Source organism: Apium graveolens, chromosome 8, assembly GCF_009905375.1.
Source record: "Apium graveolens cultivar Ventura chromosome 8, ASM990537v1, whole genome shotgun sequence".
NCBI lineage: Eukaryota > Viridiplantae > Streptophyta > Magnoliopsida > Apiales > Apiaceae > Apium > Apium graveolens.
In genome coordinates this window covers 56,379,407-56,451,495 of record NC_133654.1, presented here as the reverse complement: position 1 = coordinate 56,451,495, position 72,089 = coordinate 56,379,407, and the positions used below count along the sequence as shown (strand labels likewise).

General features: G+C 35.9%; 1 pseudogene; it reads left to right on the top strand.

The window, feature by feature from the left end:
• Nucleotides 1–28,240: 28,240 nt before the first annotated feature.
• Nucleotides 28,241–30,804, top strand: LOC141679600 (superoxide dismutase [Cu-Zn], chloroplastic-like; annotated as a pseudogene).
• Nucleotides 30,805–72,089: the final 41,285 nt, after the last annotated feature.

The window sequence follows — 72,089 nt, the reverse complement described above, 5'->3', positions numbered from 1 at the left end:
TTATATCATCTAGCACATTAGTCTAAGCATTATACATCTCTATGTATCACATGAAGCATTTAAAAGCAATTAAAACAGTCAAAAACAGCTTTAAAACACTTCTGTTAGCTATAAACAGTTCGAAACAATTTCATAAAATATCATATAATATACCATTAGAAGCGTCTCGAAAAGACGAATCCAACGACACCAAAATCACCCTAATCTGAGCTCGCACGCGCCCTCACGCGCCGAAAGAAGTTTCCCCACGCGCCGACACGCGCACACGCGCTGTCAGGCGCGTGTCTGAACTCCGCCATGCGCACCCACGCACTTCACGCGCCCTAACCCCTATGCTGACATCAGCATGACGTTATTTGATGAGGTCAGCATGACGTCAGCACGTCATCACCAGCGCGTGTCTTCCACGCGCCGCGCGTGGCACGCCAGCGCGTGAGCCCCACGCGCGCGTGGTCGACGCGCGGTCCTTCGCCTGTTTACGTCAGTCGCCGTTTTCTCTCTCCCTCGGTTTGCGTGCATGACAGACCTGCCATGTCTGTCTCCTCCGTGCCATCAACAGAAAAACAGCAGATGCATATGACAGATATATACATACATACAATTCAAATATATATATATATATAATTATTTAATTACGAATTTAATTGTAAGAACTTCAAAAATTCATAATAAAAAATCAATACATCATAAAATTATGAAAAAAATACCCAGACGATCTACAACACTTGTAGAACCCAGATCAACATTCAAAAATATTCTGAGAAACGATTTCTCACCAGACAAAATTAATCCATGATATAACTTGTAAAAATCATAATTAATTCATACAAGCACATAAAATTCTGAAATTTTTACCACAGATCTATATGCATACAACCTATGCTCTGATACCATTGTTGGATTTTAACGCAGCGGGGTCATGGCAAAACACTTTTACACATACAAAATCCAAATAAAAGCAAATAAATCTTGAATAAAAATTCGAGGGATCGAATCTAACCTTTTAAAATAATTCGGAGACAACGATCAGAGATCCTTAGCAGTTGCTCCTCAAGTGTGAAGCACTCCACCGGTATGCACCAAGAAAACGACTTTTAGGAGGAGGAGGAGGTGGAGAAAATTTGGTTTTCTAAAACTTTTTGGGTTTTGGGGTTTGATATGGGTTAGAATAAAATTAGGGTCTATAATAGTGTATTTATAGGCAAAATTTTCAGCTGAAATTTTCCCATAAATATTATTATTATTATTCCATTTATTATTCTCATTAATAATTAAAACACCTTTTAATCATTAATCCTTTTTCTAAACACTTTAGAAATAATTCTCTCTCTTGATATAATTTCCAAAAATTAAATCCTTTAATTAATAATATTAAGAACTTTTCTTAATTATTATATAATCAATTAAATCTCATTTAATCAATTATTAAATTTGCCAATTAATTATTTATTTCACAAATAAATAATTATTTAGCCATTATTAATTAATTCCTCCACCATTAAATTATTCTTTTTTTATGGTGTGACCCTGTAGGTTCAATATTAAGCCGGTAGTAGAAATAAATAATAATAAAACTATTTTATCATTATTTATATAAATTCTCTAATTTATTAAATATGATTAATTAATTAATCACATTTATTTTACATCGTGAGTGATGTTTCTTAACATATCGCGACTATCCGGATAATATGAATTCACTGCTTAGAATACCAAGAACCTGTCAGTGAATAGTTACCGTACAATAAACTCCTTCTACCCTACAATGTCCCGATTAAATACAAGGCATCGATCTCGTGTCAAGCCTATCTAATTCAATCACTTGCTTACCATTTACTATGCTTAGTTCTATGCAAATTAGAAACTCCTTTCTAATTTCATTCACTCTGGCCAGAGATTTCTGAACTAGCATAAGTGGATCAGCCTTGAACATTCGCTTCCTTCACTGGAAGGGGTAGATCCTTTATTGATCATACACTATCTTCGTGTACAAATTCCTATACCCAGAAGAGCCCTAATAATTGTCCCTGGAGACTAAGAACTAAACCAAAGCATAGTTCAGTGTACACAAGATGACTATGATGACCTCAAGTCTAAGGATACTTGTACAACTATCACTAAGCGAACAACTGCTGACACGTGAGTGAACTCCATCAGTTGTTCAGCTGTGCGAGTCATGTTCAGTGAACTTATTCTATAATAAGCACCTACATACTAGCTATAGTGTCACCACACAAATGTCTATGAGAACAGACATCCTTCATAATGAAGCAAGCATAGTATGCACCAATCTTTGCGGATTATTAATTACCAGTTAGTAATCCTATGACCAGGAACTATTTAAGTTTAGAGTTATCATCTTTTTAGGTCTCACTATTATGATCTCATCATAATTCATAAAAAGCTTTACTCTAAACTATGGTATATCTTATTTAAACACTTATATAGATAAAGCCCGTAATAAAAACAAAACAAGTCTTTATTAATATCAATGAAATCAAAATAGATTACATAAAAGTTATTCCTAAATCCTTATACATGATTGGACTTAGGACATATTCCTTTCACATGCCACCCAAAAAGAAGAACCCAACAACCACATCCACCACAGACCCAAATATTCTTCGATTACTGGAAACCTTGCAACAACAAACCAATGCTATAGCTCAACAACAACTAACTCTTCAATAACAATTTGAAAACCAAGATAACCGTGAACCACACCAACCACCTGATCCACCAGTACCACCTCGACAAGTTGTCACTTTCAAGGCTTTTCATAATGTGAATCCACCTGTATTTCATGATACCACTGATCCAGTAATAGCTAACACATAGATTAAGGAAATAGAAAGGGCTTTTGAGTTGGTACAGTTAGGAGATGATCAGAAGACGCCATATGCTACTTACTTCTTGAAGGGCGAAGTCATCTATTGGTGGGAATCAGTAAAAGCTATGGAAGCAACTCAACAAGTTTCATGGGAAAGATTTAAGAAGTTATTTCTGGAAAAGTATTACCCTAAGTACATGCAGAATCAGATGGAGCTTAAATTTCTTAAGTTGAAGCAAGGGAACATGACTGTACTGGAGTATAAGAAGAATTTCACAGAGTTGTCAAGGTTTGTGATAAAGTATACCAGCAGTGAGGAGGAAAAATCGAAGAGATTTCAACAAGGATTAGAGCCTTGGATCAAAGATAGAGTGGCTATGTTTGAGCTTGATACTTATGCGGGAGTAGTACAAAAAGCTGCTCTGATTGAGAACAATGGGATGCAGTCCAGAAAGGAAAGGGATAACAAGAAGAGAAATGTTCCATTTTATGGAGAAAAGTCGGAAGCCGGAAATTCACAAGATCGGAATGTAAAGAAGATTGGATTCCATAAGGGCGGAAATTTTCAAAAGAAAGGGAATTTGGGCAAAAGACAAGAATTGAGAGGGAACAACCTGACAAGTCAAGGGCAAGTTGGAGAAAATAGATTCCAGAGAACGGAATGCAAGCATTGTGGAATAAGGCACCCCGGAGTGTGTAATAAGCTGAGCATGACATGCTATAGGTGCAACCAGAAAGGACATTTGGAAAACGAGTGTAAGATGTCGAAGCCAGTAGTTACATGTTACAAGTGTGGAAAGACTGGACACATAGCTAGGGAGTGCAAGACAACCGGACCAGTCAAAGCTCTAATGAATGTGGCAAGTACCAGTGCAAGCGTGCCAGCCGAGGTATTGGCATTACCTCCACCGCCTACAACAACTCCGCAAGCAACAGCAAGGACATTCGATTTGAAAATGAAGGACGTTGTTTAGAACTCTGAGGTGATAGCAGGTACACTTTTACTAAATAATGTCAAAGCTAAAGTATTGATTGATTCGGGAGCAACGAGATCTTTCATATCAGAAACTTTTGTTGATAAACTTCAATGTGATAAAATGATTATGAGCGAGGTAGTAAATGTGGTAATTGCGAACCAAGAGAAGATTCATGTGAATCAATTATGTCCGAAGTGTGAGATTGATATTTCGGGGCATAAGTTTTCAGCCGACTTGATACTCTTCAAGTTAGGAGAGTTCGATATAATTTTAGGTATGGATTGGTTAGGGAAGAATAACGCACAGATTAATTGTAAGACCAAGAAAGTGTATATAAAGATGAAGAGTGGAGAGAAGGTAGTATTTAAGGGACAGAGGCAAAAGCAACTATTTCTTACAATCGTTCACGGTAAGAAGCTACTTAGAAAAGGTTGTGAGTCGTTCCTAGCATATGTAATGGATTCAGAAAAGGGCAACCCCAGCATAGAAGATATCCCCGTAGTTAACGAGTTCCCAGATGTATTTCCAGACGAAATACCGGGCTTACCGCCAGATCGACAAATCGAGTTCGAGATCAACCTTGCTCCGGGCACATAACTAGTTTCAAAGGCCCCATATAGGATGGCACCAGCAAAAATGAAAGAATTGGTGAGCTAACTACAATAATTATTGGACAAAGGAGTGATACGGCCAAGTATGTTGCCATGGGGATCACCTGTTCTATTTGTAAAGAAGAAAGATGAAAGTATGCGGCTATGTATAGATTATCGGGAGTTGAACAAGGTAACGATTAGGAACCGCTACCCGCTACCAAGAATAGATGACCTATTTGATCAGCTGAAGGGAGCAAAGTGCTTTTCAAAGATTGACTTGAGATCAGGATACCACCAATTAAAGATCAAGGAAGAAGATATTTCTAAGACAACATTCAGGACCAGATACGGACATTATGAATTCTTAGTAATGCCTTTTGGATTGACTAATGCCCCGTCTGCATTTATGGATCTGATGAATCGGGTATTTAAAAAGTATTTGGAAAAGTTCGTAGTGGTATTTATTGATGACATCCTTATTTATTCTAAGTCGGAAGAAGAACATAAGCAGCACCTATGGATAGCTTTGGAGATACTCCGGCAAGAGAAGTTGTATGCCAAGTTTTCCAAATATGAGTTTTGGTTAAAGGAAGTTCAATTTTTGGGACATGTCATTGGAAATGAAGGAGTTAAAGTAGATCCGGCAAAGATTGAGGCGATTATAAGTTGGGAGAGGCCAAAGACACCTACAGAAGTGCGAAGTTTTCTAGGATTGGCAGGGTATTATAAAAGGTTTGTCAAGGATTTTTCGAAAATCGCCACGCCATTGACTAAGTTAACCAGGAAGAATCAGAAGTTCGAATGGAGTGCAGAATGTGAGGATAACATTCAAGAGTTAAAACAGAGATTGGTTACAGCTTCGGTGTTAGTACTACCAGATGACCAAGGAAACTTCGTGATTTTCAGCTGTATGCTAAAGCAACACAATAAGGTGATCACGTATGCGTCAAGACAGTTAAAACCGCATGAATTAAAGTACCCGGCGCATGATTTGGAACTAGCCGCCATAGTGTTCGCACTTAAGATTTGGAGACATTACCTCTACGAAGAAAAGTGTGAAATCTACATGGATCACAAGAGTTTAAAGTACATTTTCACTCAAAAGGAGCTCAATATGAGGCAAAGGAGATGGTTGGAATTGATCAAGGACTACGATTGTTCAATAAATTATCATCCTGGAAAATCGAATGTTATAGCCGATGCTTTAAGTAGGAAGGAGATTGAATATGATAGCAACACCAAAAGAATTGTCTGAAGAGATTAAGAGATTTGGATTGGACCTTTGTGATTTTGGAATAGTTGAAGAAGTTTGTCATGCAATGACTTTTCAGCCAACACAAGTGGAAAAGATAAGGAAATGTCAGGAAGAGGTAATGGAGAAAGAGAAGAATCAGCTAACTGGAGAAGAGATTGGTAATCAAAAGGATGAGCAAGGTATACTAAGGTTTTCCTCAAGAATTTGGATTTCTCATGTACCTGAATTGAAGAATGAGATCCTACAAGAACCCATAATTCAAGATTTTTAATCCATCCAGGAAGCACCAAGATGTACCGGGACTTAAATCAGAACTTTTGGTGGCCAAATATGAAGCGAGACGCGGCATAATGGGTTGTAAAGTGTTATACTTGTCAGAAAGTGAAGGCAGGACATCAATGACCAAGCGGATTAATTCAGCCCCTAAAGATTCCAGAATAGAAATGGGAAAATATTTCTATGGACTTTATAGTGGGAGTACCGCGAACAAAATCCGGACATGACGCTATATGGGTTATAGTTGATCGCCTTACGAAGTCGGCGCATTTCCTTCCAATTAATGAGAAGTCGTCATTAGACAAATTGGTTCATCTGTACGTGCGTGAAATCGTACTAAGGCATGGAGTACCCGTATCGATAGTTTCAGACAGAGATCCCCGATTTAACTCGAGATTCTGGAAGCAATTTCAAGAAAGTCTTGGCACGAAGTTGAACATGAGTACGGCGTACCACCCGCAGATTGATGGTCAGAGCGAAAGGACAATTCAAACAACATGTTAAGCAGTTGTACAATCGATTTTGCAGGAAGTTGGGACGACCACTTGCCATTGATAGAATTCTCTTACAACAACAGCTATCACTCTAGTATTGGCATGCCACCATACGAAGCTTTGTACGAACGAAAATGTAGATCACCGACAAGTTGGGATGAAGTAGGAGAAGGAAGGATTCTAGGCTCGGAATTGGTACAACAGTTGCATGAGACAGTCAAGTTAATTCAGAGAAGGTTGCTTACTGCTCAAGATAGACAGAGGAAGTATGCGAATCCAACGCGTAAGGATGTTCGATTCCAAGTAGGCGAAGCCGTTTTGTTGAAGGTGTCACCAAGAAAAGGGTTGTCTAGATTTGGCAAGAAAAAGAAGTTAGCACCTAGATATATAGGTCCTTTTGAAATTTTGAGTCAAGTGGGGAGGTGGCCTACGAGTTAGCCTTACCACCTCAGTATCAGCATGTGCATAATGTGTTTTATGTGTCGTTTCTTAAGAAGTACAATCCTGACGCCAGCCATGTGATAGAATATGAACCTGTAGAAATTCAGGCAGACCTGTCATTTGTGGAGCAACCTGTCAAATTACTCGACTGGCAAGTAAAGAGTCTTAGGAATAAGTCGGTAAGTTAGTGAAAGTACTTTGGAGGAACCCCAAAGTCGAAGAATCACCTTGGGAGTTAGAGTCTGATATGCGTTCCCGGTATCCTCATCTCTTCTCTTAGATTCTGGGGAGAGAATCCCTTAAGGGGGAGAGGATGTTACGACCGGCATTTTTGTGTAATATTATTTGTGCATTTGGTATAATTTTAAAGCCGAATGCAAATATATTCAATTATTGTACGTTTGTGTGAATGAAAATTTCAGCATTTTAAATTTGCTTTATGTAGTATATGATTTTTCAAAGCAAAAGTTTATTTATTTCCTTTATTTTTGATTTATAAGGAATATTCCAAACCTTGGAGAAATTTTCTTTTAAAAGTTATTTTGTTCACAAATTTCGAAAGTGATTTTATAAAATTTCTGAAAATCCAAGTTATTTTATGGTATAAATTTTATAATTTTTGAACTTGTATTTTATTTTATAAAAATAAATCTTTACAAATTTTATTTGTAATAATTAGCAAATTAAAAGGAAGCCCTTGCATGCAAACCACCCTTCTATTCTCTTCAAGGACAAAGAAGACATTTCTAAACCTACTAACTCATGATTTATTAGCCAAATTACCTCCTTGACCTTGCATGCAAGATAGCCTAACTCTAGCTAGAAGGTTACTCTTGTCATTTCCCAAACCCACTCACATTATAGTCAAATCAAGACATAAAAACAAATCAAAGAGTGATCACCACTCCACTTTCACCCCACCACTTCACTCTCCTCTTCTTCTCCTCCCTCTCTCTCGGCTTTCTCTCCCTCCCTCTCGGCCCTTCTAAAATCGAGGCCCCCATTCCCTTCTTTCTTCATTTCTTCACTCAAATAATCATCCTATAAACAAGTAATCTTACTCCCTACATGTTGTTCATGTATATCTCAAGAGTTTAGAGTAGAAAACTTATGTGTTGACTTTGCATGGTGGTGTTTTTGTTAAACTCAAAGTGAATATCCTTGATTCTTGTGAATTCAAGGCTTTCACCATGAGTTATAGTATCATAGGGCTGAGATTGGCTAGACATGAGTGTGTTGTACTTATGCAAATGTTGTTTACCCCCTAATCCATTCGACCATGACTTGATAGGAGCCGAATGGATGGTGCTTTGGTTGCTTTGTTTCATTTTGTGTATTTTTATGATAATAGCATGAAAATCTTAGTGAAATCTTGGTAAAAACCTTTGCATGCTAGGTGGTCATTTAGATATAATCCATGATAGGCTTGCATATTGAATTAAAATGAAAATTTATTTGGAAAGCATGTTGTTTTGGTTTGTAAGACTCGAAGTCATGCATGATTTCTCTTGAATTTTGGAAGTTCTTGATCATTCGGATTTATATTTTGTTAGTAAACCTTAATTTTAGTTAAGTTAAGATATTAATTAAGAATTGTGCTTCTTAAAATGTGATGTTATTTCGTTTATATTTATCATGAAAGTTAAAGTTGTTGTCCTTGAAAACTTGATGACTGGTAATTTGTGTAATGTGATTTCCTTTGTTTTGCTATGTTGTACCTTAGGTAAGGATGATATCCACTAAGCCTATTTTGAGTGCAAGAGAGTTAGTTCAGTAGATCACCATAGTTAAGTTATGGTTTGGGTATTTTGGTTGTTGGTGGTTGGGTTTGTTAAGTGAGAACCTTGGAGAAAGGAGAGTCTTAGTTTCTGCAGAAAATCAGTTTGGTACCCTGAGGTTTAGAGTGAGTTTTGACCATGTCATTATTGTGCACTTTGAGGCCCAAGCCACAAGAAGCTAGTACTTGGAGTATATAAAAGGTTTTAGGTGTTTTTTGGAGGTTTATAAGTCGTTTGGTTAGGTGCACGAGTGGAATCAAAATCTGTCCAGCATGGGATAGTTTTGTTAGAACCTAGAAATAGGAAGTTTTGACCATGTCACGGGTAGGCCCTCATTAGGCCCTGTTGGGCCTTAGTTAGAGGGAGTGTCAAAGGAGTTTTTCCAACCATAGTTCATAGGATTTGAGTTAGAACCATGTGTCGCAATTTAGTTCAAGTCAGGGAGTTTTCTGCCCAGAAAAACAGGGGAACCATGGACTTTAAGCTTAGGCCCAAGTAGGCCCAAGCTAGGCCCTTGAGACACATCAAGTTTGGGAGATGGCTTGTGGTCAGAAGAGTCTAGTGTAGAAGTTTTGGAGGTAAACTTGTAGTTTAAGAGTGTCTAATGCACTCAAGAAACCATAGATGTCATTCTGAAATTTACTCCAGTGACCACTTTCACTTACCACATAGTTTAAGAGCACTTACGAGTGAGACCCAGGTTGACCACTATGGTTGTAAGATAGTATAAATCCATTAGAGTTAAAGGCCCAAGTGAGGGTCAATAGGTTTTGGATATTTTAGTAAAGGCACATCGAGTTAGGAAGCCAAAATTTGGAGACTTTGTCTAGTTTAGTGATCAAGTGACTTAAGTTGGGGATCGAGATCATCCAAGCCTAGTGTTGCATTATGATGTGTGTGATATTATTTGATATTAAAATATGATATGTGAGTATATGTGTCTATGTGGACTATGGTATTTATAAGGTGATTATAAATTGAGTGCGTATAGGCCTAAGTGCCATTTGTGTTTAATTTCGGGTTGTAAATAGGTTGAGTTGGTGAGAATATATTATAATGAGGTTATTATTATTTATGTAGGATCTCGAGACGAGGGTAAACTTGCCATAAAGGTCGAGTAAAGCTTCCAGTTGCTCCTACCAGCCAGACCAGACCAGCATTTCTCAAGGCAAGTGATTCAACCTATTTTTCGTTTACACTACAAATGTGTGTTAATTAGTTCATATATTGATGCGAGTATCCTGAGTAATCTTGATATACTTGAACCGAGCGATACTTAAATCTATCTTTGTATTATATAAAAATGCCATGAACCCTCAAGTACTTATTGATATTGCAACAGTCGTATCACGCTAGTATATCAAAGTAATTGGAATGTCATGATAAGATAAAGATTTGATATAATACTAGATTGATCCTCTTGATTAACATGCTATTTATTCCTATTATATTGACATCTCACCCTGATGCTTGAACCCCAATAGAAACTTTACCTTGATACCTAAAAGCCAGATATTCTTCAAAGTTGTTCTTAATTGATTGATAACCCTTTTTCTTACCCTGAAGATTGACAATCCTGATATACCTTGAGCTAAAAATCATTTCTTCATAACTTAACACCCCTAGTATTCATGAAGCTTATCTTCTTGATGTTCTAGTACTTGTACCTTGTCGAAAACCATTGCTTTAAGCCTAGTTTGGCATTACTCTTTCATATTATCCAAGAGCCTTGCTAAATCTCCTTGTCAAAGTTCCTGAATATGGAAACCTTTCAATTACCCTAATATAGTGAAGTCTAGTGGATCATGGCCCTGAAATTTGGTGACATATTCCCAGTGTTTCAAAGTTGATCTATAATCCCTTGATAAAAATGCTTACTATTTAAGAGATTTTATTATAAATCGGCATCAGTTTTTGAAATGATTAAAATGTGGATTTTCAGTCCCAAAGGGGGATAAATGTTTTCTTTGAATGGTGGATCTGGACTGAGATGCGAGTCCCTTCCACACTTATGATGATGCTTAAAAACTACTATTTATTTTGAAAATGTTTTGATTCAAGCAAATGATACCATCACCAAAAATTTCATCTCTTGATATTATTAGTTATATCTTCGCATTGTCATTCTTTAATTTATATCTCGATTTATGTTTCGTATCGTATTATTTAGCACTTGTTGAACATTTGGCTCACTCCTTGCTTTACCCTGATATTACAGCTAGCAGCTATGGTTAGATTCAAGCAGACAGCACGTAAGACCTGTGATGCCGATGCGTATATCTGAGCTCAAGTAGAATAAGAGATAGTTTTGTGTGAGGACTCGATAAAAAAAAATCAGTTGTAATAGATGGTAGTGTTGGGCTGTTCCAAACCCTAAACTATAAGATCTTGGATTCAGTTATGTCTACATCCTTTTAAATATTGTAATAGTTATTTATTTTGTTTGTTAAGTTGGGGTTGTGACATTTTAGTTAAGTGATTTTGTATCTTTCAACGGATGATCATTTTCAACATCCGTTGAAAAAGTAGCTTATGTAACAATAAGACTAGTAGCACATTTCTGCATACTTGAATAGCTTAGTGAACTAGATATTGTAGATTGTCCAAGTTATATTAACTACTAGATTGATATGCAAGATAGGAATTGTAAATATTAGATGCCTTGTAATCTTGTGTAAATGAAGTAGATTCAAATATCAAGAAGACAGTCTCAACGGATGATTTACAAAGCTTCAACGGATGATCAACATAAGTCTCGACGGATGATCAACCTGAGTTTCAACGGATGATCAGACAAAGTTCCAACGAATGATCAATCTAAGTTCCAACGGATGTTCAAATTCAAAAGATTAGTTGATAGTGACTTGACAGTCACATGCGTTGGTTATATGCAAATGGAATGTGGCAGCCTGTCTGAAGGATTAAGAGAACAAAAAAGCATTTATATTTCCATGCTAAACAGATAATATTCAAAGATGTTGGAAAGAGAAGTGTAGCAGCATGATGTTAGACTAGATATAGTTTATCTTATTATCTTGTCTTTTTATCATGTAACTTGGTGATATATATAAACCAAGAGTAGCAAGTTGAAAAGAATCCAAGTTAGCAAGCAAAAACTAGAGAAATAGATAAAGCAAAATCTGTAAAGAATTTCTCTGTAGGTCTTGTTGTTCAACTTGTAAGCAGCTGTGTACTATTTGTATCACAGAGTTCTCTACTGAATATATATCTCTGGTGGAAAAATTCAATCCGCCAGAAAGTTTTTAAATACTTGTATTTAATTGCTTTGTGATTTGATTTCTATTATATTCTTATTCCGCACCATTGCAAATCAAACACAGTTATTTATTTGTAGAAGAATTATTCTTAAATTTCAAAAAGAATCTAGAATTACATTCAACCCCCCTTCTGTAATTCTTGGTTATATTGTTTGGGAATAATAATTGGTATCAGAGCAAGCTCTTGAAGAACAAAGAGTTTAAAGATCACAACAACTAATAAGATGAACAGAAAAGATGTTGGAGTAAAGATTCCATTTCTGGATAAAGACAACTATCACCATTGGAAGGTGAAGATGCACCTGCATCTCCTATCTCAAGATGATGCATATGTGGACTGTAATGAGAAATGTCCACATGTTCCTATGAGAGCTGCTACAGGAAATGAAGCATCAGTTCCAAATCCACAAGCAGAATGGTCTGATCCAGGTAAAGAACAAGTTAAAAAGGATAAAAAGGCCATGAACATTCTGTTTAATTATGTTGGCAATGACATGTTTGACAACATCATAAACTGCAAAACTGCTAAGGATGTCTAGGATACAATTCAAGTTATATGTGATGGAACTGAGCAAGTAAGGGAGAACAAAATACAACTCTTGATTCAGCAATATGAGCATTTCCATAGTGAAGAAGGTGAGTCAATCACTGACATTTTCAGTACATTCCGAAAATTACTGAATCCTCTAAAACTGCATGGAAGGGTCTATCAAACAAAAGATCCAAACCTCAAATTCCTTATATTTCTACGAAAGGAATGGAAGCCTATGATAGTCTCATTGAGAAATTCTCAAGATTATAAGGAGTTCACCTTGGATAGACTGTATGGTATCCTAAAAACCTATGAGCTTGAAATAGAGCAAGATGAGATGATGGAGAAAGGAAGAAAGAAGGGAGGGTCCATTACATTAGTTGCTGAGCAAGAAAAGGAGAAGAAGATAAAGGTTAAAGTTGTTGATTCTGCACCAAACCCTAGAGTTTATGAAGGCAAAGGTAAAGGGCTAGTAACTGAACATGAAGATCATCTTAGTCAAGATGACATGGATGACATTAATGAGCATCTTGCTTTTCTATCCAGGAGATTTTCCAAGCTCAAATTCAAGAAGAATTTTGGAGTAGCTAATTCAAACATAAACATGGTTGATAAGTCTAAATTCAAGTGTTTCCAGTGTGGCTTGGCAACTCATTTTGCTAGTGAGTGTAGAAAGCTTGATTCTGGTAAAAAGAAGTTTGAGCCTGTTGATTATAAGCCGAAATATTTTCAGTTGCTCAAGAAAAGAAAAGGACTTTAATTACACAAGAAAATGACCGGGATGCAGATGGATTGGAAGAGGATGAAGATACAAGCTATACCAATCTAGCACTTATGGTCAAATCAGATAAAACAGAAACACGTTCATCAAGCAATCAGGTAATCACTACCAACCTAGCTCATTTATCTAAAGGTGAGTGTAATGATGCCATAAATGACATGTCTACTGAATTATATCACCTATGTGTTACACTCAAGTCTCACACTAAAGAAAACAATAAAATTAAAGAGAACAATGTGTTAGAAACTCAATTTGTTCAGTTTGAAAATTTGAAAATAGAATGCAAGATTACTAAGGATGAACCAACTGAATCCTTAAAGAAAGAAAATATTTTAAGAAAGCAACTTGAATGAGAACGGGAAGTAATTAAGGCATGGAAATCATCTAGAGATGTCCATGCTCAAATTACTAAAGTTCAAGGTATAGAATCTTTTCGTGATGTAGCCTGGAAAAAGAATAAGGAGAAGCTTGATTCCAATCTGGTTGAAGGACTTTCAACGGATGTGGATTCGACGGATGATGAAAATTATTCGTCGAATAATCAAAATGATTATCCCTCGAAAGACAATGAGCCACACCCGTTCAGTGCAAGTAAACCAGTTAGCAAAGCTAAGCTAGCCAAATTAAATGAAAAATATGGATCAGTTTCTAAGAACTTTGTTCCAGAAGAAACAAGTCAAGTGAAATAGAACAAAAGAGTTAATGTAGGTCATCTGTCTATCAAGAAATTGAATGACATGTTGGAGAAAATTGAAGTGAAAGCAGAGTCAAAAAGAAAAAAAATAATAGAAATGGGAAAGTAGGAATTAACAAACATAGCAACTACACGCCTGATAAATATGCACCAAGAAAAATATGTGTTAATTATGGTAGTGTTAATCATATGTCTGTTAATTGCAAACTTGTTATTCCTGCACCCATGTCTGCACCATCTTCATTTTCCAGCATGCCTACAATGCCTGTAAATGTTATGCCTGCACATAATTTGAATGCACAGTATGCTAACATGCCATTTGCACAAAATTCATATTATGCTGCATTTAGTAAGCCACAAACACTACTAGAAAAAGTAGAATAAACATTGCCTCTTAGACATCAGTTTCTTTTGGAGCCGATGTAAAAGGTGTTTTCTACATCGGTTTTAACCAACCGATGTCTTTCGTTATAGTAAACATCGGTGTTTTAGCCCAACAGATGTTATAAGTCTGTTTTAAAAAAAATTATTCAGCGCGCCTTCCCCCTTAGCCAAATAATTCATTCCCTTCTTGTTTTCCCCCTTGTTTTTTGTCTTAGAAAAATTCCCCCTCTTTTCACACAGATCTTTCTCTCTTTGTAATTAAAAATAATTATAAATTAAAATCAAAAACATAAAACATAAAACATAAAATATAGATCTTAAAATTATATCCAAAAACTCTCCTCTCTCATCTCTCACTCCAATCGACCTCTCATCTAAGAACACCCATCACTCTCTCTCTTCGTGGAATGTTGTCTCTCTCTCTCTATGCTCTCAAATATCTCTCCATGCTCTCATACCTCTCTCTATGCTCTCAAATATCTCTCCATGCTCTCATACCTCTCTCTTCTCTCTCTCTCTCTGAAGCTTAAAGCTCAATCGAAGTTTAAGGTTGGAGTTTAAGTTGGAGTACAAGTTCAAGTCGGAGTTCAAGTCGGAGATTAGAGCTAAGTCTAAGTTTAAAGATAAGTTGAAGTTAAAGCTTCATTTTCGTAAGTTTTTAACCCTAATTTTAGAATTGGGGGTTTCAATTTGAAACCCTAATTTTTTAATTTTTAATTGGTCCTAATTCAGCTAAGTTGTACGCTTTTTAATTGTAGAATTGTAAATTATTGATTTTTCAGTTGGATTAATGTTCGATTTATTCGATGATTTGACTTTTGTATTGGGTTTTGATTGACATGATTATTGGTTATAGTGAAGGTTTGTGATAAAATGGCAGATGAAAAGAAACAACCTGTGTTTTGTAAGATTGCGGAATTTCGACCGGGAACGTATGGGCTTAATCTCACTATAAAGGTTGTATCGACATACTTCTTATTCCGAGATTATAAAAAATTTGTGACAATTTTGTTAATGATTAGTACTTTGATCTTTCTAACATTTTTTTAATAAGATAAAAATGTGTAATGATTATATAGTGCAGATTAAGTGTTTAACTTATTGTTCATATACCCCTCTTTCTATGGTTAGGAATAATGAAGCTCCTGAGGGATACTTTGTCCGTTACCATCGAGCAGAACTTGTTAAGCGCAACACACACATACATGAATGTGCAGTTGTAGTCTTATATACGTGTTTGTGTATGGTGAACACGTCTGTTCAGGATGAAGGTAACTACCTTTATGCTGACCAATTTCTTGCTTCTGATTGCCTAAGGTCATTATACTTGCAGATGTATAATATATTAATATGTATGGAAAGTGGAAACTATGCACATTGCATGATTTGTATAAGAATTCTGATCTGAAGTGGTATAAGCATTTTGTCACGTAAGTGGCTTAATATTCCAGTGACTAAAATTGAAGTATTGAACCATGTAGTTATTTGCAATTATTGTTGTTCTTGTTGCTGCTACCCATTGTTGTCATCCTTATTATATTAACGTTTTTATTGTTTTCAAAATGTAGCAGTAAAGATGTTTAGATATGTAAAAGTAAAACTAATTTTATAATCCTGACAAGTTATAGGTTTATAATCTAATGATTGCATATCCCTGCTTCTATAAATTGAAGGCTTCTGGAACACTATAGAGTAGGTGTGAAATTTTTGTATAACTTGTACAAAAATAACCATGGAGGTGTTCTTGGAGATGACATGTGAGTAATACTTACTAAATGCATTGTATGATCGATATATTTCTTTTGCTTTTATAGAGAGAGTTTTTCCTTCCCTCTTGCTCCAGATGCCACAGGATAGTTTGTTGTGGAATGGGATCCTCTAATGCTACTATCTTCTTTCATTTTTTAAGAATAATAGATGTGTATGTTTGGCATCAAATTATTTTGGATTCTGCATATTCTTAGTCTTGATTGCTTTTTAGTTGTACGTCTCACCTCGTGTTGAAGTATAACTATATGTGGTATTGGCTACTTCATTATCGGGGCAACACATGTATAGAATAAATCATACCGTGTTTTCATATTTTCAGATGAGCGACAGCTTGTTTAAATGGTAATCACATAGTTTTTTCATTGTGTGTATATAGTGCAAAGTATACTGAGATGTATTAGCTACTAAAGTAGTCAAATTTAGGACTTTGGTTTACAACCTGCTCCTAGATACTTGGTATTTAGAAATTGTAGGATTAGGTGCAGGACATATTAAAGCAACTCGTAATCCTAACTACTATGTCCGTGCAGGCCAGGTCAAGGAAGATGAGATCAATCAGAACTTGCAGCTGAACGCCATGGCCCCTTATACTAAAAGGGGTTTTTTGGCTAGCTATGGAAGCCAACGCCAACCCCAACCATACTGTAGGTTGCCTTTGTTTGTATTAGATTTTATTTTTAACGATCATATAGAAACTACTATTTAAATTTACAAATCCCTAACCATCATAAACAGAAAGATAGCAGTTTAACATAAAGTTCCCAAACATAGATACTCTAGATATTAGAAGAAGAATGAAAATAATCTAATCGTACATGGACTTAGAATTTGATCTTTTTTACCTATTTGAATTTCAATTACCTCTGGAGTCTTTTTATACTTTGATATCTGATTGCTGCATTTAGTTTTGCTTTGTTGTATGTCCTTATTAAGTATTTTATTTAGCTCTCAAGATGCTTGTTTGTTATAATTTATTCATCTTATGGGAATCAGGAGAACTTATGGATGACAAGAGCGTCTAGAGTTCGATCTTCAGTTTGGAAAGTTAGTAATAAATGACCTGGTAATCCCAATATTAATTTGCCTCTGTATTTTATTGCATGCTCCTGCGTATGATTATAGGTTTCTGATATATGTAACCAACTCTAATTGCACTTGTCAGGTTACAATGCAAGTGATTCTGATATATTAGATGGCTTTTGATCACTATTGAACAGAAAACCTGTTCAATTTTTTTACAGAAGTAAGTTAAATTTACATTTTATCAAAGTGTGCTGAATTCGAGTATCCATGTAATGTCAGTTGCTCGTACTTCTTGGATTTTTTTCCACCCTGCTCTTGAACTCCTATTCCTTGTGGCCTTGGATATATTTATTTAATATTACCAATAAAATTGTTAATAGTATTTGATCCTCCTTGTGCACTCTTTACCAAAAAGTTCAATGCAGTGGTATGGTTATAATTTAGGAGAAATGCTTGTAAGAAGATTATTTATGGTATGGTTATAATTTAGGAGAAATGCAGTGGTATGGTTATATCTGTAAATTGGTTATGTAACTTGTGTTTAAACTCATGGTTTCATGTTGTACAATGTGATGAAAGAATGAACTTTAAATTTCATATTTATCCAAAGGAGCTTAGTAGTAAGAATAGAGAGAGAACACAAGGATAGAACTTGCTCTGGCTACCACCAGGGATATCTCACCTCAGCTAATTCTTTTTGACTTGTACCCTCAGATAAGGTTAGACTAGGCTAATATTTAAAAAATGGAGATTAAAAATAAATCCATTGTAATTTCTCTTTTGTGTACAATGGCTGGATAGGTATTTTCTTTACAGAAGATTGTTTGATTTTTATTAATTTGCTCTAGTGGCTTCTTCAATGTCTTGCAGATCTTTGCCTATTCCATCACTGATGAGATTAAATTTTAAATGTGCCAGTGAAGATCTTTATAGTATTCTGTAGCTAAAGTTTATTGTTTTGTCCAGATGGATCTTATGTATTTTTGTTTTTTTGAATATTTTAAATATATTCATGTAAATGGTAAACATTGAGGGGGAAGGAAAAGATGAAAATGCATCAGTTCAGCATTCTTAGCCAAAGAATACTTACATACTTGCAAGTTCATGTAAACTATAATTATAGCTGCATACATCTTTAAAAAAATCAGCTTTTACATGTAGTTCTGTTTGTACTTCAAATTAAACTTTTTATATGTGGATGAATATTTGATCCTAACCACATGTTATTTGTAATTTATCATCAGGTCTGTCAAAAACATATTGTCATCATACGGGACCAGAGGCTACAGGAGCTTTACTAAGAAGTGGGAAGATGCAGAAGAACAAGGGCGTTCCTCAAATGATATTTTACATGCTATTACCGGTACCAAGTCAAATTCTTTGTATAGACAGTAGTAGAATAGATGGATGGATATGTGTAGTACTTGATGTTTGGATTAGATGAATCTGTTGTACCGGATGTTTGAATATTGGTTGTTATATTTATAGATAACTCATATTATGCATCAATTGATTTTGGTAGTTCATTGGTTTGACAAATTTTTCGCATCTATATTTTTAAAATATGTATTAATAAAACAGGTACAAACATCATTACAGAGGAAAGTGATGTCTGTCAAAACTTAATACATCAGTTTTAGTTGAACATTGACATCAGTAGTAATACTGATTAAAACCGATGTTAAATAATAAAACAAAAAAAATCTTAAAATAGAAAATCGATGTTATTAAGCTTTATAGACATCGGTTTGTCGCCAATAGATATCGGTTTGAAATAAAGAACCGGTGTCAAAAGTTATGTTTCATCGGTTTATCTTGAAAACCGTTGTTACTGGTATTAGTAGCATCAGTTTAATGGGTAAATGGAAATATTTTGCTTATCTCACATATGTTTAAATTGATAAAAATATCATATTATGATAATATATGAAGATGAGATATGCATTAGAAATTTAACATCTTTAAAAACTGATGTTATACGTCATCTTTAACATCAGTTTAAAATCGATTTTAAATGAGAGGTCTTTAACATCACCCACAAAGACATCAGATTTTTTTTGTTCATAGACATCGGTTTTTAGCCGATGTCTATTCTACTATTTCTAGTAGTGAAATGCCATTTAGCATGCCTTACTGGGATAACATGTTTGCACAGAATATGCCTTTCCATGTTAATCAAGTTGTGCATGATAAATCTGCAACGATGAATGATTTTAAGGGTTCTACTCAATTGACTAAGGATGAACTTCAAGTACCTAAGTCATATGAAGAAAAACCCAAGAAACCTAAGAAAAAGGCTAACAAAACAGGACCCAAGGAAACTTGGGTACCAAAATCAACTTGATTTGATTTTGTTGCGTGCAGGGAAACAGAAAGAATCTTTGCTATTTGTATAGTGGGTGCTCAAGGCACATGATAGGAGATTCTACCCTGCTTACTGAGTTCAAGGAAAGAGCTGGCCCAAGTATCACTTTTGGAGATGACAGCAAGGGTTATACTGTGGGATATGGTTTGATTTCAATATACAATGTCATCATTGAAGAGGTTGCCCTAGTGGATGGACTTAAGCACAATTTGTTGAGTATCAGCCAGCTTTGTGACAGGGGCAACTCAGTAACATTCAATTTTGAAGGTTGTGTTGTGACCAACAAGAGAAGCAACAAAGTGGTTCTCACTGGAGTGAGAAAAGGAAATGTGTACTTAGCTAATTTCAACTTATCAAATGCAGAATCTGTCACTTGTCTATTTAGCAAGGCAAGTCAAGATAAAAGTTGGCTATGGCACAAGAAGTTGTCCCACCTTAACTTCAAGACCATGAATGAGCTGTTAGGAAATATTTGGTAAGAAGTATCCCTCAAGTGGAATTCTCAAAGGATGGAGTGTGTAATGTCTGTCAGAAAGGGAAACAAATCAAGGCATCATTTAGAAAGAAGCTTGACTCAACAATTGAAGAACCTTTATAACTATTGCACATGGATTTGTTTGGACCGGTCAATATATTGTCCATCTCAAAGAAAAGATACTGCCTAGTAATTGCGGATGATTTCTCAAAGTTCTCTTGGACATATTTTCTAAAATCCAAAGATGAAGCTAGTGAAATAATCATCAAACACACAAGGCAAGTTAACAATCATCCTGATTTCAAAGTAAGAAGGATTAGAAGTGAAAATGGAACTGAGTTCAAGAATTCTGTGATGAGATCATTTTATGAAGAGAATGGGATCATGCATGAATTCTCAACATCAAGAACCCCATAACAAAATGGTGTGGTGGAAAGGAAAAATAGATCTCTTATTTAAGCTGCAAGGACAATGCTAGAAGAATCAAAGTTACCAACATACTTTTGGGCTGAAGCTATAAATACTGCATGTTACACTCAGAATATTTCTTTGGTTAATCAAGCAAAATGCATGACACCATACCAATTGTTCAATAGTAGGAAACCAACACTGAGCTTTTTCATGTCTTTGGCTATAAATGTTATATCTTAAGGAATCAAACTGATCAGCATGGGAAGTTTGATTCCAAAGTAGATGAAGGCATTTTTGTTGGATATGCTATTGGAAAAGCATATATAGTCTACAATCTAAGAACCAACATTGTTATGGAATCTATACATGTTATGTTTGATAAAAAAAGATTGAAGGACTGCAAGATAGATATTTCCATGAAAGCCTCAAATTTGACAATATTGAGATGGTTTGTGAAGACAGTGATGATGAAAGTGATCAAGAGCCAATGTCTAAGGAATATGCAGAAAAATCTACAACTAATAAAGCACATAATTCAACATTCGTTGAAAGACCAAGTGCATCATCCGTTGGAAGATAATCTGCATCATCCGTTGAAAGGCAAAATTCAACATTTATTGAATCATCAATAGAAATTGAGGGCCAATACAGATCACAATCAGAAAGGACCCCAACTACAGGTTAAAGATCCACAAACTCAGGGGGGAGTTTCTTCTAATCAGAACTCGGTCACACATCAAGACAATAATGAGGCCTCTTCATCTAGAGCTAATCTACCTCAACAGAGAAAATAGACTAGAGATCACCCATTTGAACTGATCATTGGTGATGCATCTTCAAGAGTGCAACCAAGGAAAGCAACTCAAGATGAATGTCTATATAGCAACTTTATATCTCAGCAAGAGCCTAAAAAGGTTGAAGAAGCTCTGCTGGATCCTGATTGGGTTCTAGCTATGCAGGAGGAGCTAAACCAATTTGAAAGGAACAAGGTATGGCAGCTCGTACCCAAGCCTAAAAGAAAGAATCCAATTAACACTAAGTGGGTATTCAGAAATAAGATGGATGCAAATGGCATAGTTTTTAGGAACAAAGCTAGATTGGTTGCTAGGGGCTACTGTCAATAAGAAGGAATAGATTTTGATGGAACTTTTGCTCCTGTTGCAAGACTTGAAGCCATCAGAATTTTCTTAGCCTATGCAGCCCATGCCAATTTCAAAGTCTATCAAATGGATGTCAAAAGTGCCTTTCTGAATGGAGAATTGGAGGAGGAAGTCTATGTCAGTCAGCCTCCTGGTTTTGAAGATCCAAATTTTCTAGAATATGTCTACTATCTTTTGAAAGCGCTTTATGGATTGAAGCAAGCACCTAGAGCCTGGTATGATACTTTGTCAAAGTTTCTCTTAGAAAATCACTTCACAAGAGGTATTGTTGATAAAACTTTATTATGTAGAAATGTTAATGGCTCTAGCATACTTATTCGAATTTATGTAGATGATATTATATTTGGCTCTACAGATGAAAAACATTGCAAAAAGTTTGCCAAATTGATACAAAGTAAATATGAAATGAGCATGATGGGAGAACTAACTTACTTTCTTGGTTTACAAGTTAAGCAAGTTAGTGATGGAATATTCATTAGTCAAACCAAATATATTTATGATCTTTTGAAGAAGTTTGATCTAATGGATTGCACATCTGCAAAAACTCCCATGGCAACTAAAACTAAACTTGAATTAAACAATACTGAAAATTCTATGTACATTTCAAGATATAGAGGCATGGTTGGTTCACTTTTATAATTAACAACTATTAAAAAAAAATCAGATATCTCAAGGGAACACCAAAACTTGGCATTTGGTGCCCTAGAGATTCTGGCTTTGATCTAACCGGTTATTCAGATGCAGATTATGTAGGTTGTAAAATTGATAGAAAAAGTACAACAGGAACCTGTCAAATTCTAGGAGACAAGCTAGTATCCTGGTTCAATAAAAAGCAAAATTCAGTTTCTACTTCTACAGCTGAAGCTGAATATATTGCTGCTGGTAGTTGATGTGCACATATTTTATGGATGAAAAATCAACTGTTGTACTATGGTCTACAAGTGAATAAGATTCCTATTTTATGTGATAACACAAGTGGTATTGCCATCACTGAGAATCCAGTACAACATTCAAGAACAAAGCACATTGACATCAAGTACCACTTCATTAGAGAGCATGTTATGAATGGTACTGTGGAACTTCATTTTGTTCCAAGTAAAAAAAAACTTGCAGATATCTTTGTGGGGCCCTCCAAACCCGGGTCAGAAGTTTGGGGTCCACACACACACACCTTATTTATAACCTGCTTATAACAATAATAAAGATAATAATAATATACAGTGACCCTACTTACCAACTACCACGAACCGCAACAGGTTAAAGTATGCACACAAGCCAAACATACCTACTTATATTACAAACCTTTCAAATCCCAACTATTCCAACTCATAACTGAGTAATTAACATTATTACAAACTTTTACAAACTCAAATTATCCCAAAAGAAGCCTACTAGCTTAACTCGATCAACTTGAACCCCTAGCTCTCGCACTGGACTGGGGATCCTCGGTACCAACCGGTTCCTTATTAACTGGAAAAGAACATAAACAACATCGCACACATGAGCTAACTAGCTCAGCAAGTTATAATGACAAAACTGAGAATAATGATCATCAAGTGAAAAGGGTTTTGATAGCAAGTGAATAATGAATTATGATTTAGAAATGGATATTATATTTTTATTTTAAAAACCAAGGTTAGGCTGCTGATCAGTCACGCACTAACCCCGAGCAAAGCACACATCACTGCTCTAACTACTGGATCCAAGGCACACATTGGCCTAACTTGACCATTATATGGCCTGACCACGAATCTGGTCCATAATTTTATAAAAACAATCCAATTCTAACATAATAACAGAATAAACAGTAATAAGCAATAAACAGAATCATTAACAACATTGGACGTTCAATAATGAAATGGTTTCAATCTACATAAGGATCAATATGGCATTTTCAAAGCTTGGATGTTAGGTAATGAAAAAATTGGATAACAAAGGAATCAATGTTTCAGGGTTACCAGGAATTGGTCTTTCAAATCATAAGGTACAATGGTTTGAGTATATAAGTAATTTGGTTCAGTGTTTGGTATTTAGTTTGTATGTATATGTGGAGTAGTATCGTATATCTGTGGTTCGTATTTGGGTGTACAACAATCAATGGTTTAGAAAGAATAAGGTTTACGGCTCAAGAGCAATAACTGGAACCAGGGTTTTGGGTTCAGTGCTTCAAAGAACTTGCAATATAAAACAAGACTATCAATTGACTATAATATATCTCGAGAAAGTTCAGAACACTTGCCTGGTATTAGCTTGCTATACTTCTCTAACTTTCAATCACAACCGTCTACTCCTCGACTATCTGTTTCCCTTTCCTATGCCTTGCCTCTTCTGCTCATATATTGTAAGCATCTATCAATATTCAACTCATACGATTTTATTCGACATATACTTCTATCTACCATTGTTTCACCCAAATCCGATTAACGGATTAAAAGTTATACTATAAACAAGTAAACATCAAATATATATATACCGACAGTCAACTAACAAGTCACATATAACACATAACATGTTAAACAATCAATGATATATCATTTATAATGGAGTCTCGGGTAAAATGATTTTTAAAACGTTTTTCGGAATTAAAATGGGTCGTTGGATCAATTTCCGAGTAATAAACAGTGTTCGGCTGGCCAAATCTGGCTTCAAAACAATTTTATAATAATTATCAAGCCTTGAAAACAATTTAAAATAATATTTTAAAGCTCGAAACTATATTTCGGAATTTTAAATCATTTTAAAATAATTAAATCTAATTAAATAATTAATTAAAATTAATTAATAATTAATTAAATCAATTAATCAATTAATTTTCGAATTAATTGCCCAATTAATCAATTAAATATTAACTGAAATTATTAACTAATTAATTCATAATTATTTTTAAATTAAAAATAATTTTTGGAATTAAAATAATGATTTTTAGAATTTTCAGAAATTCAAAACGAATTTTTATAATTTAAAATAAATAGAAAATATGATTTTTGAATATTTTTAAAACAGGAATCCTATTTTTGCAAATTCTGGAAACCTGGGGGACTAAACTTCATCACTTACAAAAGTACAGGGACTAAACTGCAATTTTGTAGTCCAGTCGCCGGAAAATATAGGGGTGGCCGGAGAACATGATTCTGGCATCCTCACCCCACCATCTGCTCCAGATATAATCTACAGATAACCAGGAACACAACCATGCAATCAAATCACATCAATAATCCTTGTCCTGGCCGGAAAATGGCCAAGAACATCACCGGTTTCCGGTGAACCGACGAAAACTTCAAAATATAACTCCCTTTGATTCAGACATCCTCTGTTAGTGAGCTATATACCAATCGATTCCAAATTTCATAAGGAACACAACCCACTATAAATCAAAATATAATAACCCCTAAATCAAAAAGGCCCAAATTTCAATTGAAAACATTCATATGGGTTATAAACCCTAATTTCAAAATTCGAAGATTAAACTCAATTTTGAACATGTTATTGAACTCCAAATCAGTCATATGACATATGAAAATCATCAGGAAAACAAGCTCTACAACATGCAATCATCAAATCATCCAAACAATCATCCGAACAAAAAATCATATTTTTAATTAAAATAATTCGAAAATAAATAAAAATATAGAAAATAAACCTTGATTTCTGCAGTTCTGAAACTTGAAGAAACTGAAAGAACACCTCAAAACCTCTGTTTTGGTTACTCGAGCGTTCCAATCGGACTTCACTAACACCTTCAATTTGTGGTTTGATTTTCAGAAGATTATATGAATATAAGTATTTTCTCTGGAAAATTATATAATTACTGACTGCAAACGATTTTTGATACGGAATAAAATACGGTAAAGGCTATTTATATTTACGGAAAATTAGTATCCCGTTGGATCATTTCAGATACAAAATGGTACGTTTATTCATAAAAACTGATCCAAACGGTACCGGTTTTCGGGATAATTATCCAAACCAGTACAATTTGTACTGCGGTCTTGGTCTCAGCGCCTGGTTACACGTATTACGAGGTGATAATTGTTATAGTTTAATAAAAAGATCCCGTTTATCGAAAATATGAGTTTTAACGATTTACCGAAACGAATAATGTATCGAAAATGTTGCACCGGGACCCGCGCAGGACAAACCGAACGCCGGATCGAAAAAGTCAATACATGGAAAATGCTCGGAATATTGCAATAGGTTAGGAAGGAGTTTTCGGAAGAGTTTCGGGTTATAAAACATAAAAACGGATGACGTCGGTTGGTTCCCGTTTGTATAAAATAGTTTTTAAATACTCGGAAAAAGATTTTATAAAATCCATATATTTCCTATAAAAACATAAATCAACATAAAAATAATTAGGAAGATATGAAAATTATCTATATTTTATTTTAGACATATAAAAATTAAAATACTCAATTAATATTATTTTTAAACATCCAAACACATTTAACACTTAATAAATAATTCACAGAATAGATACTGAACACATATAATAATTATTTATTAGCAAAATAATTACACGATATATCCCGGATATTACATCCTTCCACCTTAAAAGGATTCTATCCTCAGAATCTCCTAAGAAAACAAATGAGGGTACTTTTCTTTCATATCACTTTCTAGCTCCCAGGTTGACTCTTCAACCTTTGGGTTTCTCCGCAATACTCTTACTAACTTTACCACTTTATTTCTTAATACTTTATCTCTTTTCTCTAGAATTTCTGTCGGACTCTCTACATATGACAAGTCTGCCTGAAGCTCTATTTGCTCATATTCTATTACATGCCTGGAGTCTGGATTATACTTCTTAAGCATAGATACGTGAAAAACAATGTGAATGTGCTCCATGTGCGGAGGTAACGCCAATTCGTAAGCTACTTTGCCAACGCGCTTTAGAATCTCAAAAGGTCCAACATATTGTGGGCTCAACTTTCCTTTCTTTCCAAATCTTGTTAATCCCTTCCAGAGTGATACTTTCAGTAATACTAAGCTTCCTTCTTCGAATTCCATGTCTTTCTTTGATTGATCTGCATATTTCCTTTGACGGTCTTGTGCTGCTATCAATCTCTTCTGGATAACTTCAACAACTTCCTTTGTGTGCTGTACTAATTCAGGTCCAAGTATTTTTTGTTCTCCTACTTCGTCCCAATACAGCAGAGATCTACACTTGCGTCCGTAAAGAGCTTCGTAGGGTGGCATCCCAATACTGGCGTGAAAACTGTTGTTATAAGCAAATTCTACCAGAGGTAAATGCTCGTCCCAACTTCCTTTGAAATCAATAGCACAAACACGTAACATATCTTCAATTGTCTGGATCGTTCTTTCACTCTGGCCGTCCGTCTGTGGATGGTAAGCTGTACTCATATTCAGTCTTGTTCCCAAACATTCTTGAAAACTCTTCCAAAATCTTGAATTAAATCTTGGATCTCGATCAGATATAATAGATACAGGAACTCCATGACGAGCTATAATTTCCTTCAGGTACATATGGACTAACTTGTTGAGCGAAAATCTTTCATTTATAGGCAGAAAATGAGCTGACTTGGTAAGTCTATCCAATATAACCCAAATGGCATCATGATTAGCCCGTGTCCTTGGTAATCCAACTATGAAATCCATGGCAATATGTTCCCACTTCCACTCTGGAATCTCCAATGGCTGTAGCAATCCACTTGGTCTTTGATGCTCTGCTTTAATTCTCTGACATATATAACATCTGCTAACTCATTCTGCAATTTCTCTCTTCATATATGGCCACCAATAATTTTCCTTTAAATCTCTGTACATTTTGGTACTCCCGGGATGGATTGAATACCTTGAACTATGAGCATCCTGTAAAATTTCATTCTTCAGCTCTGTCACTGGTGGAATCCAAATTCTAGAAGAAAACCTAAGAATACCTTGTTCGTCCTTTTGTGTGCACAATTCTGCACCTACCAAACGATTCATGTCCTGATCCATTACTTCTTCTTGACATTTCTTTATCTTCTCTAACAACTTCGGCTGGAAAGTCATACTATACACACTACAAGAAAAATGTTAATAGACATCACACATTAGACATCGGTTATGTTTGCCACTGATGTTAAAAGAATTTATAACATCATCCCGTGTTTTTTTGATGTCATTGTAATTCGAAGACAACAGTTATTTTAAAACCGATGTCTAAAGTTACCTAAAAAAATTTCAATTCACACCCATCTTTATATTTCCCCCCTTAGTCAAAATTTGCCCCCATTATCCTAAAATTTCACCCCGCTCATTAGCCAATATTTTGGTTCCCCCATTATTTTCCCTCTTCAGACATAAAAATTCCTCACCATCTCTCTCTTAGCACTCCTCTCTCTCTCTCTCGACTAAACACTCCACTACCCCGTTCACTTTCACCTCGACAGCTCACTTCACCATCGGAATTCCACTCATCTCACCTCTTCTCACCATCTCACCTTCGCTCACCATCTCTCTGTGTTCATCATCTCAATTCAGCTAAAGCTCGGTTGTTAAGCTTTGTAAGCTTATCTCATCTTTATTCTCAAATCAAACTAGTGTTCTCCACATGAAGAAAAAAATTATAAATTGGGATTTTTTTATTCAAAACCCTAATTTGTTAAATTGGGTTTTTTCAAATCAGAACCCTAATTTGATTATATGTCCTGTGTATGGTGCTTTTTTTTAATTCAATGTATTTTGGAGTTATTAATTCTTTTTAATTTTTTGTATATATACATGACGGTTTTTTGCATATGGTAGTGGATTTAATCTTTAGGTATTCACTTGATTAAGTTGGATTAGAAGGTGCGTTGCGTTACTCATTGGTTTATGCTTTTGTATATGTATGTTATATGATTTAATTTTTAAGTTAAATTGTGTTTGTCAATTTGGGGATACTACGAATGGGTGTATGTCCAAAGGTTGGATTTTTTATGTTTTTGTAGCTTTGGTAGGCATTTTTGTGTTTTTCTGTTGGCTATTTATATGATTTTGTTGTAATTTTGGTTGAATGTGATGTGGAACTGCAGGACCACATTTCAATCCGGAAGGATTCACACACGGTGCTCCTGAAGATGAAGTTCGTCATGCGGGTGACCTGGGAAACTTTATTGTTAATGTCGATGGTAATGGACTATTCTATTACTCTGCTTAGATTGGTTATTACGGGCTAGTATTTATAATATAAATTTGACCGATTAGTGTATTTAGCCTTGAAATAGCTTTGAGGAAGTCAATTACGTGCCTTAATTAGTATTTCAACATTGCTCTTTATTCCTCGAAACAAATGATAAGAATCTTTCCAGGGCTCTCTATTGTGTGAAACTAAGATGATGAGAATTATGCCCATGATTAACTTTGAGCACTCATTAGGGTCCATATTATGGGTTCCAATCAAATTATTGTTTATAAACTTATCCTTACTGATACATTTTCCTTCTATGTAATAAATGCAGGTGTGGCAGAAGCAACAATTGTCAATACATAGATATTTCTCTAGACCTTGGTAATTTTACACTTTGCTATGTTCTAATTCATTCTTAGTTATACTTGAATGGGAACTTAGTGGGCCAAATGCAGTAATTGGAAGAGCCTTGGTTGTTCATGAACTTGAGGATGACCTCAGAAAGGGTAATATTTTATTTTTCTCGTTTTGAACTTCTGCCTTGCATGCCTGATATAATGATATGTGAATGTTATGTATAGGAAATTAGGAATGGATTCAATATATCTTCTGTGTGCAAAGATTTGTTTATTCCATGTTCTCACTTGCATTTGTTTATCTATTTAGGTGGTCATGAGCTTAGCCTTTCCACTGGCAATGCAAGAGGTAGACTGGCATGTGGTATGTAATAAGCAAACTCCATTATTTCTCATTACAAATATATTATTACTTTTGCCTTGCATTCTCCTTGTGTATATAGTACATGGTATAGATTGTGTTGTGTTATATTCTGATATAATGAATAGTTATTTGACAGAATTCGAGTCGACTACTATAAAAGTCATATCAGTTTTAGAATATGTTTGTGTTATAATGCATGCATTTTGGGCTAAATTGAAGGGACGTTTATTAACGCGATGTGCATATTCAAGGAGAGATCGACTAAGTCTGTTATAATTATAGTTTGTTTTTCACAAAAATTCAGGATTTTTTGTACTTTCTTCTGACCTTATAATTTAAAACAAATATTTTTGAATGAGCCATTGAACTGTGGAGAATACCAAATCTATTGATATGTGGATGTGACAAAGTTCAATGAGGATGATACACGCATCAAATGCACATAGTCATTTGCCTTTGATCATATCTAAGCTTTGAATTATCCCTGATTTATTAATGACTTAATATATATATATATATATGTATACTGCTAGAGCTCATCCATTCAAAAGTTTTAGCACGACATGGTTATATCTTATATGTGCTTCATTAGATATTCTTGGTGTTGAGATGATTTATAGACATTAATCATCCCAAGTCCCTAAACTAACAGTTCTTGTGCCTTTATATCAGTAATGGGCTTGTTGGACAGAGCTCCCCTGGATTTAGGCATATTAAGCAAATAGTAAGTATGTCTTGTTTGTCTCTGTGTAAGTCTCTTGTTAGTCTCTGTATAATAGTATGTCTTGTTTGTCTTTGTTTTACTTGGTCTCTTGTAAGTCTCTGTATAATAGTATGTCTTGTTTGTCTTTTTTTTTACTTACACAGTCACTGTCTCTATCCTTATTCATTAATGTTGAGTTCTTATAATTAATCGTGATCATCTAATATGATTTATGCTAATGTATTTGTGATGATGATGTTACAAATGGGTTTTTCTTTGATTATGTTTTATTGGGGTTTTGTTGTTTAGGATCTGTTTGTTGTTTATAATTAATCTTGATCATCTAAAATTCGTACTTCTTTGAAATATTTGCTAAAAGTGCTGATTTAAATGGAGTTTTAAAGCTAACTCTAATGTTGCGGGCAAAGTTAGAATTACCTTTACTTTTCATTCTTTTTCTGGGTTCTATTTTTGTTCTTATGGTTCTATCTCCTTATTTGTAATTGCTATTTGATTTTGAGTCGGGAGTCAGGATTGTACATTACTAGGCAACACTGGTAATTACGCATGCATATCATCTTATGCTCTGCGCTGTTCCAAACCCATGTTTAATACAATCAGTCTAATCAGCTGAAAGAAGCATACACCTGGGAATCCGCATTGTTTTAATTTACTAATTTATTTTGATGCATGCAGCCCCAAAACATAGTACCAGCCGTTCCTGCTAAAGAGCTTGCAAACCCTGCAACATAGAGGAAGAAAAAGAATCTCCAAAAGGTTAAACATACTGCTCATCAGTTTCGAAATGTACTAATCTAGTCTGTCTTCCTACTGAGTTGTCTTAACAATAGACTTTATATATGGATTGCACATGTACTAAGGTTTGTAATGTGTTGCAAAAATAGCTTACTAGTGCAAACAACTTTGTATCATAATAGGGGGAACTAGTGTGACTAATGATTTGGTTGATCCGATCTTGCTAAAAATCCTGTAAATATTTCATCAAAGAATCCTTGTAATTTGCACTGGCAGTGTAGAATTTCAAATATATATTATTCTCAGATCTTCCCATTGCAGCATCCTATTCAAAAACGAAAATAGTGTTGAAATACTCAGATGCAAACACGCATTTTAATAAATTAATATTCATATCAAAATAATAATTGTACATCACTTTTAATGAATAAATACTGATATCTCAAAAGCAATTGTACATCACTTTTAAAGAAGAAAAAGTGATGTTAAAAAGTTAATGTACATCGCTTTTTTAAAAAATACTGATGTCAAAGACTGACATTTTCAAGTCTAAATGGTACATAGACATCACTTTGATTAGGATAAAACTGATGTCTATGTTCCACTATAGACATCACCCTTTACTTAAGAAATTGATGTTTAATATCTTATTTTACATCACAGAAATGAAATTATTCGATGTCTATGTGGAAAAAAACATAACTCATTATATGTTTAATATGTTGTAATAGGTGTATTTTATTTATAAAATTATTTATTTCTAACATTTTTTGTAAAAAAATAATGCATGGACATCAGCTTTTTTTCCAGAAATGATGTCTAACCGAGTAAAGACATCGGGTTTTAACCGATGTCTAGAATAGACATCACCGACATCAACATCGGTTGCTAAACAACATAGACATCGGCCAAAAATCGATGTCTATTGACATTTTTCTAGTAGTGACACTTTTGCTTCATCAGGCTTGCAAACTCTAATCTCCAATTCCAGTTTCTAAAATTCCTTATATATCTCTTTGGGTACTGATAACACATTTAACTTTTCTTTCCGACTCAACGCGTCTGCTACAATGTTTGCTTTATCGGGATGATAGTTAATCCTGCAGTCATAATCCTCAATCAATTCTAACCATCTCCTTTGCCTCATATTAAGCTCCTTTTGTGTGAATATGTACTTCAAGCTTTTGTGATCCGTGTAAATCTTGCAGCTTTCTCCATATAGATAATGTCTCCAAATCTTCAAAGCGAAAACTATGGCTGCTTGCTCCAAATCATGAGTAGGATATTTTTGTTCATGTGGTTTCAGTTGCCTTGATGCATACGCAATCACTTTATCGTGCTGCATCAGAACATATCCAAGTCCTTTATGAGAAGCATCGCTATAGATTACGAAATTTCCTTGATCATCAGGAAGTGACAAAACAGGTGTCGTGATTAATCTTTACTTCAATTCCTGAAAACTTTCTTCACATTTATCGTTCCATATAAACTTTTCATTCTTCTGTGTAAGCTTTGTCAATGGTGTTGCAATCCTTGAGGAATTTTGAACGAATCGACGATAATATCCCGCTAATCCCAAGAAACTTCTTACCTCGGTGGGTGTTCTCGGTCTTTCCCAATTTGTAATTGCCTCAATCTTTGCTGGGTCCACTTTGATCCCTTCATTACTGACTATGTGTCCTAAGAACTGAACTTCCTGTAGCCAAAACTCACACTTCGAGAATTTAGCATATAACTTCTTTTTCCTTAGAATCTCCAAAGCTTTTCTCAAATGTTCCGCACGATCCTCTTCCATCTTTGAATAAATCAAAATATCGTCTATAAACACAATAATGAACTTATCCAAATATTCCTTGAAAATTCTTTTCATCAGGCCCATGAACGCTGCCGGGGCATTGGTCAATCCAAAAGACATCACTAAAAATTCATAATGTCCATACCTTGTTCTAAAAGCTGTCTTTGGTATATCTTCTGGCTTGATCTTTAGTTGATGATATCCCGATCTTAAATCAATCTTGGAGAAGTACTTGGCTCCCTTCAATTGGTCAAAAAAATCATCAATTCTAGGTAACGGATACTTGTTTTTGATTGTAAGCTTGTTGAGCTCCCTATAGTCGATGCACAGTCTCATGCTTCCATCCTTCTTTTTGACAAATAGTACCGGTGCACCCCACGGGGATACACTGGGTCTGATTACTCCTTTCTCTAACAACTCTTGCAATTGCTTTGCTAGTTCTTCCATCTCAACGGGCGCCATTCTGTACGGGGCCTTGGATACTGGTTCTGTTCCAGGTGCTAAATCGATTGCAAATTCAATTTCTCTATCTGGAGGAAGTCCTGGTAACTCATTAGGAAACACGTCTGGAAATTCATTGACGACTGGAATATCTTCAAGTTTTGTTGGCTCTTGGCTTTTGTCAATCACATATGCCACGAAATGCTCGCATCCTTGCCGTAGTAACTTCTTGGCTTGAATCATTATTAAGAATTTCTTTACCTGCTTCTGGCCTTTAATTGTTACTATCCTCTCATCTGGCATCTTCACTATTACCTTCTTGTTTCGACAATCTATCTGAGCATCGTGCTTAGATAACCAATCCATTCCTAAGATAACGTCAAATTCTCCTAACTTAAATGGTATCAAATCTACACAAAACTTACTACCAGAAATCTCAATCTCACAATTCCCACAAACTTGATTAACAGATACACGTTCTTGATTTGCTAATTCCACAGTCATTATTTCATTTAAACACTCAACTGGACAATTTAGCTTATTAACAAAATCTTGTGAAACAAACAATCGAGTTGCTCCCAAATCTATTAACACTTTGGCACATAAAGAATTCACATTAAGCGTACCTGCCATGACATTAGTATCCTGGATAGCATGCTTCACAGACATGTCAAAAACTCTAGCCCTTGGAGTCTCATTCACTGCTGGGGTAGATCTCATAATCCTCAATGCATTACTGACTAGGGCTGGTGTCCTGCAATCCCTTTCTATATGTCCTGGCTTCCCACATTTAAAGCACATAAATCCAATGGCTGGAACCTTCATTGCTGGATTCCGGATAGGCTGATCCTTATTTGCTGGATCTCTTGCTGGCTGATTTCGGCACTCCCTCGAATAGTGCCCTTTCTGGTTACACTTGAAACAAACTACATTCAACTTATTACAAACTCCTCCATGATTCTTTCCACATACCTGACAATCTGGAAAAGTTAACCTCAACTGATTCGGCTGATTCGCATTAACTGGACGGTTGCCCTGGCTTCCGTCGCCTGCATTTTGTCTCTTGAAATTAAAATTTCTCCCTGGCTGAAACTTGCCCTTCTTAAAATTTGGAAACTTCCCTGGTTGTGACTGACCTTCATTCCCTTCAAATTTCCTTTTCTTACTTTCTTTTTCCTTCTGTGACATCTCACTATCTGTCTCTGCAATCATAGCCTTCTGTACAACTCCTGCATAAGTATCCAATTCAAAAATGGATACCTTCCCTCTAATCCATGGCTTCAAACCTTGCTGGAATCTTTTAACCTTCTTCCTGTCAGTATCCACATATGACGGCACATACCTTGACAATTCTTCAAACTTGCTTTCATAATCTGCCACCGACATATTTCCTTGCTTTAACTCTAAAAACTTCAACTCCATCTGATCCTGGACAAACTGGGAAAAATACTTTTCTAAAAACAATTTCTTAAACCTCTCGCAAGTAATAACATCTGTTCCTTCCAATGTCTTCACAGTCTCCCACCAATAGTTAGCCTCATTCTTCAAGTAATAACTTGCAAACTCAACCTTCTGATCTTCCTTCACATTTACTAAGGAAAATGACTTCTCTATTTCCTTTAACCAAACATTTGCTTCAATCAGTTCTAAGGAACCCTTGAATTCTGGTGGGTTCACTGCCTGAAAAGTTTTGAAAGTTACCTGGGGATTGGTCTATCTTTGTTGTTGTTGTGCCAGGTGAACTGTTTGTTGGGCCAAGATTTGGAGAATCTGGGCTATTGCTGGGTCTATGGGTCCTGGGTTTGCATTCTGGTTTGTATCATCTTGGTTGTTATTGTTGTTGTTGTTGGTTTCTTCATTCTGGGTGTTGGTACGGGTATTTCTTCTGGGAGGCATTTTTCTGTAAAGAATCAAACAACTTATTTAGCTTTTAAATCAAATCCTTTGCATAAAAGAAAAGTTTTGTAAAACAGAAATATCTCTTTTTGAAAGCAGTTGTAACAGTTGAACTAAGTAAATTGCATACTTCTTTACAGAATATAAACAGTTAAGGGAATAGGGTACATGGTATCACATGGGTATAACTGGTGCAATAAATAAGGTAAAGTAAAGCAGGTGCAGTAAAATAAATGACAATGCTGGAAAGAAAAGGTACTGGTATATATTTAGATCAAAAGTTTTGGGTAGTACAAGCGTAAAGACGCTTCGGAAGTAAAAGCAAAAAGGATACAATAACCTACTCACTAGTCAGCAACTCTAGTCTATAAATACAACTCAAAAGTCTACTGATACATACTACACGCTACTGTACATACTACACAACCATAACAACACTGATCATCATCTCCATCCCTGGATCTCTGACTCATGGCAAGTCTGGACCTCCATTCTCCTCAAGCTCCTCTAGAACCCACTTAGCCCACTCCACCAGAAAATCAGGGGTGATGTCCACATGTGTAGCCTCAGCAATCCTCATAGCAGCTGCTCTACGAAACACCTGAAGCCTCTCTCTGAGTTGCCTTCCACCACTCCCAACCTCTTTGGTACGCATGATATGTAATAACTCCTGAATCTGACCCTGTAAGAATCGCTGCTCCATAAGGAAAGCCTCAAACTGATGATATGGGACATGATAGGAAGAGAACTGGAAAGGTACTCCTATAACTGAATGACCAGTAAAGCCTGAATCAGCAGGTGGGGGTCCTCTGATAGGTGGCCTCATGCCTGGGGGTGGAATAGCCTGCAATGGTACGGGCTGCAACACAGGTGGGGGTAGAATAGCCAACACCGGTGGAACAACAGGACGGGGATCTGAAGATGGTACTCTAACTGAAGGCTTTGAGTGATCAGCTGATACAGGGATGAAAGAGTCGGCCATCGCTGCTATCTGAAATCATATCGCAATATAAGAATCTTGAGCTACAATGCGAATCATACTAATACCTGTTATACCGTAACACTCAGCCTCTCAACGTTCTATCTTTCTATTCATTACTTCTAATCCTAACCCTCTACCCATTCCCGTTAACCTAGGCTTGTGTCAATGACTTATAACCTGTAGCTCTGATACCAAACCTGTGGCGCCCTCCAAACCCGGGTCAGAAGTTTGGGGTCCACACACACACACCTTATTTATAACCTACTTATAACAATAATAAAGATAATAATAATATGCAGTGACCCTACTTACCAACTACCACGGACCGCAACAGGTTAAAGTATTCACACAAGCCAAACATACCTACTTATATCTTATATTACAAACCGTTCAAATCCCAACTATTCTAACTCAGAACTGAGTAATTAACATTATTACAAACTTTTACAAACTCAAATTATCCCAAAAGAAGCCTACTAGCTTAACTCGATCAACCTGAACCCCTAGCTCTCGCGCTGGACTGAGGATCCTCGATACCAACCGGTTCCTTCTTAACTGGAAAAGAACATAAACAACATCGCACAAATGAGCTAACTAGCTCAGCAAGTCACAATGACAAAACTGAGAATAATGATCATCAAGTGAAAAGGGTTATGATACCAAGTGAATAATGAATTATGATTTAGAATTGGATATTATATTTTCATTTTAAAAACCAAGGTTAGCTGCTGATCAGTCACGCACTAACCCCGAGCAAAGCACACAACACTGCTCTAACTACTGGATCCAAGGCACACATTGGCCTAACTTGACCATTATATGGGCTGACCACGAATCTGGTGCACAATTTTATAAAAACAATCCAATTATAACATAATAACATAATCAATAGTAATAAGCAATAAACAGAATCATTAACAACATTGGACGTTCAATAATGAAATGGTTTCAATCTGCATAAGGATCAATATGGCATTTTCAAAGCTTGGATGTTAGGTAATGAAAGAATTAGATAACAAAGGAATTAATATTTCAGGGTTACCAGGAATTGGTCTTTCAAATCATAAGGTACAATGGTTTGAGTATATAAGTAATTCGGTTCAGTGTTTGGTATTTAGTTTGTATGTATTTGTGGAGTAGTATCGTATATATGTGGTTCGTATTTGGGTGTACAATAATCAATGGTTTAGAAAGAATACCGTTTACGGCTCAAGATCAATAACTGGAATCAGGGTTTTGGGTTCAGTGCTTCAAAACACTTGTAATATAAAACAGGACTATCAATCCACTATAATATATCTCAAGAAAGTTCAGAACACTTGCCTGGTATTAGCTTGCTATAATTCTCTAACTTTCAATCACAACCGTCTACTCCTCGACTATCTGTTTCCCTTTCCTACGCCTTGCCTCTTCTGCTCACATATTATAAGCATCAATCAGTATTCAACTCATACGATTCTATTCGACATATACTTCTATCTACCCTTCGTTTCACCCAAATCCGTTTAACGGATTGAAAGTTATACTATATCAAGTAAACATCAAATATATATATACCGCCAGTCAACCAAAAAGTAACATATAACACATAACACGTTAAACAATCAATGATATATCATTTATAATGGAGTCTCGGGTCATAAACAGGCTTTCGGGTATTTAAAATAATTTTTAAAACATTTTTCGGAATTAAAACGGGTCGTTGGATCAATTTCGGAGTAATAAACAGTGTTCGGCTGGCCAAATCTGGCTTTAAAACAATTTTATAATAATTATCGAGCCTTGAAAACAATTTAAAATAATATTTTAAAGCTCGAAACTATTTTTCTGAATTTTTTAAATCATTTTTAAATAATTAAATCTAATTAAATAATTAATTAAAATCAATTAATAATTAATTAAATCAATTAATTTTCAAATTAATTGACCAACTAATCAATTAAATATTAACTAAAATTAATTAACTAATTAATTCAGATTTATTTTTGAATTAAAAATAATTTTTGGAATTAAAATAATGATTTTTAGAATTTTTAGAAATTAAAAATGAATTTTTATAATTAAAAATAAATAGAAAATATGATTTTCGAATATTTTTAAAACAATCCTATTTTTGCAAATCCTGGAAACCCGGGGGACTAAACTTCTTCACCTACAAAAGTACAGGGACTAAACTGCAATTTTGCAATCCAGTCGCCGGAAAATACAGGGGTGGCCGGAGAACATGATTTCGGCATCCTCACCCCACCATCTGCTCCAGATATAATCTACAGATAACCAGGAACAAAACCATGCAATCAAATCACATCAATAATCTCTGTCCTGGACGAAAAATGGCCAAGAACATCACTGGTTTCCGGTGAAGCGACGAAAACTTCAAAATACAACTCCCTTCGATTCAGACATCCTCTGTTAACGAGTTATATACCAATCGATTGCAAATTTCATAAGGAACACAACCCACTATAAATCAACAGCTAATAACCCCTAAATCAAAAAGCCCCAAATTTCAATTGAAAACATTCATACGGGTTATAAACCCTAATTTCAAAATTCGAAGATTAAACTCAATTTTGAACATGTTATTGAACTCCAAATCAGTCATATGACATATGAAAATCATCAGGAAAACAAGTTCTACAACATGCAATCATCAAATCATCTAAACAATCATCTGAACAAAAATTCATATTTTTAATTAAAATAATTCAAAAGTAAATAAAAATATAGAAAATAAACCTTGATTTCTGCAGTTCTAAAACTTGAAGAAACTGAAAGAACACCTAAAACCTCTGTTTTGATTACTCGAGCGTTCCAATCGGACTCCACTAACACCTTCAATTTGTGGTTTGATTTTCAGAAGATTATATGAATATAGGTATTTTCTCTGGAAAATTATATTATTACTGACTGCAAATGATTTTTGATACGGAATAAAATACGGTAAAGGCTATTTATATTTACGGAAAATTAGTATCCCGTTGGATCATTCCAGATACAAAATGGTACGTTTATTTATAAAAACTGATCCAAAACGGTACCGGTTTTCGGGATAATTATCCAAACCAGTACAATTTGTACTGCGGTCTTGGTCTCAGCGCCTGGTTACATGTATTACGAGGTGATAATTGTGATAGTTTAATAAAAAAATTCTGTTTATCGAAAATATGAGTTTTAACGATTTACCGAAACGAATAATGTATCGAAAATGTTGCGCCGGGACCCGCGCAGGACAAACCATACGCCGGATCGAAAAAGTCAAAACATGGAAAATGCTCGAAATATTGGAATTAGGTTAGGTAGGAGTTTTCGGAAGAGTTTCGGGTTATAAAAACGTAAAAACGGATCACGTCGGTTGGTTCCCGTTTGTATAAAATAGTTTTTAAATACTCGGAAAAAGATTTTATAAAATCCATATATTTCCTTTAAAATCATAAATCAACATCAAAATAATTAGGAAGATATGACAATTATCTATATTTTATTTTGGACATATAAAAATTAAAATACTCAATTAATATTATTTTTAAACATCCAAACACATTTAACAGTTAATAAATAATTCACAAAATAGATACTGAACACATATAATAATTATTTATTAGCAAAATAATTACACGATATATCCCGGATATTACAATCTTTACCAAACCCCTTGATGAATCCACCTTCACTAGGTTGGTAAGTGAGTTAGGTATGCTTAATTACTCCTAATCTATTTTGATGTCTAAGCAAATTGAAATGCAGCTAGAGTAAAAGTTGATATTTTCTTTTTAGACAAAATTTAGACTAAGTCAGAATTTGTATCTCGACGGATGTTCATTATCCGTTGAAAATGAATATCCGTTGAAAATGAATATCCGTTAAATTATATCATCCGTCGAAATATCAATTATTACTCTGGATAATTTTATCATCATCCGTCAAATTGTACTCAATCTTAGCCGTTAATTTTTAGCATCATCCGTCGAATTTACTTACAGCCTGCATGTATATTTCAACGGATAATCTTAGAATTTTGACAGATATCTTTATTTTCAAACGGCTATTTTGCGCTAATTTGATTAGTTACTTTATTTCACTTTATTATTTTTGACAGTTTTATTTCCGAGTAAGTATAAAAGCTAATTTCATTTCTATTCTTTACTTTTATCTTTCTCAAGCAATTTCCCTAACTATTTCTTCTCCAAAGCAAAATCGTTTTCTCTGCAAACTATTCTCATTCTCAAAAATGGCACTAGTAATCAAGATCATGTCCCAGTATGGGTTTGTGTACGAAAAGATAAGGACCATTGCTGTTTACAACTCAAGTGACAAAACCATTACCTTTTTTCTCAAAGGTACAAACTATTGCAATAAGCAGTGATATAATTCATGCATGTTTTCTATTACCTGAGAATAATACACTAAGCCCACACACAGACATATATGTGAGTTCCATGCTCAGTTCTATGGGTTATGCTTTTGACCCCACCAAGCTAGGTGATGTTAGGAGAAAAGGCCTCAGAAAGGAGTGGAGCTTTCTCTGTGATTATTTTATCAAAGTATATTTTGGGAAAATTAGTAATTTTGATGTAGTGACTTATTCACTTGTAAACATATTATATATGCTTCCTAGTGATAAGTATCATAATTTTAGCGAGTATGTTGTGTTTGAATTAGGGTATAAGCTAGGAGACATTACGAAAAGGTCTATAAATATATAGTATGCTAGATTCTTTATGTTATTGGCTAACTTTGTTTCTGAAGATCTTATTATTTGAAACCCAGCCAACAAGCTTGATTGTTGGGTTCAAGAAAGAAGGGTTATTGCTGATTTGAACAGGGCAGACCATCACAGTAAGGTCCCCCTAGTTTACCTGCCAATCATGGAATTACCTCAGGTAAGTGAGGTAAATGTCTCTGTCTCTACTACTACTTCTCAACACCTGCTTCTTTTCCATCAACTGTGGTCATGACACCTGTACTAACCCCAAAATTTTGAACTTTTTGTAACCCTTATGAATAGTGTTTTTGCTGATATTGCTGGATAAGAAAACTGTTCATGCCACACTATGTAGGGGTTCTTTTATGGATATTCTGAGATTTTATTGGTACTCTATATGATATATAAGTGTATGTAAAGATCGTCAGAATCCAAATTTGAACCTTTTGATTTTTCCCGAAAATCCACCAGATATCGAAAGAATTGAGTATAAGGTAACAGGATAAAAAGGATTTAAATTCAAGGATTTTAATAGAGGATCATAAAAGGAATATAATGTATTAAGAAAGGTTAAGGGAACCTAAGTAATAAGATCCCGGGTATGATCCCTCAAACGATAAACGAAAACGAAAGTTAAGCGAACCGTATAACAGATCAGCGGTCATTAGCCAAATAATTAAAAGCAAATCAAAGAGATTAGTGGCGATGATGTCATCAAACCAATGAGAAGAGGAAAAAGGAGGGAGGGTGACATCACATGGTGACATAAGCATGACCAAGCAAGTGTGTTGTTGGTTGAATTAGAACCACACAAAAATTACCATGGTAAAAAGGTAACAAAACAAATCAAAATGTCAACCAACCAAGCCAACAATTCATTTTCACCAAAAACACAAAATTTTCTCCCCATTCTTCATCAAGCTCTCGGCTTTTCTTCTTTTCCAAAGAAAGAAAAATCAAAAACCTAGTTCCAAGCTTTGTTAAATTGCAAGGTAATTATCTAAGACTCCTTATGCATAGATATGGATATCCTATAAGTTTGAGCTCCTAAATCATTCACAATCTCTTCCTAAAAATCATGGAAGAAGATGGTGAATAGTGTTTTTCAAGAACTAAATTTTTTGTTCTTGAAGTTTTGTTTAGATTAAGCTTGGATAAGGACTTTAAGGGTGATTCCAAGCTATTCACTTGATTCTCCACTCTCCAAGGAAGGTATAACCCCTCCAAACCCTAACTTTATTTGAGTAATTAGGTTTATTTTTGTTGGTATAATTCATGAGAGGCTTGCTAGTTGTAAATGTAGAGATTAGTTGATTTTGTGAAGTTTTTGGAGTGGTAGTTCTTGGATTGTTGATTAATGAACTTAAGTGTAGTTTAAATTCAAGTTTAATAATAGTATAAATTCATAATATGGACTTGTTGGGGCTGTTATGGTGAGTTATGGATGGAATTTTGATTGGGTTGTGATTGTGGATTGATTGTGGGTTGATTTGAAGTGGTTTAAATTTGGGTAATCGCGTAAACATAGCCGTCGTAATGTTCGATTTACTTTAGGCTGTTTTTGTTCTTAACATTAGGACCCGTGAACTCACTGCTACGTTTTGACCATTTCCATGATTAGATATTTCATGTTACGAGCTTCGTTTTGATATGTAGTTCGTTTGATTCCGATGTACGGTTTAGGAGAAACGGCCGTTTTAAGTAAGGACGTTTCGCGAACGAATCATTACCCCTGGCCTTACTTTGAAACATAGGTTAAAGACCAAAAAGGACTAATTGGAGAATGAAACAATAATGTAAAGTGCATTAGGCAGTTGGTAAGACACTCGCGAAAGAATCGCCTTAAAACTCGTAATGGTTAATTTATTAAAATGGTGGAGCCGAGGGTACTCGAGCGACTTAAGAGAATCAGTAAGCGCAAAGCAAGCGTTAGAGTCTAAATTGGTTAAAGTATAGATTGATAAGTGACTTTGGTTTAATTCCAACTTATATGTTGTTTATAGGTTACCAGACTCGTCCCAAGCCATTTATAACCCCAGTCGCTCAGGCAAGTTTTCTACCCGTTATACTGTTGTTGTGATGTATACATTTGTACATGCATTATCTTGTGATAGATGCATAATGGTTATTTAGCAAATTCTTGCGATATATTGTAGCATGTGATATGGTATATATGCATGCCTGTTTCATATTCTTGACACATATATATATGTTGATTCAGTTGATAATACATATGCTAGAGATAAGCGGTAATTGGCATATACCCTTAGTATAGGGGACCCAAAGGTGATCTTTTTCTAAAATCGGGAGTCGAGGCTCCCGAGTATAATATATATATATATATATATATTTATATATATATGAATAGTTTTCAAAACTATGAATTGCATAAGGTTTATTCAATAACTTTATTTTATTATTGAATATTATTTTGAATATTCATTCGAGGGCTTATGACCCCGTTTAATTATCATTGAATATCATTTTGAATATTCATTTGAGGGCTTATGATTCCATTTATTTTATTAATGAATATTATTTTTAATATTCCTTCGAGGACTTATGACTCCGATTATTCACTAAATTATATTCTTTATTTTTATTAAAGAATAATGTGTCGATAATCAAACTTACTTTTGATTATTCAAATAAAGATATTACTTTCGTATAAGTACATCTTTGGTTATTTAAGATTCATTTCAAGTATAAGTTTTACAACTTCTACTTCAATTATTTTTATAAAGATTATTCTTTATGGGAATATTATTTAAATAATAATATTCAGATATTTTCTAATATATTGGGACTGATTTATTTTATTAAATCAGCATTACTCCAAACATCCTTAAAAATGTTTGCGAGCCTTCAAAATGATTTTTAAAAGTTAGAGCGGATCCCAAAAACTCATTTTTATTTATTTAAGATCTTCCTTTCAAAGGGTATTTAAATATTCGCTCAAAACCTGAGGGATCCGGCTCTGTGGTATGTTTTATATTCGCAACAAGGTTGCTATTTTGAAAAAAAGAGTTTTGATTACTTACCCATTACTCGGGAAGTAGAATTCTTGGAACAAGTTAATCCATTAACAGGCATCGCCTGGGAAATATCGGTGAGTTTTCCTTTCCAACTAGATACGACTTCTTGGTGGAGCCGTATCAACAAGTTTCTACTTGGGGAAAGTGGGGACGAGCTTTACATTTCAGAGTCATGGATTTCATCTGAACTAGGAGCGGCGTAAGTGGTCGAGTGGTGCCGGCCCAGCCTAATTATATTGGCCCAAATGGCCTGGAAGTTCCGCTAAGACGGTCCATTCCTTAGAAGTCCAGTGTTCGATTGACAAGTAAATCTGACAGGTTCTCCTCTACATGTAGAAAATGGTGGGGTTGTACTACTGTGACTGATCATCGTAAGTGGTCTTCCTGGCGCGACAAACTCCCGTAATGAGTTCATCATCCAGTTGGATAATTCTGGAACACTACCCGTAGCTTTTCGATCGAAAGGCTATGAATGGGTGGTTGCCGAAGCATTGACAGGGTCAAACAGTTTCAATGGTGTTTCCATTGAATGAAGTATCTCGTAACTTCATTTCCTTTAAAAAAAATATTTCAAAGATTGAATCTATTCAAGTCTTAGCTTGTGGTCTCATCTATGGGATGACCTTTTGAAACTTATTATACTTTGAACAATAATAGTTCAAGTAGATTTCTAAAAATGATATAAGTATAGTGAAGTATTTGGTAACTTCATCCCTTGTTTTTGTTTATATCCAGTAAGTAATTACCTTACACTTGATAAATGATTCTAGTTAGTTATCCATTGATATACTTGCATTATTGTTTACACTATATATTATCTTGCGAGCTGTAATGCTCACTCTTGCTTCATTTCTTCATCACACAACAACAGTTAGGAAAGATGGCCAGACTCAAGCAGACCCAGTGCAAGCGCGTGGGAAGCGTCCCGCGTCTTCCCGTTGATGTTGTAGTTGTTATAGCTGCAGAGGTAGATCTATTGGTAGATCAGGCATTCTACTTTTGGGAACCAAATATTGTATAATTATAACTTGTGGCAGATAATGGCAATTAACTGTAAATTTATCAAGTAATCATTTTGGGTTGTAATAACTTTTAACTTGTGGATTCAAGGACTTGTACTTATTTCAATTTCATCTCTGAGACTATAACGGGTTGTGGTGTGTGATAGTGTGGGGTCATAGCATAAGTTTATTTATTTTAATTAAGTGAAGTGATATTGTGGAAAGAAAGACCGTGACGACGCGGATTCCCGACCCCGGATCTGGGGGTGTTACAGAAATGGTATCAGAGCTAAGCGTTATAAACCTCAGAGATGATGCGACGATGTAATAATAAACTCACAAAGATAATAAGAACTCTTGCCAAGTTCATGGTCAGACTACTTAAAGTAGCGCTGACAGTTAAAACCCTTACGGGAACCCTTATAAGTATCATGATAGTAACTTAGCTCTTTTAATGTGTAGGCGCATGAGATAGAGGACCCTGAGTTGTTCGAGCGTGAGCATGATAAGGCACTGCTAGATGCCGAGGATCAGGAGGAGCCTGAGATGGAGGAGGATGAGGTGGACCCCTCAGAGGAGTCAGAGACAGAGGTTGTTGCTATTTCAGATGAGGAGGACCCAGATGAGGTCCCAGTGGCTGAGGAGCGTGTCGGAGCTATGGTAGTGTACACTGGTACCCCTTTACCCTCACTCCCGGTGGTCAGAGCTCCTACCCCTCCACCACTATCCTGGAGCCCATATGATGACAGCTCAGAGACCCATACTTCCGAGCCTAGGCAGACCGAGGAGGCACCCCCAGCGGCTCCGGATTCACCACCTCTCGACCCTGCCCATAGACAGTCTTTGTTAGTCCACGGCTATGTTCAGGATGTACTGAGGACCCGAGTGGCTGTTGCTGAGGCCCGGCTGGATGAGGCCAGGAGGGAGTTGGATGCGGAGAGGGCGGGTAGGCGTACCCGAGCTTATGAGACTAGGGCTGCTATACCCCGATCCTTGAGGAGAGAGCTGACGGGGATAGAGCTCACATCCCGAGCGAGACTCAGATCGCTCCAGGGGGACAGGCATGGTAGGATCTCCAGGCGGCAGGCCGACTATATCTTCCGTCGTGCGATGGAAAGGGTATGGGAGCTGACCTGCTCCGGCATGTGATTCAGGACTGACGATGGGATAGTCTACTTGTCTAGTTAGTCGAGGCCTTAGTAAGAGCCAATTTTCCGGGATAGTTGACTTGTATATAGCATCCCTTTTTCTGACTAGACAGATAGACTCTTGTGTATCACTTTTGGGACAGATGGCTGTAGCACTGTTGTACTTTTGACCAGATCAAACTATGTATTTCTCGCATTATGTATATATTTGTTTCCTTTCAGTTCAGTTCCTTAGTGACGAGATCACTATTTTTATCATTATTATTACTGTACTTCTTATTAGAACTGTCATAAAATAATAGAATTGCGAGATACATTCTCCCCATTATAGAGCTGTACAAGGCATAATGTTGAGTATGATTGTGACCTAACATTGATTTTTCCCAATAATTTTTTTATTATCAATATCATGCCGCCAAGAAATATTGGAACTAGGGCAAACCCTGGATCTGAGGACCAGGGAAGCCATAACCAGGACGATAGGAACCAGGAACACAGTGAAGAGGAAGACGGGGATTATGTTGAACAGGATGACTCCCTGTATGAAGAGGAGGAGGAAACATATGATGTTGAGGGATTTGAGATAGAGGCTGAAGAATGAGAAACTGAGGTTGAGCAACCAGTACCAAACCCAGGCATGGATCCCATGGGCCGGTTCATGCAACTACTAAGGCAGAACTCGGAACGTCAACCCAACCCACCCCCTAAAGGAAATAGCAATGTTGTGGCAAACTCTTTCAGGGCTTTTAAGTCCCTTAAGCCCCCTGAGTTCCACGGATCAGCCGACCCAGTTGAAGCAAGAGCATGGTTAAAGGAAAGGGAGAAATCCTTTGAGATTCTGAGTATCGATGAGGCACAGAAGACTGTATTTGCTACCTACCTTCTGAAAGGAGTGGCTAACTACTGGTGGGAGGCCAAGAAAAACATGGAGACGGATGTTATTATAACCTGGGAGAGATTCAGTGAGTTGTTTCTGGGAAAATATTTCCCGAGGTTTATGGAAAACTAGATGGAGCTCAAGTTCTTGGAGCTAAAGCAGAATAACTTATCTTTAGCAGAGTACAAAGCAAAATTTACTGAGTTATCAAGGTTTGTGCCGGAATTTGTGAGCACCGAGGAAAAGAAAGCTAGGAGGTTTCAGCAGGGACTGAAACCGTAGATTCAGAATAGGGTGGCAATCCTTGAGCTTACTGATTATGCCACTCTGGTGCAAAAGGCAACAATTGTAGAAGCCGGGAATGAACAGATGCAGAAGGAAAGAGAGAAGAAGGGAATAAAGAGGAAAAGCATGAGCATGGGTGGAGGTTCCGCAGGAAGGAGCTACCCAACTAGATTTAATCGAGGAGCAGTGTCCCTACCGGGAAAGAACACTGGGTTTAAACGGCCAATGAGTGTGAATGTGAGCCAGAGGGGTCAGAAGTCAAGAATGTCATATTCCAACCAGTCTCGACCCCCATTGTCAGCCTGTAACACTTGTGGAAGGATGCATTCTGGGGAATGTAAGGGAAATCCAGTAACCTGCTTTAAGGGTGGGTAAGTGGGCCACTATTCCCACAAATGCCCTTCGTCAGCCCCTGCCGTCATTCCAACCACCACTTGTCATCAGTGTGGATGCCCGGGTCACTGGAAGAAGGAATGCCCAATGAACAAACCAGCAGCTTCAGGAGCCAGCAGGGCTGCCTCCAATAAGCCACCTACTGCGAGGACTTTCAACATGATAGTCCAGGATGCTATGAAAGACTCAGATATGATAGCAAGTACCCTTTCTCTAAATTCAGTCAGTGCAAACGTTTTATTTGATTCGGGAGCAACTAAATCTTTTATATCAAAGGACCTTACGCGTCAATTAAGACTTAAGGCTGAACCCTTGATAGAACCCTTACAAGTAGAAATAGCCAATCATGAAATTATTCCTGTTAACCAGATTCACCCCGCCTGTGAGTTAGGCATAGGGGAACAATCTTTTAGTGTTGATCTGATTCCTTTTAAATTAGGGGAGTTTGATGTAATTTTGGGAATGGACTGGCTATCTAGCAATGATGCTCAGATATACTGTAAAGGGAAGAAAGTTAAGTTAAATATCCCAGGAAAGAAAGAAGTCATATTTAGAGGAAAGAAGCAGACGCAGAAATTTTTGACTATGGCCCAGGCCAGAAGGATGTTACTAAAAGGAAATGAGGCTTACCTAGCCTACGTGGTGGACACGCAAAAAGAGGTACCCAACTTACAAGATATTCCGGTAGTCAATGAATTTGAAGACGTATTCCCACAAGACCTTCCGGGATTACCACCCGATAGAGTGATTGAATTTGCTATTGATTTGGCCCCAGGGACGGCGCCAGTTTCAAAAGCACCTTACCGGATAGCCCCATTAGAAATGAAGGAATTAGCTACCCAATTGCAGGAACTTTTGGATAAGGGTATGATAAGACCCAGTGTGTCTCCGTGGGGAGCACCAGTGTTATTTGTTAAGAAGAAGGATGGGAGCATGAGGCTGTGGATCGACTATCGAGAGTTGAACAAGCTAACCATAAAGAACAGGTACCCGTTACCTAGAATAGACGATCTGTTCGACCAGCTAAAGGATGTTGTTTATTTTTCCAAGATTGACCTGAGAACTGGATATCACCAACTAAAAAAATTAAACCCGAAGATATTCCCAAGACAGCGTTCCGTACTAGGTATGGGCACTATGAGTTCTTGGTAATGTCCTTTGGATTAACCAACGCCCCAACGGCTTTCATGGACTTAATGAACAGAGTATTCAAGAAGTACTTGGACAAGTGTGTGATAGTTTTTATCGATGATATTTTAATCTACTCAAGGACTGAGGCAGAACAAGCAGAGCATTTGAGGATATCTCTAGGAATACTCAGAGAGGAACAGTTATATGCCAAATTCTCGAAGTGTGAATTCTGGAGGAATGAAGTACAATTTCTAGGACATCTGATCAATAAAGAAGGAGTATTGGTCGACCCCTCCAAGATAGAGGCGGTCTCAAATTGGGAAAGGCCAACCACACCCACAGAGGTAAGGAGTTTCATAGGATTGGTCGGCTACTATCGTAGATTTGTACAGGACTTTGCGAAGATCGCAGCCCCTTTGACACGACTTACTCGTAAGACAGAGAAGTTTGAGTGGACGGAGAAATGTGAGAACAGTTTTCAGGAATTAACGAAAAGGTTGGTAACGGCCCCGGTGTTGGCATTGCCAGACGGAAAAGGAGATTTTGTGATATATAGTGATACGTCGCATAAAGGATTAGGGTGTGTGCTTATGCAGCATGGTAAAGTGATTACGTATGCGTCGAGACAACTGAAAGAATACGAGATTAGATATCCTACTCATGACCTTGAGCTCGCAGCAATAGTTTTTGCCATAAAAATTTGGAGCCACTATTTGTATGGAGAGAAGTGCGAGATTTTCACAGACCATAAGAGCCTCAAGTACATATTTACGCAGAAAGAGCTCAACATGCGCCAGAGGAGATGGTTAGAGCTAATCAAGGACTATGATTATGAGATTCTCTATCATCCGGAGAAAGCCAATGTGGTGGCTGATGCCCTTAGTAGAAAGGAAAGACTCAGAATGATAATGACTTCGGAAGAATTGATAAAGGATTTCGAGAGGATGGAAATAGAAGTAAAGGTAACCGGAACCGGAACTGAAAAGCTGTTTGAGATCTCAATGCAGCCAGAGTTACTGGAAAAGATCAGATTGTGCCAAGAGAAAATAATGAATGAAGGCAGAGAGTTAATGACTGGAGAAGAGATCCATACTGAGAAAGATGATAAAGGGATAATGAGGTACTCCTACCGGATTTGGGTTTCGAACGTTCAAGAGCTTAAAGATGAGATTTTGGATGAAAGCCATAGTTCAAGATATTCCATCCACCCGGGAAGCACCAAGATGTATAGGGATTTGAAGGAATATTACTGGTGGCCCAACATGAAGAGGGACGTAGCAGAATGGGTAAGCAAATGTTTGACTTGCCAAAGAGTAAAGGCAGAGCACCAGAGACCCAGTGGACTCTTACGATCCCTGGAGATTCCCGAATGGAAATGGGAACAGATAGCCATGGATTTTGTTGTCGGTTTACCAAGGACGAAAGCCAACCATGATGCCATATGGGTGATTATAGACCGACTGACAAAGTCAGCTCATTTCATTCCTATCAATGAGAGATACACAGTCGATAGACTGGTGGACATTTACCTTAAGGAAATAGTGACGCGACATGGAGTCCCAGCGTCCATTGTCTCAGACCGAGACCCCAGGTTCAACTCCAGATTTTGGATGAGCTTTCAAGAATGTGCGAGGACCAAGTTAAATATGAGTACCGCTTACCATCCCCAGATGGATGGGCAGAGTGAAAGGACCATCCAAACACTAGAGGATATGTTGAGAGTCTGTGTAATAGACTTTAAAGGAAGTTGGGATGATCACTTGCCGTTGATCGAATTTTCTTATAACAATAGCTTTCATGCTAGCATCAGAATGCCACCTTATGAGGCCCTGTACGGAAGAAGGTGTCGATCTCCCTTATACTGGGATGAAGTAGGAGAGCGGAAGATGCTCGGACCCGAAGTGGTCCAAAGGACCAAAGACATAGTGGATCTCATCAGAGGACGGCTTGTAGCAGCCCAAGACAGACAGAAGAAATATGCAGACCTAGCTCGAAAGGACAAGGAGTATGGAGTAGGGGACTTAGTAATACTAAAAGTATCCCCTTGGAAGGGGTTAATGAGATTTGGAAAGAAAGGAAAACTAAGCCCAAGATACATTGGACCTTTTGAGATACTAAGACGGATTGGGAAGTTGGCTTACGAGCTAGCCTTACCCCCGAACCTACAACAAGTTCATAATGTGTTCCATGTGTCAATGCTAAGGAAGTACCATCGGGATGCCAGACACATAGTGGAGTACGAGCATGTGGACATGCAACCAGATCTGACTTACGTGGAGAAACCAGTAAAAAATATGGATAAGAAGGAGCAGGTGCTTCGGAACAAAGTGATCAAGCTAGTCAGAGTGCTATGGCAGAATCATAATATGGAAGAATCAACTTGGGAACTAGAGAGCGCAATGCTAGAAAAGTACCCCCATTTGTTTTCTATTTGATTCCGGGACAGAATCCTTTTAAGGAGGGGAGACTGTAATAACCCCAAAATTTTGAACTTTTTGTAACCCTTATGAATAGTGTTTTTGCTGATATTGCTGAATAAGAAAACTGTTCATGCCACACTATGTAGAGGTTCTTTTATGGATATTCTGAGATTTTATTGGTACTCTATATGATATATAAGTGTATGTAAAGATCGTCAGAATCCAAATTTGAACCTTTTGATTTTTCCCGAAAATCCACCAGATATCGAAAGAATTGAGTATAAGGTAACAGGATAAAAAGGATTTAAATTCAAGGATTTTAATAGAGGATCATAAAAGAAATATAATGTATTGAGAAAGGTTAAGGGAACCTAAGTAATAAGATCCCGTGTATGATCCCTCAAACGATAAACGAAAACGAAAGTTAAGCGAACCGTATAACAGATCAACGATCATTAGCCAAATAATTAAAAGCTAATCAAAGAGATTAGAGGGGAGGATGTCATCAAACCAATGAGAAGAGGATAAAGGAGGGAGGGTGACATCACATGGTGACATAAGCATGACCAAGCAAGTGTGTTGTTGGTTGAATTAGAACCACACAAAAATTACCATGGTAAAAAGGTAACAAAACAAATCAAAATGTCAACCAACCAAGCCAACAATTCATTTTCACCAAAAACACAAAATTTTCTCCCCATTCTTCATCAAGCTCTCGGCTTTTCTTCTTTTCCAAAGAAAGAAAAATCAAAAACCTAGTTCCAAGCTTTGTTAAATTGCAAGGTAATTATCTAAGACTCCTTATGCATAGTTATGGATATCCTATAAGTTTGAGGTCCTAAATCATTCACAATCTCTTCCCAAAAATCATGGAAGAAGATGGTGAATAGTGTTTTTCAAGAACTAAATTTTTTGTTCTTGAAGTTTTGTTTAGATTAAGCTTGGATAAAGACTTTAAGGGTGATTCCAAGCTATTCACTTGATTCTTCACTCTCCAAGGAAGGTATAACCCCTCCAAACCCTAACTTTATTTGAGTAATTAGGTTTAGTTTTGTTGTTATAATTCATGAGAGGCTTGCTAGTTGTAAATGTAGAGATTAGTTGATTTTGTGAAGTTTTTGGAGTGGTAGTTCTTAGATTGTTGATTAATGAACTTAAGTGTAGTTTAAATTCAAGTTTAAGAATAGTATAAATTGATAATATGGAGTTTTTGGGGCTGTTATGGTTAGTTATGGATTGAATTTTGATTGGGTTGTGATTGTGTATTGATTGTGGGTTGATTTGGAGTGGTTTAAATTTGGGTAATCGCGTAAACATAGCCGTCATAATGTCCGATTTACTTTAGGCTGTTTTTGTTCTTAACATTAGGACCCGTGAACTCACTGCTAGGTTTTGACCATTTCAATGATTAGATATTTCATGTTACGAGCTTCGTTTTGATATGTAGTTCGTTTGATTCCGATGTACGGTTTAGGAGAAACGGCCGTTTTAAGTAACGGCGTTTCGCGAACGAATCATTACCCCTCGCCTTACTTTGATACATAGGTTAAAGATCAAAAAGGACTAATTGGAGTATGAAACAATTATGTAAAGTGTATTAGGCAGTTGGTAAGACACTCACGAAAGAATCGCCTTAAAACTCATAATGGTTAATTTATTAAAAATGGTGGAGCCGAGGGTACTCGAGCGACTTAAGAGAATCAGTAAGCGCAAAGAAAGCGTTAGAGTCTAAATTGGTTAAAATATAGATTGATAAGTGACTTTGGTTTAATTCCAACTTATATGTTGTTTATAGGTTACCAGACTCATCCCAAGCCATTTATAACCCCCAGTCGCTCAGGCAAGTTTTCTACCCGTTATACTGTTGTTGTGATGTATACATTTGTACATGCATTATCTTGTGATAGATGCATAATGGTTATTTAGCAAATTCTTGCGATATATTGTAGCATGTGATATGGTATATATGCATGCCTGTTTCGTATTCTTGACACATATATATGTTGATTCAGTTGATAATACCTATGCTAGAGATAAGCGGTAATTGGCATATACCCTTAGTATAGGGGAACCAAAGGTGAACTTTTTCTAAAACCGGGAGTCGAGGCTCCCGAGTATAATATATATATATTTATATATATATATATGAATAGTTTTCAAAACTATGAATCGAATAAGGTTTATTCGATAACTTTATTTTATTATTGAATATTATTTTGAATATTCATTCGAGGGCTTATGACCCCGTTTAATTATTATTGAATATTATTTTGAATATTCATTCGAGGGCTTATGACTCCGTTTATTTTATTAATGAATATTATTTTGAATATTCCTTCGAGGACTTATGACTCCGATTATTCACTAAATAATATTCTTTATTTTTATTAAAGAATAATGTGTCGATAATCAAACTTACTTTTGATTATTCAAATAAAGATATTACTTTCGTATAAGTACATCTTTGGTTATTTAAGATTCATTTCAAGTATAAGTTTTACAACTTCTACTTCAATTATTTTTATAAAGATTATTCTTTATGGGAATATTATTTAAATAATAATATTCAGATATTTTCTTATATATTGGGACTGATTTATTTTATTAAATCACCATTACTCCAAACATCCTTAAAAATGTTTGCGAGCCTTCAAAATGATTTTTAAAAGGTAGAGCGGATCCCAAAAACTCATTTTTAGTTATTTAAGATCTTCCTTTCAAAGGGGATTTAAATATTCGCGAGGGATCCGGCTCTGTGGTATGTTTTATATTCGCAACAAGGTTGCTATTTTGAAAAAAAGAGTTTTGATTACTTACCCAATACTCGGGAAGTAGAATTCTTGGAACAAGTTAATCCATTAACAGGCATCGCCTGGGAAATATCGGTGAGTTTTCCTTTCCAACTAGATATGACTTCTTGGTGGAGCCGTATCAACAAGTTTCTACGTGGGGAAAGTGGGGACGAGCTGTACGTTTCAGAGTCATGGATTTCATCTGAACTAGGAGTGGCCTAAGTGGTCGAGTGGCGCCGGCCCGGCCTAATTATATTGGCCCAAATGGCCTGGAAGTTCGGCTAAGACGGTCCATTCCTTAGGAGTCCAGTGTTCGGTTGACAAGTAAATCCGACAGGTTCTCCTCCACATGTAGAAAATGGTGGGGTTGTACTACTGCGACTGATCATCGTAAGTGGTCTTCCTGGCACGACAAACTCCCGTAATGAGTTCATCATCCAGTTGGATAATTCTGTAACACTACCCGTAGCTTTTCGATCGAAAGGCTACGAATGGGTGGTTGCTGAAGCATTGACAGGTTCAAACAGTTGTAATGGTGTTTCCATTGAATGAAGTATCTCGTAACTTCATTTCCTTCAAAAAAAATATTTCAAAGATTGAATCTATTCAAGTCTTAGCTTGTGGTCTCATCTATGGGATGACCTTTTGAAACTTATTATACTTTGAACAGTAATAGTTCAAGTAGATTTCTAAAAATGATATAAGTATAGTGAAGTATTTGGTAACTTCATCCCTTGTTTTTGCTTATATCCAGCAAGTAATTACCTTACACTTGATAAAGGATTCTAGTAAGTTATCCATTGAGATACTTGCATTATTGTTTACACTATATATTATCTTGCGAGCTGTAATGCTCACTCTTGCTTCATTTCTTCATCACACAACAACAGTTAGGAAAGATGGCTAGACTCAAGCAGACCCAGCGCAAGCGCCTGGGAAGCGTCCCGCGTCTTCTCGTTGATATTGTAGATGCTATAGCTGCAGAGGTAGATCTATTGGTAGATCAGGCATTCTACTTTTGGGAACCAAATATTGTATAATTATAACTTGTGGCCGATAATGGCAATTAACTGTAAATTTATCAAATAATCATTTTGGGTTGTAATAACTTTTAAATTGTGGATTCAAGGACTTGTACTTATTTCAATTTCATCTCTGAGACTATAACGGGTTGTGGTGTGTGATAGTGTGGGGTCATAGCATAAGGTTATTTATTATAATTAAGTGAAGTGATATTGTGGAAAGAAAGACCGTGACGACCCGGATTCCCGACCCCGGATCTGGGGGTGTTACAACACCTGTGATAGTGACCAAACAGGTGCCTAACCAAGCTACAATACCAAAAGTTTCAAAACCCAAGTCAAAGAAAGCCCCCTCTAGTTTCCTCTCAACAGAAGTTAGTTGTAAAATCCACTAAACCAAGAGGGGATTGTGAAGGGAAGTGAGGCTGGCGAGGGACAGGGTGAACATCAAAGAAGCCCTAAGAATAAGGTTGGAGAGGTGAGTTGTGAGGCCCTCTAAACCCGGGTCAGAAGTTTGGGGTCCACAACATACACACACACACCATATTTAAACCTGTTTATGAATATAATAATATATGCAATGACACTACTTACCATAATCAATGATCGTAACAGTTTAAAGTATGTCCACAAGCCACAATCTTATTTATTACACACGTACCAAACCCCAAATTTATTTATCTTACATTTAAAGTCAAACTTTATTACAAAATTTTAGCACACACTAAGCCACACAACTTTCGCTAGTTTATTCCACTTCAACCTGTAAATTTAGTTGGCACACTTGACTGGGGATCCTTTCCATTACCAGTTTCCTTCTTAACTGGAAAAGAACATCAACAGATTCGCAAGAGTGAGCTAACTAGCTCAGCAAGCCACAATGACAACACCGATATTAAATAATGATCAATTGAAGTGATATAGGGAATCAAGTTTCCTGATAAGCAATGATTAGAATTGGATATTCACTTTTATTTTAAAAACCAAGGTTAGGCTGCTGATCAGTCACGCACTAACCCCAAGCAAGGCTCCCAACTTTGCTCTATATACTGGATCCAAGGCACACATTGGCCTAATACGACCACGAATCTGGTCTGACCACGAATCTTGTCCATATTTAAAAATAATCCAATTCTATAATAATAACATGATAAACAATGTAATTCAATAAACTGAATCATAAACAACATTTATCTTGAAGAATAAGGTGATTCACAACACCAGGAAGGTATAACAAGGTAACAAGAAGATTGACCTTCAGTTCAGGGAAAGAGTCAGAGTGTAGAAGACCAAAGGTGCAAAGGTTACAAGGAATGGTCTTCTGTTATACAAGGCATAAAGGTTCGTCTGATAAACAATCTTATATCAAGGATCAGTATGGGGTAGATATGTATTTGTGGAGTAGTATCAGATATGTGTGGTTCGTATCCAAGAATTCAATAATTAATGGCTTACAAGAAATCAAGCTCACGACTCAAGATCAATAAGAATCATGGTTTAGGGTTAAGTACTTCAAAGTACTTGCAATATAGGATAGGAGTTACTGGGAATAATTGTAACATAATGAAAAGAGTTCAAAAGTATTCACAAGTATACTACATGAAAGTTCAGGGACACTTGCCTTATCAAATCATTTTCACTTCACTGACACTTGTCAATTAGTTCCCACTCACTAACCACTTGCTTTCCTTTTCTACATCTCGCTTCCTCTGTTAGACATCACATATACTCATCAACACCACTTCTCATCTCATTCTATTCAACACAAGCTTCTATCTACCCTTCGTTTCACCCAATCCGACGTACGTATTAAAAGTTACAGCAGAAACAGTCAAGCAATGCACAAACAATCATTTTATACGGCAGTCATGTCACATATAACACATAACACGTAGGATATTTGATCAAAATAATTTTTCAAAGAAGATTCATGGTCCAAATGATTTTCCAGGTATTTAATACGAATTTTTGAGCAATTTTCGGAATTCAAATTGGACTCCGAATCATTTTATAATTAGATAATAGGATTCGAACACCCGAATTTGACTTTAAAATAATTTTATAATAATTATCGAGCTTTGAAAATAATTTAAAATAATATTTTAAGGCTCGAAACTATTTTTCAGGATTTATAATTCAATTTTTAGATAATTAAATCTAATTATTAAATAAATTAAAATTAATTAATAATTAATTAAATTAATTAATCAATTAATTATTAAATAATCGATTAAATAAAATAATTAAAAACTAATTAAAATTAATTAATAAAATAATTTCAATTTGTTTTTGAATAAATAAATAATTAAAATAATTTTATGAATTTGAAATAAATAAATAAACATTTTCTGAATTTAAAATAAATGAAAATATTTCAGACAGAAATCCATTTTTTGTAAAATTTTAAAACTGAAATAAGATTTTTGAAAATTTGAGAAACTTTATGTAATAACCCCAAAAATTTTGAACTTTTTGTAACCCTTATGAATAGTGATTTTGTTGATTATGCTGAATAAGAAAACTTTTCATGTCACACCTTGTAGAGATTCTTTTATTGTTATTCTGAGATCTTATTAGTACTATATATGATATATAAGTGTATGTAAAGATCGTCAGAATCCAAATTCGAACACTTTGATTTTTCCCAAAAATCCACCAGATACCAAAAGAATTGAGTATAAGGTAACAGGATAAAAAGGATTTAAATTCAAGGATTAGAAGAGAGGATCATAAAAGGAATATAATGTATTGAGAAAGGTTAAGGGAACCCAAGTAATAAGATCCCGGGTATAATCCCTCAAATGATAAACGAAAACGAAAGTTAAGCGAACCATATAACAGATCAGCGATCATTAGCCAAGTAATTAGGAGTTAATCAAAGAGGTTAGTGATGATGATGTCATCACACCAACAAGAGGAAGACAAGTGTGGGAAGATGACATAAGAGGATGACATAAGCATGACACAATGGGAGGGAATTGTTGGTTGATTATAAGCCACACAAAATTTACCATGGTAACAATTCAATTAAAAACAAAAAGAAAGCAACCAAGCCAAAACAAATCAAAAACACAAAACACAAGTTGACTTTCACTTTCCAAGCAAAGAAGCTCTCGGCTTCATCTCTTTTTCAAAGAAGAAAAAATCCAAATTCAAGTTCCAAGCTTTGTTAATTAGTGAGGTAATTATCCAAGGTTCCTTGTACATAGATATAGATATCCTATGAATCTAAGCTTCCAATTCCTTCACAATCTCTTCCAATAATTCATGGAAGAAGAGAGTGAATAGTGTTTTTCAAGAACTTGAAATTTTGATCTTGTGTTTTTGTTTAGATAAAGCTTTAGTAAGGATTTTCCAAGGTTGTTTCAAGCTCATTAGTTACTCCTACTCTCAAGGAAGGTATAATCTCTTAACCTAGCATTATTATTGAATGTTAAGAGCTTGTTATGAGTACTATAGTTCATGAGAAGCATTGTTATTGAATATTTAGAGATTGGTTGGTTTTGTAATGTTTTTGGAATTGTAAATCTTGATTATTAGTTAATGAACTTAAGTATAAGCTTTTAGTTCATGATTTAGAGTAGTATAAATTGGAGAGCTTGAGATGTTGGGGCTGTTGTAGTAGAGTATGGATGGAGTTTGGTTGTAGTAATGATTGTGGGATTGATTGTGGATTGATTTGGAGTTGTACAAATTTGGTAATCACATAAACATAGCCGTCGTAATGCCAGATTTACCTTAGACTTCTTTTGTTCTTAACATCAGGACCCGTGAACTCACTGTTAGGTTTTGACCATTGCCATGATTAGATAGTTCATGTTACGAGCTTCGTTTTGATATGTGGTTCGCTTGAATCCGATGTACGGTGTAGGAGAAACGACCATTTTAAGTAACGGTGTTTCGCGACCGAACTATTACCCCTCGCCTTACTTTGAAACCTTGATTAAGGCCCTTAAATGACTAATTGGATTATGAAACAATTAGGTAAAGTGGGTTAGACAGTTGGTAGGGTACTCGCGAAAGAATCGCCTTAAAACCCTTAATGGTTAATTTATTAAAAATGGTGGAGTCGAGGGTACTGGAGCGACTTATGTGAATCGTTAAGCGCAAAAGCGAACGTTAGGCTCTAATTGGTTAAAGTATAGCTTCATAAGCGAATTTGGTTTAATTCCAACTTATATGTTGTTTATAGGTTACCAGACTCATCCCAAGCCTTTTATCACCCCCAGTCGCTCAGGCAAGTTTTATACCCGTTATACTGTTGTTGTGATGTATACATGTATATGTATTATCTTGTGATAGATGCATGATGGTTAGTTAGCAAATCTTGCGATATATTGGAGCATGCTGATATGGTTTATATGCATGTCTGTTTCATAATCTTGATATCTATCTGTTGATTCCAATGCTTATAATTGCATAATACCTATGCTAGAGATAAGCAGTAGTTGCGTATACCCTTAGTATAGGGGACCCAAAGGCGAACATTTTCTAAAACCGGGAGTCGATGTTCCCGAGTATATTATATATATTTATATATATATAGATATAGTTTTCAAAACTATTAATCGAATAAGGTTTATTCGATAACTTTATTTTTATTAAAGTAATATTCATTCGAGGACTTATGACTCGGTTTATTTTATTTAAGGAATATTATCTTGAATATTCATTCGAGGACTTATGACTCTGTTTATTCTATTTAATGAATATTATTTTGAATATTCATTCGAGGACTTATGACTCCGCTTATTTACTAAATAATATTCTTTATTTTATTAAATAATAATGTTTCGATAATCAAACTAATTTTCGATTATTCAAATAAAGATCGTACTTTCGTATAAGTATATCTTTGTTTATTTAATATTCATTTCAAGTATGAGTTTTAAAACTTCTACTTCAATTATTTTTATAAATATTATTTTTTATGGGAATATTATTTAAATAATAACATTTAGATATTTTCTAATATATTGAGACTGGTTTATTTTATTAAATCAACATTACTCCAAACATTCTTAAAAATGTTTTCGAGTCTTCAAAATGATTTTTAAAAGTTAGGGCGGATCCCAAAACTCATTTTTTATATTTAAGATCCTCCTTTCGAAGGGGATTTAAATACTCGCTCAAAACCTGAGGGATCCGGCTCGGTGGTGTATTTTATATTCGAAACAAGGTTGCTGTTTTGATAAATGAATTGATTACTTACCCAACATTCGGGAGTAAGTCCATCTAATTGAGTCGGCATAAGCGACAGGAAAGGGTACGGTCTATCAAAGTCTAAGTGGCTGGGTGGCAGCCCATCAACGCGTAAGAGGCCGGGTGGCGGTCCAACACAAGGTCCTAATGAGGCCAGGGTGATGACCGGTGGGGGATTCATCAATCTACTAGTAGAAAAGGTTACTTATTGGTATCTTTGCCTGATCAGCAAGATATCGGGTTTATGCCAAACTTCATTTCTTTTCAAAATTCATTGGATATTGCAACTCTGATCATACTTTATATGACAGGGATTTTCAGGAAATATATGAGAGATATATATATTGTAATAACCCCAATTTTTGGAATTTTTGAAACCCTGATGAATAGTAACTTTTGTTGATGATGCTGATTAATGAAAATTATCATACCACACTATATATGAGTACTTTTATGGAAATTCTAAGATCGTATTAGTATTCCATAAAGTAAATGAGTGTATGTAAAGGTCGTTAGATTTCGAATCCGGACACTTTGATTTTTCCCGAAAATCCACCAGATACCGAAAGAAATTAGTATAAGGTAACATGATTAAAAGGATTTAAATTCAAGAATTATAAGAGAGGATCATAAAAGGAATATAAAATATTGAGAAAGGTTTAGGGGAACCCAAGTAATAAGATCCCATATATGATCTCTCAAATGACAAACGAGAACGAAAGTTAAGCGAACCGTAAAACAAATAAGGGACCAAGAGACAAGCTTGTACAAGAAGCCAAGGATTATGACATCATCAAACCACAAAGAAAGGACATGTGTTAAAAAGGTGACACAAGCATGGTGACATAAGCATGACAAAAAGAAGTGTGTTGTTGGTTGATTCTTGGCCATGCAAAAGTTACCATGGTAAAAGATCAAAATTTGCCAAGCCAAAAAGGAAATCAACCAAGCAAAATATCATAACACAAATATTAAAAATTTGACTTTGCTCCCATGAAGAGAAGCTATCGGCCAAAACAAACCCAGCAACTTGAAATTGTCATATCTCCTTCAATACTCACTCAAATGTTGTTTTCTATAGCTCGTTGGAAAGGTATTGAGATGGCCTACAACTCTTGTTCACAAGTATCGTCCAAATAAGCATGGTAAGACCCTCATGTTTACAGTTCTTTAAATCGTACTTTTAGAAATTTCAAAGCCTAACTTTGTGTTCTTGATTTCTTTGGAAAGATCAAGCTTGTAGGAGGCTCCCTAAGGCTTCCTAGCAACTTAACACCTACCAAGGAAGGTATATACTTCAAACCATAGCCTTTACTTTTACTATTAGTGAGTTTGATGGTTGGTTTTCAAAATGAGAAGCATGATCTTTGATTATTCGTAGTTTGATTTGAAATTGGAGTGATTTGGTGAATGAATCTTGTTATAGTTAATAGAACTTGATTGTGGTTGGTTGAGATGAAGAATCTGGAGAATAAGGACTGGTATAGTATTATGTAGTTGAGGTTTTGATGTGTTAATAATTGTGGGTTGTTTGGTGAGGTTTTGGTGTAGTGAGAAACTTGGAAAACTCGTAAATATAGCCGTCGTAATGCCCGTTTTCCTTAGACTGTTGTACATGAATCTCGGACCAGATAACTCACTGACCAATCTTTAAATTTGCCATGTTTAGCTAGATCATGTCGTAAGCTTCGTTTTGGTATGTGGTTCGCTTAGATCCGATTTATGGTTTAGGAGAAACGACCGTTTTAAGTAACGGCCTTTCGCGAACGAACCATTTCCCCTCGCCTTACTTTGAAACCTTGGTTAAGGACCTTAAATGACTAATTGGGATATGAAACAATTATGTTAAGTGGATTAGGCAGTTGGTAGGGTACTCGCAAAAGAATCTCCTTAAAACCCTTAATGGTTAATTTATTAAAAATGGTGGAGCCGAGGGTACTCGAGCGACTTAAGAGAATCATTTAGCGCGAAAGCGAACGTTAGGGTCTAATTGGTTAAAGTCTAGATTCTTAAGCGACTTTGGTTTAATTCCAACTTATATGTTGTTTATAGGTTACTAGACTCGTCCCAGGCCTTTTACCACCCCCAGTCGCTCAGGCAAGTTTTCTACCCGTTATACTGTTGTTGTGATGTATATATGTATATACATTATCTTGTGATAAGTGCATGATTGTTATTAGCAAATCTTGCGATATATTGGAGCATGTTGATATGGTATATATACATGCTTGTTTCGTAATCTTGATATCTAATTGTTGATTCAAATGCTTATAGTTGCATAATACCTATGCTAGAGATAAGCAGTAGTTGCGTATACCCTTAGAATAGGGGACCCAAAGGTGAACATATTTCTAAACCGGAAGTCGATGTTCCCGAGTATAATATATATATATATATTTATATATATATAGATATAGTTTTCAAAACTATTAATCGAATAAGGTTTATTCGATAACTTTAATTTATTTAATGAATATAATTTTGAATATTCATTCGAGGACTTATGACTCCGCTTATTTTATCTAATGAATATTACTTTGAATATTCATTCGAGGACTTATGACTCTGTTTATTCTATTTAATGAATATTATTTTGAATATTCATTCGAGGACTTATGACTCTGTTTATTCTATGTAATGAATATTATTTTGAATATTCATTCGAGGACTTATGACTCTGATTATTTACTAAATAATATTCTTTATTTTATTTAAGAATAATATTTCGATAATCAAACTTATTTTCAATTATTCAAATAAAGATAGTACTTTCGTATAAGTATATCTTTGGTTATTTAATATTCATTTCAAGTATGAGTTTTAAAACTTCTACTTCAATTCTTGATATAGAGATTATCCTTATGGGAATATTATTTAAATAATAATATTCGGATATTTTCTAATATATCGGAACTGATATATGTCATTAAATCAGAATTACTCCAAACATTCTTAAAAGTGTTTTTGAGTCTTCAAAATGATTTTAAAAGTTAGATAGGATCCCAAAACTCATTTTTATATTTAAGATCTTCCTTTCGAAGGGGATTTAAATACTCGCTCAAAACCTGAGGGATCCGGCACAGTGGTGTATTTTACATTCGCAACGAGGTTGTTGTTTTGAGAAAACATCTTAATTACTTGCCCATCTTTCGGGAAGTAAGTTCATCTATTTGAGTCGGCATAAGCAACATGGGCTTAGTGGGCTTCCATGAAAGTGTAAGTGGCTCAGTGGGAGTCCATCAAATGCGTAAGTGGCTGAGTGGCAGTCTAGCATAAGGTCCTATTGCGGCCAGGGTGATGACCAGTGGGGAATTCGTCCATCTACTAGTAGAAAAGGTTACTTATTGGTATCTTTGCCTGATCAGCAAGATATCAGGTTTATGCCAAGGTTTTCTCCTTTCCAAATTCATTGGATATTGCAACTCTGTTTATAATTTTCATAACAGAGGTTTTTAAGGAGTGTATGAAATATATATGTATAGATGTATATATATATATATCGGGACTTAATGAAGTATCTCGTAACTTCATTATTTATAATGATATTTCAATGATTGAATCTATTCAAATCTTATCTTGCAGTCTCATCTATGTGATGAACTTTTGAAACGGATTATACCTTGAACGGTGGTAGTTCAAGTAGTATTCGGAAAAGATATAAGTATATTGGAGTATCTTGTAACTTCATCTTTTAAACTTATATCTAATAAATGATTATCTTGTGCATGTCAAAGATTTTCAGAAAAACGTTGAGACAAGGTTAGATATATGAGATCACCTTGCAACGATATTTTTATACAGTTATAAACTGGAACTCTGTGTATATTATACATGTCAGAGGATTTCAAAGATTGTGAAAAGTATATATGTATATATATATGCTGAATATTTTGCGACTTGGTCGCGTTAAGATATCAACTTGGTTCATTTCTTCTTGACCAAGACTTTCATGAGTACTATGAGAATGCTCATATATTGTTAATTATTATACATATTATTTCGGTGGGCTTGTTGCTCACCCTTGCTTTTTTCTTTCATCACACAACAATAGATAGACAAGATGAATAGGACCAAGCTCCCAATTCGTGAGCGGATAGGAAACATTCCGCAGTTTCCTGTAGGCGTTGATGCCGCCGTAGCTGAGGTAGGAACTACCAATAGGCTAGGTTTTCAACTATTGATGTACCAGACTTATGTATATTATGAATTGTAATAATGGCAAAGAATATGTAAATTTATTCAGAAACCCTTTTGAGGTGTAATGGTTTATAATTGTGGAATAAAATGACTTGTGTTATTTTTGGTATTCATCTCTGAGACTATAACTTGTGGTGTGTGTGTGTATATTGTGGGGTCACAGTACGCAGTAGTTGGTTGACTGTTAAGATTAAGTATTGATAAGGGAAATGGAACTCGTGACAACCCGAATCCCCGACCCCGGATTTGGGGGTGTTACAGAAATGGTATCAGAGCTAAGCGTTATAAACCTCAGAGATGATGTGGCGTTAAGATAATAAGTTCACTAAGATAATAAGAACTCTTGCCAAGTTCATAGTCGGGCTACCTAACGTAGTATTGACAGTTAAAACCCTTTTGAGAACCCTTATAAATATCGTGATAGAAGCGTTGTTCGTTATCGTATATGGTAGCGGGACTCCGAACCCTGAGGTTGAGGAGCAACAACACGATGATGTTTTATTACTAATTGGAGATCGGATTGTGGATCCGATAGAGCGTCCTAACGCAGGACCGGATGATGTTCATATTGAGGATGTAGCGGTTAAGGATGTTGTCCTAGAAGGGATTGTTGTTGAGGAGGATCCCCTGGAGGATCCTGACAAGAATGAATAAAGGACCACTAAGGAATTGATGACCATGGTTAGGGAAACTACCAGAGGTAGGATTGGCCGGTCACTACCGGAGGTTCGTTCAAGTTTGTAAAGATAGTAGCCCCTTTAACGCGGCTTACTCGTAAGTCTGAGAAGTTTGAATGGACAGAGAAATACGAGAAAAGCTTTTAACAACTGAAGCAAAGGTTGGTGACGGCTCCTATGTTGGCGTTGCCGGATGGAAAAGGAGATTTTGTGATTTGTAGTGACGCTTCACATAAGGAATTAGGGTGCTCTTATACAGCACAACAAGGTAATCGCGTACGCATCAAGACAATTAAGGGAATATAAAATTCGATATCCCCACCCATGAGCTTGGGCTCGTGGCAATAGTTTTGCCCTAAAGATTGGAGGCACTACTAGTATGGAGAGAAGTGCGAGATTTACCTAAGCCATAAGTGCTCTAGTACATTTTCACGCAGAAAGAGCTCAACATGCGCCAGAGGAGGTGGTTAGAGCTAATCAAGGATTACGATTATGAGATTCTTTATCATCCAGGGAAAGCCAAAATGGTGGCTAATGCCCTTAGTGTAAAGGAGAGACTCTAGATGATAATGTCTTTAAGAGAGTTGATAAGAGATTTTGAGGAAATGGAAATAGAAGTGAAGGTAACCAGAGCCGGTACCGAAACACTATTTGAGATTGCAATACAGCCCGAATTATCGAAAAAGATCATATTGTACCAAGAAAAAGTGATAAATGAAGGCAGAGAGTCAATGACTGGAGAAGAGATTAATACCAAGAAAGATGATAAGGGAATAACGAGGTATTCCTACAGAATTTGGGTTCCAAACGTTTAAGAGCTTAAGGACTGGATCTTAGATGAAATCCATAGCTCGAAGAATAAGATTTAGGGCAAACCCCGAATGTGATAGTCAGGGAGGTTGCCATAAGAAAGAAGGAGCCCATAATATAATGAAGTGGAAAACAAGGATTTTAACGTATAAGATAACCCCGATTATGGGAGAAGGATGAAACATTTCATACTGAGAAAACAGAAGTCGGGCAAGATAAGGAGAACCGGGATGGTACTCCTATGGGGCAATTCATGGACATGCTTAAAAAAAATTATACTTTTATTCCCAAACATCACCCTGAGGAAACAATGCGGTGGGAAATTCCTTCAGGACCTTTAAGTCACTAAGCTCTCAGAGTTCCAAGAAACAAGTTGACCCAGTCAAGGCAAGAGTCGGGCTAAGGGAAATAGAGGAATCATTTGAGATTCTAAATGATTGATGAAGCGCAAAAGACTATTTTTATCACCTACCTTCCTAAGAGAGAGGCCCCCCGCTGGTGAAAGACCAAGAAAGGCACGGAGCCAAAGGTTAGGATAAACTGATTAAAGTTCAGTCAATTGTTCTTGGGAAAGTAATTCCCAAGGTTATGGAGATAGTGTAAAAGCTTTAGAGCCACAACAAAGGCGGACGAGTATAATGAATTATGAAGCTAAGTTGTAAAAGTTGTCAAGATTCGTTCTGATGACAAGAATCCCAGAACGACGTGATGTTTGAAGTTAATGAGTAGTGGGTTCATGAAATGATTGTAATAGAAAAGAAAATAAAAAGAAACTGAAGTGGAAAGGAAAATAAAGACAATAGAGTTTGAGGAATGATAAGGGAGTTGGGTATGAGGAAACCCTAAAGACTCGTAGCAATAGAAATAGAAAAGTACGTAATCGTCAGGATGAGGGTGATTCCCCATGAGTTAAAGTTGATGGTTGAAGGCATAAGAGATATGTATATTTTATCCCCTGTAAGTTGGGAGGATTCGAGGAAACCTTGAGATAGTCCGAAGGATAAATAATGAGACGCGGATAGACTGAGGAGACAAGAAAGTAAGAAATTAGGAAAATTGGATGAAGGAAGTGACCTTCAAGAATGTGAAGTGTAAGACCGGTGGCATGATACCCAGAAAGGGAGACGCCAGGTATGAAAGATATCCCAACATTGAGATGACTGTTGAGATAAACAACAAAAGTAAATGAGGAATTATTAAGAAGAAGTTCATGTTGAACACGACCAATATCTTCTAGAACATCCCTGTTATCATTAGCAAATCAGGCAAGAAAAGTGGATAACCGTTGTTATCTTTTGGAGGCCATATGGATTGACCTCATTTTGGATAAGGATATTATTATGAAATTAGGCATAGACTAGCGAGGTGAGAATGATTGAATAAGATAATCTATCAAGGATATATGAATTGATTTATCCATGGAAGAGTGTAAGTATCTTTTAAAGGTGGAATTAAGGATAAAACCCCGATAACTTGAAATGAATCCTAGGGGAATGTATAAAGGTTGGCATTTCACCCTTAATAGGGACATCATGAGTTTTGACAGTATGAATTGGAAAGGATTAAGGTAATAACAACCTTTAAGGATCAGTGGAGAAATTTTTCAGAAGCATATAGATAATGATTCTGGTATTAGTAAATGGTATCTTGATATGCCATGTGCCTAGGGTGTACCTAATGAAGGATTTAAGGATAACCTTAGAGGTTTTACAAGGAGAAAGGTAATATTCAAAGTTCTCAAGAATAAAATTTTGATGAAGGAAATATGACGTAATTATAATAATGCCAGGTGGGGCACGTGTTGAACCATAAGAAAGTATAGATCGATCCAATGAGGGTCGAGATTGGTGAAAACAAGAAGGACCCAATATAAGAGACGTCCTAAGTATGATCGAGAGTCAGTCGTGGCAATGCTCACATCTAAAGACTAAGGCAATGACTTATGGAAAAATGGTGATTTTTTTTTCTCACCAGGACTTAAGAAAATCATTTTCACATAAGCAGTGATTGAAATGAGGGAGAAAATTTAGTTGAAGGTGGTTAAAAGACATTGATTATAAGGAACTATTACTATCAGGAAAGGCCAATGAGGTGGCCGACACTCTAAGTGCAAGAGAGCAATTATAGGTGCTCGTACCAGAGAAATGCAGTGATAATGGTTGAAGCCGTGAAGGTTGTATTATGGTTTGGAAGATTGACATTCCTTCTGATGACTGTGCAATACCCAACCGTAATAGTAGTTTGGTAAAGGTTTAATTCGTGTAATCGCCATGAGCGGGCTATCTATCTTAGAAGGAACTATCTTGAGAATAAGCCAGGACCATGTTTCAAAAAGGACTAAATGAACCTTTGAGCTTCATGTCTCCTAATATAGACATAAGATTAAGAATGATATTAACCTACTATCGTTGCTTTCATTGAAACTCTTTTGCAATTTTATCTGCTTCATGTCATGTATGAACATCAGGATCTAGAGTGTTCTTCATGAATCATGAATGGTAATTATGTTACCTCCTCAGAAGAATCTGATACGGTAGGTATGGACTCCGTATGGTTAGCTATTAAGACTTCATGGAAAACGAACGACTACAGTAGGTCAACGGTGGACTATAGTAATGCATCAACGATTCTTTGAATTATGAGCCGATTACAACCGTGAGAGTTGTAGTGTAATGGATGTTGAGATTGGGTACCACTAATCGGGTTGTGGTGATGTATAAGTTATCATTGATAGACTAATTAAGTAGATTATCTACCTATTGAATACTTATTCCTTCTTATCAATAGAGAGTCGTATTACTATACGAGGAAGGTTGCGGTGCAAACATAAAATTCTAGTAACGATGATGTCTAGAATGAGATCCCATATTCGATTTTCGATGTCGAGGGAGTTTCAAAGGTGATTGTGTATAAGCTCGAGCAAGAGCATGGGTCCATAGAATGATGGACAGAATAGCAAAATATTCAGGCACGTGAAATACGATGCTATAATACTTGATGTTGATATAAATACATATATATTTTGTTCTCCTATGACAAACCTCTATAGTTCAGAGGTAGATTCCAAGCCTGATATTTTATGGCAATATTTTTTACATATATACAATTCTCTTCAGTTCGTCCTTTTCACTTCTTTTCATTTCATGTAAGCTGAGAAGAACAACCCTTCCAAAAGGGGAGGTATTGCCGAATGACTATCTATCTGTGTGATAGAAGCCTAGTAGGATACCACATGTTGTTTAATTGCTTGTCAAGTACTAAAGGCTGGCCACCTTCTGTACTAACTATGCGATATAACAAGTGTTCATGATCATAGTGATCTCTCAATAAATTCTTTTACTTCTATACGATGGATCAAGCTTTCAAAGATAGAAGCAACTAGAAAGGAGTAGTATCAGTGCGGTGGTATTCTGAATCTAACGCGTTCGTGATACTAAGGTTGATGCAATTATTAAAAGGTTATATAATGCTAACGAGCAAAAGTGTAACCAGTATAGTATTATGTACGGAAGATAGTAGCGATTACGAACTGGAAAAAAATGGGTATTAAGAAGCAAAAGCTATAATGCTAGAAGCTATGATGAGATTCTGTGCAATGGACTTGAAAGAATTTGGAATGATCACTTAGCACATATCGAGTTTTCTTACGATAATAGATCGTATGTCAGTATCGAGATATCGCCTTATGAGATCCATGAGGGAAGACAATGTCGATCTCCCTTATGTTAGGATGAAGTTGTAGAGCGCAAGTTGCTCGGACCCACAGTAGTCCAAAGGACCAAGGATATAATAGATCTAATCAGAGGACGACTGGTAGTAGCCCAAGATGGACATAAGAAGTATGTTGATTTGACATGAAAGGACAAAGAATAGGAAGTAGGGGACCTAGTGCTGTTATAGGTATTCCTTTGGAAAGGATGGATGAGGTTCGGAAAGAAAGGAAAGCTAAGCCCATGAATTGTTGGACCCTTGGATATATTAAGACGTATTGGGAAGTTAACACATGAGCTAGCCCTACCCCCGAACATGTAGCAAGTTCATAACGTGTTCCACGTATCAATGTTAAGGAAGTGTAATTCGGATGCCAGACAAATAGGGGCATATGAGCGCATAGACATGCAACCAGACGTAACCTATATGGAGCAACCAGGAAGGGTTATAGATTGAAAAGGAACAAGTGCTTAGGAGAAGGGTTATCAAACTAGTCAGAGTTTGATGGTAGAACCACAATGTGGGAAAATTTACTTGAGAGTTAGAAAGTGCAATGCCAAGAGAGTATCCCTATTCATTTTCTATCTGATTCCGGGACGGAATCCTTTTAAGGAGGGGAGACTGTATTAACCCCAATTTTTTGGAATTTATGAAACCCTGATGAATAGTAACTTTTGTTGATGATGCTGATTAAGGAAAATTATCAGACCACACTATATATGAGTACTTTTATGGAAATTCTAAGATCGTATTAGTATTCCATAAAGTAAATGAGTGTATGTAAAGGTCGTTAGAATTCGAATCCGGACACTTTGATTTTTCCCGAAAATCCACCAGATACCGAAAGAAATGAGTATAAGGTAACATGATTAAAAGGATTTAAATTCAAGAATTATAAGAGAGGATCATAAAAGGAATATAAAATATTGAGAAAGGTTTAGGGGAACCCAAGTAATAAGATCCCAGATATGATCCCTCAAATGACAAACGAGAACGAAAGTTAAGCGAACCGTAAAACAAATAAGGGACCAAGAGACAAGCTTGTACAAGAAGCCAAGGATTATGACATCATCAAACCACAAAGAAAGGACATGTGTTAAAAAGGTGACACAAGCATGGTGACATAAGCATGACAAAAAGAAGTGTGTTGTTGGTTGATTCTTGGCCATGCAAAAGTTACCATGGTAAAAAATCAAAATTTGCCAAGCCAAAAAGGAAATCAACCAAGCAAAATATCATAACACAAAAATTAAAAATTTGACTTTGCTCCCATGAAGAGATGCTCTCGGCCAAAACAAACCCAGCAACTTGAAATTGTCATATCTCCTTCAATACTCACTCAAATGTTGTGTTCTATAGCTCGTTGGAAAGGTATTGAGATGGCCTACAACCCTTGTTCACAAGTATCATCCAAATAAGCATGGTAAGACCCTCATTTTTACAGTTCTTTAAATCGTTCTTTTAGAAATTTCAAAGCCTAACTTTGTGTTCTTTATTTTTTTGGAAAGATCAAGCTTGTAGGAGGCTCCCTAAGGCTTCCTAGCAACTTAACACCTACCAAGGAAGGTATATAATTCAAACCATAGCCTTTACTTTTACTATTAGTGAGTTTGATGGTTGGTTTTCAAAATGAGAAGCGTGATCTTTGATTATTCGTAGTTTGATTTGAAATTGGAGTGATTTGGTGAATGAATCTTGTTATAGTTAGTAGAACTTGATTGTGGTTGGTTGAGATGAAGAATCTGGAGAATAAGGACTGGTATAGTATTATGTAGTTGAGGTTTTGATGTGTTAATAATTGTGGGTTGTTTGGTGAGGTTTTGGTGTAATGAGAAACTTGGAAAACTCGTAAATATAGCCGTCGTAATGCCCGTTTTCCTTAGACTGTTGTACATGAATCTCGGACCAGATAACTCACTGACCAATCTTTAAATTTGCCATGTTTAGCTAGATCATGTCGTAAGCGTCGTTTTGGTATGTGGTTCGCTTAGATCCAATTTACGGTTTAGGAGAAACGACCGTTTTAAGTAACGGCATTTCGCGAACGAACCATTTCCCCTCGCCTTACTTTGAAACCTTGGTTAAGGACCTTAAATGACTAATTGGGATATGAAACAATTATGTTAAGTGGATTAGGCAGTTGGTAGGGTACTCGCAAAAGAATCGCCTTAAAACCCTTAATGGTTAATTTATTAAAAATGGTGGAGCCGAGGGTACTCGAGCGACTTAAGAAAATCATTTAGCGCGGAAGCGAACGTTAGGGTCTAATTGGTTAAAGTCTAGATTCTTAAGCGACTTTGGTTTAATTCCAACTTATATGTTGTTTATAGGTTACCAGACTCGTCCCAGGCCTTTTACCACCCCCAGTCGCTCAGGCAAGTTTTCTACCCGTTATACTGTTGTTGTGATGTATATATGTATATGCATTATCTTGTGATAAGTGCATGATTGTTATTAGCAAATCTTGTGATATATTGGAGCATGTTGATATGGTATATATGCATGCTTATTTCGTAATCTTGATATCTAATTGTTGATTCAAATGCTTATAGTTGCATAATACCTATGCTAGAGATAAGCAGTAGTTGCGTATACCCTTAGTATAGGGGACCCAAAGGTGATCATATTTCTAAACCGGGAGTCGATGTTCCCGAGTATAATATATATATATATATATATATATATAGATATAGTTTTCAAAACTATTAATCGAATAAAGTTTATTCGATAACTTTAATTTATTTAATGAATATTATTTTGAA